Genomic DNA, 64,314 nt, shown 5'->3' on the forward strand with positions numbered 1-64,314 from the left:
CCCTCCAATCAGTCAGGAATGAACTGATGGCACTAGTGAGGTTAGACTGGGTGAGAAGCCCCGCCCCCTGCCTGTCCCTCAGAGGAGAGTGACCTTGCTGGAAATCATCCTTTCTTTTGTTTATGGCTTCCTTGTCCCACCCCCTTTCTGCCTTTAAAAACCTTCCCTTTTTGGGGGCGCCTGGGTGTTGGGCGGCCGACTTCGGCTCAGGTCATGATCTCGCGGTCCGGTCCGTGAATTCGAGCCCCGCATTGGGCTCTGTGCTGACAGCTCAGAGCCTGGAGCCTGTTTCAGATTCTGTGTCTCCCTCTCTCTGACCCTCCCCCGTTCATGCTCTGTCTCTCTCTGTCTCAAAAATAAATAAACGTTAAAAAAAAAATTAAAAAAAAAACAACAAAAAAAAACCTTCCCTTTTTGTACAGAGCTCCCTTCTGTGAGCCTGATTCATGAATCATTGAATAAAGTCAATTAGATCTTTAAATTTACTCAGTTAAATTTTGTGTTTTTTTAAAACATATTTTAGCTTCCTCTGTCTCTGAAAGGTAGAACCTCTTTCAGGGTATGGCATTTCTGAACATGCCCTCACAGACCCCCAGCTACCTATCACTGGCAGAAGCAAGTAGTAAAGTGGCAGGATTACTCTTCCTTTTGAATGAGGAGCACGACAAACCCAAAGCTAGGCTCTGGCACCCCTAAAGGAAAGCAAAATAGGGCAAGACTTATGAAAATTCAAAGAGTTTCCGGGGAAGAAGGCATCTCTTATCTTAGCATGTTGCTTTCCCTTGGGCTTTTACTCCAAAGAAGTATTACATCCTGATGACACATCTTAAATATATTTATATATGTTTATAATATTACATATATATATAATGTATATATCATATATAACATATACACTATGCATTTTCAATATATATTTATATACATGTATATACCTACAACACATATACCTTATTATGGTAAAATATACAGAACATAAAATTTACTACTTTATCCATTTGTAGGTATCCAATTCAGTGCCATTAAGTACATTTGCAATAATGTGCAACCATCACCACTATCCATCTCCAGAACTTTCTTATCATCCCAAGCAGAAACTATACCCACAAAACGATAATTTCCCATTTCCACTCCTCCCGTCTCTGGTAGCCTCTATTCTCTTTTCTGTCTCAATGAGTTTGCCTATTCTAGGTTCTTCACGTAAGTAGCATCATCATACAAATTTGTCCTTTGTGGATAATGGATGTTTCAGACACACAGGAAGGAGGAAAAGAAACTGAGACAAGCCTAATGCAGCCTGGTTCTTTTACCCCTTGTCACGTGCTGACTTCCCTCACATGTAGGATCATCCCTCCTTCCCTGAAAGTCATGATGTCAGCAGACTCCTTTTCGTAGCTTACGAGGCAGTTCATCTCATTTCGTTCCTGTTTTGCACGGAGACCGATTTCTCCTTTGCTGACTTCGTTAGCTGAGCTCAACAACAGGGTCGCGTCCCTGCTCATGGCACAAATCACTTCTTGTGAAGTCTGGCTGGGTTTGGAAGGGCAGCTGCCAGGCTTCTGCTCCCCTGTGAGGCTCGTCCTGGCCACAATGGAGACTTGTGTGTGACCAATGGGTGCTGGGCAGGAGCCCAGTTAGATGAAGCCGTGAGTTGTTCCTGATATGCTCACTGCCCTGGGGCCCCAGGGCGTGGAGGGCACTGTGACCTGGAAGATGACCTTCCCCATGAAAAAGAAAACCAACCTCTGCTTTTCCTGAGTGGTTTTTGGCTTGTAATTATCAGTGACTTTCTCAGCATTGAACAATTGATTGGGCAGTCTTGGAAAGCCCATACTCAGCATTTAGGACTTAGGAAATTCTACCTCCAGAACTCTAATCTCAGAGGGGACAGTCGATTTCCAGTATTCCTTATTTGAAACACCTGTCCTTGAGCTTTCTCTCTTAGTTGTAGAGATAAGTTTGCAGAATGTGGCCTCCTTTACTTGTGATTAGATGTCGAATGTGGATGTTCAAGTTTATAGGATGCCCACATAACGGGGCATAGGCCAGCCTATTTACTTTTGATAAAGATGATTCCAAAGTGACTTCAAAGGGGACTGACCAAATATTACCATCTTGGTCTAAAATCTCCTAGTGTCCCTACAAGAATGCTTTCTTTGCCTTGGATTTGTCCAGTCTACCACCTAGTACAGTTTGGTTTCTGTTGGTTGTTTTTTTTTTTTTTTTCCTTTGAATAGTAGACTTACTGGTTTACTTTGCATGACATTTTTTCTGTCCACTTCCTCCTGATTCCTTTCCTCTTTTAATTATTGCTTGAAAATTCTCATGCTTCGCCCCTCGATTTCATTATTTTTCTGTGTAGCATGGTGGAAAAGGGACATAAGGTTTGGTTGATGGAGACCTCGGTCTTCAGAGCCTAACTGTGCTTTACTAACTGTGTGACCTTGGGCAAGTAACTTAACCTCTTTAAGACACAGAGGAAGAATCTGTGGAAACAAATGATATTCCGGAATATTGATAGGATGGCTCAAAAATAATTTGTAAAAGTACCCGAGCCCACATATACATTTTTTTTTTTTTAGTTTAATGTAAGCCCTTCCCAGTCTGTCTTCAGCCCATCCGAATTCCTGAGACAGAACCCCAAAAGTTCAGAGTCCTTTCCGGTCTAAGCGGTTCTAGGCTCCAAACAGGCTGTGCTCAGTGTTAAGTCGGGTGACTGACAGCTAGTGTTCACCAGACTCTGACTTAGGATCAGAGACTACCTGACGCCGCCCCTTAGCCACTCCAGTCTAGGCTGTGCCAGGAAAAGCGTGTTCCAAAGAGACATCCAGCAAATAAAGCCCAACATACCCGTGAGCTGGTTCCACAACCTGGAGGTGACCCAGGATAAAGCCAAAGAACCGAGGGAGGTGCGATGCGGTTGGCTTACCCTGCAGAAGGGAGTCTTTTAAGTAATCCTAGATCGGCTCACCCGCTGCCTGTTGCTACCGGGGCAGGTAATTCTTCCCCCAACAGAGGTTAGGGCGCTGGCGGAGCGTGTTCAGCCTCCCTAGGGGCGAAGGGACACCGTGCACTCAGCCCTACCAATGGTCAGGGCTTCGGTGTCTGAGCGTGACAACATTCTGTTTTGGTTGGCAGCTTCTCGCCAGCGTCCACCTAGATCTGGACGCAACCCGCGGCACCCCTCGCTTCCAGAGGACTAGGTGATGAGTAGGTAGGTCGGAGGCTGCCAGGGAAGTCGCCGTCGTGGGGCTCCGCGCGGAGCAGCCCGCTGAGGTCACGCTCGGGGGAAGCTTTAGGTCTCGGTCGCGCGCGTAGATCTCTGTGCGGACGAATCCCGAATACTCGGCAGGATCACGCGTTCTCTCAGGCAATTGCACTGAACGCCAAATACCGCTGCCCGGGGGAGGGGGGGAGCTGGGAATTCTCGTCCGCCAGGTCTGCGGGCATCTCGGTATTTCAACCCCAGAAAGCGCGTTTGCGGCTCAGCGCCCCCCTCCCCCCCCAGCGAGGGCACGGCGTGATTTCGGGAGGGAACGCGGGGGGAGGGGAGCACGGCGGCCCCCGGCTGTCCTAGCCCGCGTCACCCGGCTCGGGGGTGGGCGGCCGAGGACACGGCTGCGGGGGGAGGGGGGGGCAGCGCGGGGGCCGCAGTTCCTTCCGGCTCGCGTCCTCCGCGTCTCCCCGCCGGCTGCAGGCCCGGCCGCTGCGCTTCGCTTCCTCGGGGACCTTCTCGGATTGCTGCGGTGGCCCGGGATTTCGATGGGGGTGGGGTGGCGGCGGCGTGGCAGCGTCAGGGCGCCGCTTCCCCCTCCTCGCTCCCTCTTTCCGCCGCGGTGGCGCGCTCCCGGAGCCCAGCGAGCCGGGAGCCGACGCGATGCGCGCACCTTGGTGAGCGGGGGTGAGCGGGCCGGGGGCGCGAGGGGCGCCGGAGGTGGGTAACGCCGGCGCGGTGAGGCTGCTGCAGCGGTGAGGGGCGGGGGGGGGGGGGGGCGAGGGGCGCCGGAGAGGCGTGCGCGAGCCCGGGGGCACGCCGGGGCAGGGGCCGGGCAGTGCCGAGGCCCCTGGGCGAATGGAGGAGGGGGCTGCTCTGCAGGGATGGCGGGTTTTTATGGAATCGACCTCGCAAGAGGGGGCGATCCCGTGCTCGGCTTGGATCCGGAAGGCTCAGGAACGGAACCTCGAAGACACTTCAGCGCCGGGCGAAGGTCAGTGAGCCCAAAGCCTGCGCCCTGCGTGGCCCCAGGCACCGCGCTCCGGGCGCGCAGGCTTTTCTCGGTTCCCCAAAAGCGCGCGCACAGATGGCGAAGGCCCGCGGAGGATCCGCTCCCCACACACCCAGCCCTATGTATGGATGTCTGGTGGCCCAAACCCATAAACTTTCCGTTACTTAGCCGATCTGGGTTAGTGAGCGCACGGCCGGTTGTGTGGTCCCCAGCGCCCACCGAGAAGTCTACCTGCTGACACTGCGGCGGGGAAAGCGGAGCTGCTGCGCTGCACCCCCACCCCGCTCCAGCCTGCCGGTGGCCGCGGTGAGGTTCGCCACCCTCCTGCCACATTGATACCGTCAGCCTGGAGAATGTGGAGAACCGCCGGAAGAGGGGTTATGTAGCCCGAATGGGAATCAACACGATAAGGAAGGGGTATATTCCGGAACCGTGCTTACTGTGTTATTGCAATGGCACTTGGAAGGATCTCTGAACTGACGGTATGTTGGGAAAGCGCAAAGGACTGAGGGTCTGCAGCCTTGGGTTCCGGGGACTCTGTCCTGAAAGGCTGAATAGCAGCAGTGAGGTCTGGGCAAGTCAAGAAACCTTGTTTGTGTGAGAAGCAGCAGGGTGATCCCTGCCCTACCTCACTGGACGGTAACTGGAGGAAGAGTAGGGTTTTGAAAAGCAGAAGTGTGGTTTCTATAAATTAAGGTATCACCACATTGCTGCGCACACCTCCCTCCTGGCCGCCAGCAGAACCTCGTTTGGAGCAGAGGTAAGGCAGCACCTTCAGGGTAGTGCGGGCACTTTCCCGCTTACCTGTCCACCATGTCCGGGTGTGGCTCTTCCTCAGTGTTTCGTTCTGGGCCCTCTTGCGAGCAGTACTGCCTGACGCTGCGCATCAGTGTGACCTCAGGGTTCAGGAACTGTGCCTTCCTCATCTTCTTTAGGGCCGGAGGGAGATGCTAGGAAAGTTGATGAAAACCGGTCGTGGCCTCTGGGGGCTAGATTTGATTTGAGATGCTCTTCATGACTCTGAAAACATCCTTAGCCTTCTGAAGTTGGAGGTCGTGTTTTCTGACACAGGGAAGACTGCCAGCACCAAGGATAAACGTGCAAGAATAAGCGTTTTAACTGGAATGGTCTTTAGAGGAGGATAAGCAAAGAGGTCAAGAAAGACTGCGTTGCTCGCGAACACATTTTCCCCACCTGTCTGAGGGCACACAAAGAATAGCTTTGCCAAATTTGAATAGTTTCCCTAGTTACTAAATTGAGATTCGTATTTCTCATATGGAAAGGAAAGAGTCACATGGTTGGTTGCATTACTGTTAAAATTGAAGCAGTTCTTTTTAAATAAGCTTGTCAAGCCTTCCAGAGATTATAAACATGAGCAATAGTAATGCCTGTGTGTCGTATTGTATCCTTCCTAAAGAGATAAGTAAGGTGTGCAAGTCAATATTACCAAGACCTCTGATTGTTTTTGCATTGTCATTTTTTTTTTTTAGCATTTACTTATTTTTGAGAGACAGAGCTGTAGCAGGGAAGGGACAGAGAGAGAAGGAGACACCGAATCTGAAGCCGGCTCCAGGCTCTGAGCTGTCAGCACAGAGCCCGACGTGGGGCTCGAACCCATGAACTGTGAAATCGTGATGTGAGCCAAAGTCGGAGGCTTAACCGACTGAGCCACCCGGGCGTCCCGAGTTTTCATTTTAATTAAAAAGACTTGAAAGATGACTCATTTGCAAAGTTGGGAACTAAAACTAGGTCTCCTTAATTGTGCTGTCATACACTGAAGTCTAAGTCTGTAAAATTACACTGATGGTGATGATAAAGCCAACTTTTATGGAATAGTGTCTGTCGGACTGAGATATGCATGTTACAATTCGTTAAGTTCTCACAACAATCAGTAAAAAAAACTGAAGCACAGAGAGGTTAAGTGCCTTGCCCAAGGTCACACAGCTGGTAAGTGAGGAATTTCTCAGATTGGCATAAAAATTATATTTGGGACTCTTTTTTTTCCCCCTTAATTTTTGTGCTGTTGTATCTTACACATACAGAAGCATGAGGGTGAGATTGGGGGGCTCTGGAGCAAGGTTCCAGGGTCCCAGTGCTGAGCTTGCTGCTCAGTTGCTGTGTGTGGTCTTCACTTCCTTTTCCTAGGCCTCAGTGTTCTCATCCACAAGATAGTAATAATAATCCTATATTGAATGATGCTTTATTTCTCACGTGTGAACCGTGAAAGGGAAATATTGCCGCAGGTAAAAGGAAGTCTCAGAGGCAGGTGTTTTTGTCGTCGTTAACAGTAGGCTGGAAAATGACAAAGGAGAAGCAGCTGAAATGATCTACACACTTAAATGTGATCTGCTCAACAACTAATGTTTGAAAATTCCTTAAAAAAATATTTTGGTTCAGGGGCGCCTCGGTGGCTCAGCCGGTCAAGCGTCCAACTTCAGCTCAGGTCATGATCTCATGTCTCATAGGTTCAAGCCCCACATCTGGCTCTGTGTTGACAGCTCAGAGCCTGGAGACTGCTTCAGATTCTGTGTCTCCCTCTCTCTGGCCCTCCCCAACTCGGTTTCTCTCTCTCTCTCTCTCTCTCAAAAATAAATAAACACTAAAAGAAAAATTAAAAAAAATATATTTTAGTTCTGTTCTTGGATCCTTAGTTTTACATTTACTGAAAGAGATAAATGTAAATTGGACCTCAAAGTTTTGGGGGCAGGTGACCTTGAAAAGCACCCATGGCCAACAGGTGCTCTGCTCTAGTTGATTTCAGGTGATGAAGACTGAAGGGTGGTGTGGGATTCTTTTTAATCCTTAGGCTCCTCGACATTCTCTTATTTCAACAATCTATAGTGGGTCAGGAAACAAGTGTCCTGGGAACATCTGTAAAGTACCTCCCTATTCTTTCTTTCTTTCTTTGGAAGCTGTTTTTAGAAGACAGCTTTTGGGACGGCTATTTTAATACGGTAGGTCGGGAGACTTGAGCTTTTATTTATGCACATTTTAAGAGTGTTTTAAACCGTCAAATCACTTGAACTGTCCTATGACATACATAAAACCTGTTCTTTGTTTTGTGTTGTTTTTCCTGCTGGCTCACTCTTCGTTTAAACTCGGTCTCTGTGGAGATTTGGGCCAAGGTCACTGACATTGCCAGCAGCTACTTCGTGCTTGATAAACTTGAATAGTCTCCAGAAACGTTTGAATCTCTGAGATTTAAAGGTCTTTCCTTCATCCCTGTGCTGTTGCGGGTAAGAATGCGAACTTGGGAGCAAGACTGCTTGGGTGTGCAACGCTCCCCTTTATTGGCTGTGCCTCGGGTCTGCATCTGTAAAATGAAAACAGTGTTGTTGTATCTACCTCATAGGTTGTTAGAGGGATCAAGTGCGTGTGTGTGTGTGTGTGTGTGTGTGTGTGTATAGAAAATCTAGAACAGTGCCAGGCACCTGCTAAACTTCATGCAAGTGTTAGTTATGAGCCGATGACGATGGCTAAGATAATAGGTGAGTACTCTGGAGGAAAAAAAAATAGAGCAGTAAATGAGGATAGTGTGCACCTTAGGGATGCAGTTTTAAAAAGGGTGATGAGGAGAGTCTCATTCCAAAGGTACTTTTGAATAAAGATGGCCGTGCCGAAGACTATAGAGGAGTGTAGGGGAGGGGTGCAGAAGGGTGTAGAGGTGTAGGGATGTAGAGGTAATAGATAAGGAGGTCAGAGAGGTAACTCAGGGACACACGGACAGATATTGCAAGTGTTGAAGCGTTTATTTTTGTTTGTTTGTTTGTTTGTTGGGACCAGCAGAACCTCCCTCACGGTGCTGGTTTAAAGAGAAGGGTGGGTGTCTGACCTCTGGGTGTAGGGTCTGGGAACCGGTGCCCAGTTACTGGTTGCCATCACATTGATGATGTTGTCTTTACCAGTCCTTGGTTTCGTTTTTTTTTTTTTCTCTTTTCTTTTTCTAGATAGTTCTGCTGTGGCATTTTCACTTCTTCCTCTCTCTTCTCTATACCTACTTTAGGCACACATATTCAGTATGCCTCTTATTTGCTCTCTGTTTCCCCTTTCAGCTTTCAGTACCTTAGTTTGCAGCCTGACTTAGAGCCAGCGCTCCTTCCATCCCTCTGCCCATGCACACCAGCATTCTCCAGGCTTCCTAGACCTTGTTTGAAGAGAGATGGGTACTTCCTCCCATCTCATTTTTTTTTTTTTTTTTGGACAGCATTATTGAGATTGAGATAGAATTCACATAACCTACAATTCACCCATTTACAGTGTACAAGTTAGTGGCTTTAATATATTCACAGATATGTGTCCTCACTGTCACGGTTGATTTGAGAACATTTAGAACCTCAAAAAGATACCCTGTACCCGTTAGCTCTCACTGTTTATGTTCTCATTCCCTCCTCCCCATCCCCCCCCCAAAAAAAAATAACTCCACTCATCTATGTTTTGTCTGTATGGATTCGCCTATTCTGGACATTTCATAAAAATGCATTGGTAAATACGAAATATCTTTTGTGCCTGGTGATTTCACTTAGTATAATGTTTTCAGGGCTCACCCATGTCGCGGTGTGTGTTAGTACTTCGTATTGTGGCTAGATAATACCGCATCGCATGCAGCCCCATGCTTGGTTTATCCGTTCATCAGTTGATGGCCATTTGGGTTGTTTGCCCCTTTTGGCTGCTGTGACTATTTCTGCCGTTGACATTTGTGCGCAAGTTCTCGCGTGAGCACATGCTTTCGTTCTCTTCGGTATATCCTCAGGAGTGGAATTGCTAGGTCAAATGGTAACTGTATGCTTGACCATTTGAGGAACTGCCGGACGGTTTTCCAGTACGGCTCCCCATTTTATTTGGCCCAAACATGGGAACTTTGCCATTGTTCCAATGCAGGTCCCTACGCTTACTTCGGGTAAAGTTTTGAATTAATGTTTTTTGTAAGTCTTATTCAGTTATGTGATGTTCGTGTGTAAGTAATTTTTTGTTTGTTACTGTTTTTTTAAATATTTTTTAATGTTTTGTTTATTTTTGAGACAGAGGGAGAGACAGAGTATGAGCAGGGAAGGGGCAGAGAGAGAGGGAGGCACAGAATCTGAAGCAGGCTCCAGGCTCTGAGCTGTCAGCACAGAGCCTGATGCGGGGCTCAAACCCACGACCCTTGGGATCATGACCTGAGCTGAAGTCAGACGTTTAGCCGACTGAGCCACCCAGGTGCCCCTGTTTGTTACTGTTTTTTATATAAAAGGTTTTAAGTAAAACATTACTTGAGTGGTGGTATGTACCTTTAGGTTACAAGATGATTTATTGGAAAGCAAGAACAAAATGTTATGTTCATGAATTTTTACATTACATATTAGTATACCTGTGCCTCTATAAGGTTTATAAATAAATATTGGAGCTGTTTGTACAATCACTTTTGTTTTTTACACAAATAGGTGTAATCATAACATTCTGGGCACAACTGTTCTAAAGACATGGAATCAAATACAGTGGTGTGGTTCTTAATCCTTTGTTTTGTGACAGATTTAATAGGAATGTTCTTAAATTTACATTGCTAACGAAATTGAAAATATCCCAACTTCAGCCCTAGTGATATACATAAATAGGAGTGGAAGGAGCTTTGGATCAGGTGTCAGACTTTTGTTTTTTTGTTCTCCTGGTAAATTACTGATGGTGAGGCCTTGGGCAAGCCCCCTAACGTTCTTCACGTCCGTTCCCAAATTGGCATAATACCACCTGAAACACTCCGCGAGAGTGGTCACTGTGACCTATGCGGTGACCACAGGAAGTTAGTCATTTGTGTGTCTTAGGCAACCTTGCAGTTTTCTCAGGCACGTGGTTCGTGTTCCTTGGTCTTTGCCTTCGTGGGGTCTTCCCAGGCGAACCTTACCCCGCTCATTTGTCATAATTGCTTTGTGTCCTTCCTCCGTGTTCTCCTGACGGCGGACCTTCCAAGTTAAGGGTCACTGCCAAAGTTCAGGCGGGCAGGGAGGAGCCCATGTGATGCCACCAGCCTCATTGCTATATGCCATTGCAATAGAGCACTGCTTCCTTCCTGGTGCTGTTAGTGTTCGAACACAGAGTTCAGCATGTGCCGTGGTGAGGGCGCAGCTGTGTGAAAACGGCAGTTGACTCTGATTGCAGGCCGCGTTGTGGAAGCTATGGAGTCGCGTTACTGGGCCTCGAAAACAGTCGCTCTTCTGTTTGATAAGTGATGGTTTGAGTTTCTCAACATCCTTGGGGGTGGGGGTTTGTCCAAACGCAGAGCATGAAGGGAAGTAGATACGGAAAGATGGGGAGAGGACCGGGGAGCTTTGTGAACGAGACACCGTCCATGCTCTTTGCTCACCTGCATTTCGTTACTACTGAGCATGCTCAGTAAGCCGCCTTAAAGTGGGCATAAACGAATTTTACCCTTTACCCCAACTCTCGTTTGTGATTTCTGTTCTCTAGCTTCCTTTATCCTAAGGAAACAGTTGAACAGAAATTTTAGGTCGTGATCTCCAGCTTCTTCTAAAGGTTGACATCTCTTCTCCATTTTCTTTCCTAGGCGACAGAAATAACCAGCAGAACCATTCTTAGGTACTGTTGGTTTGTTCATTCGTTCATTGTATTCACACTCAACGCGTGTTTGGTTGAACACCTATTATGTGCCCTGTTCTAGATTCTGGGAACAAAGCAGTGTCCAGAGTACAATTTTTTTTTTTAAAACAGTTACCCTCAGAGATTTTCCATTCTAGTGGGTGTTCGTGTTTGAGGCTAAATACAATGGGGATTAATGCCAAGGAGTAAGGAGAAAACCAGAGGTGGGAAGCGGGGCGGGGGGTGGGGGGAGAGGAATTACTGGCTGGGGCAGTTGCCATGACATAGGGTGACCATGGAGGCCTCACTGAGGAGGTAACCTTTAAGATCAGTCTTCAGTGCTCCTAATCATGTATACAGTTGGTAGTTAGTGCTGAGGCAGAGAACATCCTAAATCCGAAATCTGACATGCTTGTGTCTATTCATGGAGTCACTCTAAGATTGTTAGGGGTATTGGGAGCGAAAACTGCTCATCTACATCAAAATTCTGGCTGCTTATGGTCTGAAAGATGTTTATGAGGTCACTATAGAGGTCACGGTGACTCATGCCCAACCGAGTCGTCCACCCCTTTGGCAAAAGCTGCATCTCTGCAGTCAGTATTGTGGCTCTGAGCTTGTCCTCATTATGCAGTCGTTCGTGATGGAACCACTGACTTTGATGGGCAGAGACCCATCTAGAATGACTTGCCAGGGGGAGTCCAGGAATCTCTCTCTTGTCTAGGACCTTTGCTGCCGCATATATGTTAACTAGTGGTAATCTGGCCTGTGCTCACCCTCAACAGGAAAATCACAGTAGAAATGATGGTAAGCTTCGTAATCTTCCTTTACAATGTTTTGGGAAGGGGGCCTGGGTGGCTCAGTCGGCTAAGCGTCTGACTTCGGCTCAGGTCATGATCTCTCAGTTCGCGTGTTTGAGCCCCATGTCGGGCTCCATGCTGATGGCTCGGAGCCTGGAGCCTGCTTTGGACCCTGTGTGTGTGTCTCTCTCTGTACCTTCCCTGCTCTCATTCTGCCTCTCTCTCTCTCTTAAAAAAAATAAACATTAAAAAAATTTTTTAAGTGTTTTTGGAAATAGATTTTAGCTTTGTACCTAAGCCTTGCTAATTCAAAGGACGCCATTTATCACAATGGGACGCACTTTGGGAAGATGTCAACCACTGCTTAAACCCATACTACCTGCCGGCCGTCGGCACTGAAATGTACGAATGTATAGGTTCAGTCACTGTCTTCCCTCTGCCGGAATGTAAGCTATTGGAAGAAGCACGGACTTATTTTGCTCCAGCGCTTCCAAAACAAAAACAGTGCCAGTCATGTAGTAGTTGCTCGGTAAATATTTAATTGATTACCAGACGACAAGCAAGGTGACAGTGAGCCAAAACACCGTATGATGGTATTTCATGAATTATCTGTTGCCCCAAAGATCAGGCAGTGGCGATGTGGACCCCCGGGGCTAGGGCCAGTGCTTTGTTTCTAACCATGGCTCTCTCCTGTGTCAGTCTCCCTCTCAGAGAGGCTCATGCTCCCGAGTGACTGTCCAACCTGGCTTGTCATCCTCTCTCTGCCTCTATGGGCCTATCCCAGCTCTAAAATGTGCTCGTTTTATAACCTGGAAAAGCCAACACCTGCTGGTTGTTTGTGTGAAACAAGAACACCTTTCTAGAAGGAAGTGGAGCAAGTACCGCTTCTGGAAATCACTTTTGAAAAGGAAGTCTGTTTCTGCTCAGTGCCGCTAAGTCAATTCCGTATCTGGGAGGCTCATAAATAACATCATTCTTCGTGAACTGTGGTCTTTAATCTGTTTGTAAAACACACAGGGATCCCTGCCACTTGTCATTGGTTTGAGGCTGTACATTTCTTTATGTGATTTCACATCTGTAATCATCTCCCCCCCCCCCCCGCCAAGAACAGCTATGACATGTAAAGAATTGATCATAGAATATGACTCATACAGCTTCATTCTCTTGGAAACAATGACGTTATCATGAGCTATGGACTCAGAACTAAAAGTTTAGCGAAAGAAAATGAATAAAAAGCAACATGAACAAAATTGTTCATCGCTATATATTTTATAACTGCGAAAAACTAAAAATACGTTCCCGTCAGTAGTCTGGTGACGTAAATTATGATCCTTTTATACTATAGAAAGCGGTAAGATAGTTGAGTGATACACAGCCTCAAGAACTTGTTGAGAGAAAAAGAAGTCTCATTATAGATTTTGTCCAGTGTGAGCTCATGTGTACGTATAAAAGAGAAAACAAAACACATCTTCTGATCTGCCGTATGTATGTTAATTCATAGGGAAAAGTCTGGAAGGGATGAAGTGGTTACCGATGTCATTTCTGGGACTGAGGTAGGATTGGCAGGTTTGGCACAATGTGAGTGCTTCGTTCACTCTAGGCTTCTGTGTTTTTGCCATTTCATAAAAACACAGTCATGGTTCCCATTTGTAATTGTGATACTCGGAATTATTGGAGGGGAAAAGACGTGTGACAAAGAGAAATTGGGGCACCAGGTGAGATTTGAGGTCTGGAGAAAGAAGACGAAGCACTTCAGATGAATTCTGACAATTGCCACCACATCCCATGATATTTTGTGAGCAGTGATTTGGAGCTCACACAGTATCGTGCAGTATTATATGTATACCATATACAAACACGCACACATACGTATACATATGTATGTCTATATACATCATTTCAAAAGGTTTGACCTAGGATGGAGGGCCCCCACCTCAAGAAAACCCAAGGAATTTAGTACAGTTTTCACATGTACCTTCTTTTGGTCTATTTGTAGACGTTGAGAAAAATGTCATATCTTCAGGAAACATGGATTCACTTCTATCCTTGTACAAACAGTTCTGTCACAGTAACAGAGCAGTTGTATCTACCACGGAAATCTTCTCTCTAGCTCACGATGTTATTTCCACCGTTGAATTTGCTCTTTCAGTCGTAAGTTTATTGAGGTCCCGCGTGCAGCCATCGGACCTGGCGGAGAACAGACGAGGCCCCATGTTCTTGTGGAGCTTATCGGCAGGGGGGGACCGTGGGGGCGGAGGGGAGTGACAGTGAGGGGTGGAAAAAAAATGAGGAAGTGAGACTACTAGGATGAAAATTAAGCAAGGTGATGTGATAGAGAGTAACTAGGGAACTACTTTAAGAGAGGTGGTTAAGAAAGACTTCTTTGAGGAAGTAATTGATAAACCAAAGCATGCAACAGGACAGGAAGGAGCCAGATGTATGATCAGTTGGAGGAAGAACGTTCCAGGCAGAGGGACTAGAACAGCAGCAGTAGGGTGGGCGAGAGCTTGTAGCACGTGAGAGTTTGGTGAGTGGTTGGGACTTATGGAGGGTGGACAGAGATAAGTGAGAGAGGTCTGCAGGACGGGATCATGTCATGCCTTAAGGACAAGGTAAGGATTTTGGATTTTATTTCCAGAGTTGATGGGAAGCTGGTGGGGGGGGGGGGTGGATGGTGATTAGGGGAATGACATCTGATTTACACCTATTTTTTAAAATATTTATTTTGGGGAGCGCACAAGCCAGGGAGGGGTGGAGAGAGGGGGACAGAGGATCCAAAGCAACCTCGGCTCTGACAGGCTTACAGCAGCGAGCACCATGTGGGGCTCGAACTCATAAACTGCGAGATCATAACCTGAGCTGAAGCTACCGACCGAGCCACCCAGGTGCCCCGTGACTTACACTTAAAAAGATCTCTCTCTGCGTACCTCTTGATTATAAGTTGGCCAGAGTTGAAGCGGCAAAACCCACTGGAAAGATGGGAGGAGGCCCAGGTGGGAGAAGATGGTGACTTAGATTAGGGCAGTGGCGATAGAGCTGAATTCGCTAATGGATTAAAGATGGAGAGCTACGGAAAGATAGATCAGAGAGGACTTTCAGAGTTTGGGCTTTAGCACCTGGGAGGTGTGGTTCCTGAGATGGGAAAACTAGGGAGGAGCAGACATGGGCGAAATTAGGGTCTGTTTTGGATGTGTCAGGTTGTGGTGCCCCCTGGATGAATGTCAAATAGGCAGCAAAATATGGTAGCCCATAGTTGGGCGGGGCGGGGCGGGGGGAGGGTGTCAGGAGTAGGGATCCAGGTGCAAGCCCTCTGGATACATAACAGTGGTATCTAAAGCCCTGGAACTGGGGTGCCGGGGTGGCTCAGTCAGTTAAGCATCTGACTTTGGCTCAGGTCATGATCTCATGGTTCGTGAGTTCAAGTCCTGCATCTGGTGAGCATGAGCCCTGCTTCTCTCTCTCTCCCTCTCTCTCGGGCCCGCTCTCACTTATACCCTGTCTCTCTCTCTCTCTCAATAAATAATAAATAAATAAATCAAGCCAGCCTTGGAACTGACTCCCAAGCCTCAGCTCACCACCTTGTAGCCCTGTTCTCCACTCTCCCCTTACGCTAAGCTCACCGAAGCAGACCACTTTCATTTCTTCCTCTGGCTGACCTTGCTTGTGCTTCCAGGGCTGCTTGGAGCCTCCCAGTGTGAAGGACAGTGGGAGCAGTAGAAAGTCGCGGGCTGGGCCAGTGACCACGGGGACCAGGGTGCTTCTCTCTTATCATAAACTAAGTCCCATAAAGCAAAGTTTTTAGTGCTGTGAGTTGCCCTCAGTTTCACGTGCCGCTTGTCTGCTTTGTTGAAATACAAGCACAGACTAAACAAAAATAAGGAACTGTGAAAATGTGTCTTTACTTCCGAATGGTATTCCCATTTCGGGTTTGACATTTAATTTCGTTGGAAGAATGCACGGCTGTCTTTCACTTTTATCTGTCGTATCAGCAGTTTGCTTATATGACTGTGTCCTTGTATAAAAGCAGTCCTCGTTTATGCCCTGAAAACCCTTTCCTATCCTGATGTCACGCCTCGTGTGTTTGCTGCCAGTTTTATTGCTGATTTGTTTGTTTATTTCTTGTCAATCCAAGTGGAATTTACTGTATTGTATAGAGCGAAGTACAAACTTATTTTTTGTTTCTTCTCCTCAAAAGATTTTGGAGTTTACAAATAGGACTGAGTTCTTACTTACCTTGAATGATTTTTGCTCGTTGCAGGTAAGCTCTCTGGACCTCAGCTGGCCTCATGGTGAGTTCAAGGCCCTAATCCAGTAGTCCAACGGAGTTCACGCCACCCTGAGCCTGGAAAGATGGTGTCACAGTCTATGGGCCGGCAGGATTCTCCTGTGCACCCTTGGGAAGGGGTCAGCAGTGACCCTGGTGACGTTGAGGACTCGCCCAATCTCCTGGACACTGACCAGCCTCCTTGCAAATCAGACGTCAGGTTCATGAGGCACAGAGCTGCCTGGATTAACCCCCAGTGTGCGCAGCAGCAGCTACAGGATTTGCCCCCTCGGGTGCCGACAGCGGGGAACAGTGGCAACCACTTTGGAAGGGATACCGCCTGTTCCCTGGGCCCTTCACCGTCGTCCCTTGGGGACTCCATGGTGGAGACATCACTGTCCAAGGATACTGCAGACTCTGCCTGGGGCTCCGGTGACAAGAGCCGTGACTTCTCTTTTGCCTCCAAGGGAGAGCAGACAGTGCTCCCAGGAAAGTCTCCTCAGATGTCTGTGTTCACAAGCTCCAAGGTTTCGGCTGCCTCCTCGTGTCCGGAAGCTGACAGCGCTTTTTTGAAGCCTTCCCATCTGACAGCTTCCGCTGATGAAGGTAACTTCAGTCGGGACTTGCCTCATTCTTGTCTGTTGACACGCAGGCTTTGCCCTGGCCTAAAGCCTGTCTTACCGTCTGTCTCATGAGGACGAAAGTCCTGGCTTTCCACTCTGATTGGAGGCCAGTGCATTAGCTCATTTAATATTCTTCAGCCCAGCTACCTGGATGCCTGGATGGTCACAAAGGGTAAAAACAAAGATTTCCACTCTCCTTCCGTAGCAAGATGTCATCTTTGCTCAGCTTAAGTGGTAATCCATGCCAGCTGCCATCTTTGAATGGTGTGTGCCTTTGGGAGCGTCCAGCTCATGAAGTTGCTGGCAAGGGAGAGTATTAGAAGTGCTCTCAATCCAGTGTGGTGGGAGAATGTGTTTCCAGACAGACTGGGCTCCATTTCACACTAGTGCTTTCGTAGGAGATGAACTCCCCTCACCTACATTGACCTGGACAGGGTGTGACTAGAAACTAGTCAGATTTAAAAACACTAATCGCAATTTCCCCAAAGACTACACAAAACCTTTCTTTTTTTTTAACTAAAACAAGGGCTTCCATTGCGATGAAGTAATGCACGTATTCCTAAAATAAGATAATGCATGCAAATGCCACTCAAGAGTCAGTAACTTCTCTTATTGCTGTTACAATTTGTGGCATTCTGTTTTTTTTAATGTTTATTTTTGAGAGAGAGAGAATGAGCGGGGGAAGGGGCAGAGAGAGAGAGACACAGAATCTGAAGCAGGCTCCAGGCTCTGACCTGTCAGCACAGAGACCGACGTGGGCCTCGAACTCATGGACTTTGAGATCATAACCTGAGTCAAAGTCGGATGCTTAACCGACTGAGCCACCCAGGCCCCCCAATGGCAATCTAAATTTTTAAAAATATATTCGTCATGTTGTATTTGTGTTAATTTATATTCTTGTTAGAGCCCTAGTTCAAAGAGTCAATGAAGTTTCTTTCTTTCCTAGCAGTCTGAACACTGCTGGCCTGCCTGTGTGTGTGTCTGTATGTAGCCATTTATTTATTTCTCACTAGCAAGAACCACCCCTCCACCTTTCCTAAAATATGGGGTTTCTTTGTTGTACTGGAAACACTTTTGAAAAGCTGAAGATGATGACAGTCTTTTAACATATTATTCATCGCTTAAGAACAGCAGATTTTGGACGGTGTTAAAATAGGGTCATTTTGAAAGAAGAACCAGATTTGAGCAAAATGACACGTTCTACCGGAATTGGTTCCGCAATTTAAAGTTATCCTGGAGTTTGTCTTTCTCCCATAAAGAAAACAGGTACCCTGGCCCCTTTGTCCAAAGACAATAGCCCCCAGCAATTTCTCTAAGTATCTTTAAAAACCATCTTCACCTTGGTAGGGGGATTCATCCCATGGGAGTAAAAAAAAAAAAAAGGAAGTCCTGAGTGATCTGGTCTTTCTTTGCTGTGGGACAGCATTGCAGAGAACAGGCATTTGCTACTAAGACACAAGATTTTTCCTATGACTGCTGCATCACGAATGATAGCACACTTTTCCTTTTCTAGATAATGTGGTAGAGAAAGGCCCTCCCCCACCCCAGCCTATAAGAATTTCTTGAGGCTGGAAGAAACAATCCCACAGTTCCTTTTTTCCTTGCGTAGGATTTGCACATTTATAGAGCACATTCACATGCCTTATCTGCTTTAATCTCCTAAGAGGTAATTATCCAGTTTAAGGCATGAGGACATTTCAAGGCAGAGGCACAACCAGCTGGTAGAGACAGAACTGGAACTGGAATCCGCGCTGTTTGATTCTTCTCTGTCCTTTTTCTTCTATACTCGGGGTCCTAACACTATGACCCGCAGGCCAGATCCAGCTGGCCTCCTGGTTTTACAAATAAAGTTTTGTTGATGTTGCTGATGGCTGCTTCCTCACTCCAGTAGCAGAACGATATAGTGCAACAGGTGGCCCTCAGATCCTGCAATATTCACTCCCTGGTCCTTTGCAGACAATGCTCACCCACCCCAGATGGATCCTGAAGCTAAGAGATTCAGCGTCCTTCACGGACCAGTCCCTTTCTTGGAGAAGAGACAGGGGATTGGGTGATTGCGGGCATCTCTGTCTGTCCCCCCGGGAGCTGTCTGATCATCAAGACGTCTATAACATTTTGTTCTAATTTAGCAGGTTGGGATAACCGAGCTCTTGAGGCTCTCACAGAAAGACTTTGCCTTAAATGCTCCAGGAAGAAATCACATGACAGGAATCATTTTGCTCTGATGGTGTTCCTGCCGGTAATGGAGTGGCTTCAGGGTGCAGAATGGATGAATCAGCGGAATATACCCTCTGTGGTTTCTTCTTGTTATTGGTCTGGAGGAAGACCATTTTAGAGAAGCAATGCTGGCCTTTCCAAATAGATTATCTCTGTAAACAAGAAGTTTGGGGTCAGTTGCAGTGCATGGGAGAAGTGATCCTATAAATTTTAGGACCCTGCTTCTAGACTGTTCCTTCTGGCCCTTCTCCATCTCTTTTAGGTAGTTTCCATGATCTCCTCCTCTTTCTACCCTCTCCTCCTCACTGGTCTCCTCCATTCCAGTGGTTCTCCCATCCCTCCTCTGAGGATCCCTCCCAATTTGCTCCAATGGGCTCTTGTAGAAACGATCACCATAAAGGCAATATCTGCAAAGCCTACCACCAGGAGGATCTGTCTTCTTCTTGCACCCTAATGTATTCTAGAATTCTGTTAATTTTTAAAAAAACAGGTTTTAAAGGCCACTGCCTAGAATTGTTTTGTTTTCCTTGAACGTCTTTTTCTCCATTTTTAATAACTTGCTGCATTGGCAGGTGCTGTTCCAGTCGGTAGAAGAACCACTTCTTTGAATTCCTTCTCCCCAGAAGCATTCTTGCTCCCTGTCGATGTAGAAAAGGTGAACACATTTTTTTTCTTTAAAACACACACACACACACACACACACACACACACACACACACACACACGCAGGGTGTAAATCCCTTAGATAGTGTTCTGATTTAAATCTGGAAACCTCACTTGATGAAGGATGGCAAATAGGTTTCGTTTCAGCCTTTGGCTAGGCACAGGCCACCAGGAGCTAAGGAGGGCTCTGAGGCAGCCCCTGTGCCCAGCTGGGAAGTTTTCCATGATTGATGCATGGGTCTACCATTGGGCCATGCACCGTGTGGGGTGTATATCACAGTAAATTCAACTTAGCTTGTCTTTGGGTCTCAGTGGGCTAAATTTGATGTGTCTGGAAGATATGGGCTGTACCTCATGTGATAACTCAGTTAAATGAACATTTAAATTTTTTTAAAATTTATTCATTTTTAAGAGAGAGAGAGAGAGAGAGACAGGGTATGAGCTGGGGAGGGGCAAAGAGAGAGACACAGACTCCGAAGCAGGCTCCAGGCTCTGAGCTGTCAGCACAGAGCCCGACACGGGGCCTGAACTGAAGGACCGTGAGATCATGACCTGAGCCGAAGTCGGACGCTCAACCGATTGAGCCACCCAGGTGCCCCTTAAATGAACATTTATATTCCTATACATTAACTCTGCTTAAATACGGCGTCTTGGTTTTCAATTTAATACACCCTCAATAAAGAACAGTTGGTTACGCTTGCAATTTAACTGATGATTATTTTTCTGCAGGAAAATGCCCACTTTTACGTAGCGGATATGATGATAGCAGCCATGGAGGAAATAAAGTGTACCATCCTCGGTCAACAGCACACACAGAACTGGAGCGTAGAAGAAGCCAGTGCGTCGCTCGGGAATGATCAGGCGGACTGCGAAATGGCCTTTTATACGAGTATAAAGCAGGAATCTGGGTCTTCTGACTCTTCTGACAGTGGCTACGAAGGCAAGTGGGGCAAATCAGAGAGACTTTGCGCTGTGTTCTTGACGTACATCTCTTTTCCTGTCACACCCCGAAGTATGTCTTCAAATCTTTTGTCTAAAACGTCCTGAATAACCATCATCCTCACCATCTCTGCCGTTTGGGCTCGGCATCCATTATCCTGCTCCCCTCTGTCGTTACATCGATGCGTTGTTCTGATTTGGACTCCATCCTACTTTGTGTTTGGCAGTGGCTGCTGGCTTCCCTCTTTCCCTGTTTTCTGCCACGTGGCCTTCCGCCAGCTCTTCTCACACATTGCTTCTTTTTTCCAAGTAGACCTCTTTTCATTCATTCCACAAACCAGGATTCTGAGATCCTGGATGCCGGGAATCAACAGGCAACAAGATACATTATTACATCCCTCAAGGAACATCCCTGCAGGAGCTGGATAGACACCGAGGACTGTTGTGTGGGGTCAGCCTGGTAGCGGAGGCAGGGGCCCCATGCAGCGGGCCCCAGAGCAGGAGGAGTGGGCCTTGCTGTGGCAACCAGGGAATCCTTCCTGGAGAGGAGGGTACCTCAGCCGAGAACTGAAGTTAGGGCGTGTCGTTTTCCTACCACTTCCTAAATGGGAGTCCTGCTTCAGTCCTAGATTCTTTCTCTATATTCACGTCCTGGGAGATGTTGTCTACTGCGGTATCTTTCCCTGATTCTCCCCTGATATCTCCCAAATCTGGGTTTCCCCTCCCGTCCCTCTCGGACAAGTGTTTGTTCCATACTGCAGGGACCTGCTTAGCTGGTTGGCAGGTAACTAAACTAACTTAACGTGTCTACACTAGTTATCTATTCCTCACAACCCCCTTCCTTTCAAAAAAAAAAAAAAAAGATGCCTTTCGTCTTGATTTCCTTGACTTGAGCGTCTTAATCAGGAGCCTTACGGTAATGAGGGGAGAACTCACTCCAGGCAATACCGTGTAGCACAACGCCTGGCACAAAACCTATGTACCATCAACAGCTGTTGAATGCACTACCTGGCTCAAATTGAGGATACAGAGCATCCTCAGTGAACCCAGTGGTGGGAACCACAGAATGACCAGTGTGGAGGATCTGGCCTTTCTGGGGTCCCGTGGTCTCTTATCACGTTGTGCAGTTACTTTGTTCTCCTTTCCTGCAGCCTGACTTCTCCTCCTCGTGCAGTATCTGGTTTCTGCTCTGCAGCTCTGTGGTCTTCCTGACTGCCGGCCGGGACCTCACAGCTCAACCCGGTCTTGCAAGGACCCCAGGTCCACGTTCGCAGGGAAGGGCGCGTGCGGGGGCGGGCTCTGATTGGGCGCCCCCAACTGGTCAGCCGGCCGTGGCCAGGGGAGCGAGGGAATGTGATTTGGACCATCATCCCCACTGAGGCCACTCCTGGAGAGAAAAGAAACGATTCCTGTTTCAGTAACTCTTGTACTTTATCTTTGACTCTTTCTTCTTTGTGCCTGTGTCCCTGCCCTGCTTCTAGTGAACAGATCGGCCCTGACTTTTCGGTAATCGTGACATCCCCTCCAGTCGTTCCCTATTCCTGCCTTTGACCTGGACCACCTCAGCCACTGCTGGCCAGTCATTCGATGGGAAGTGCAGTTAGGTGCTCAGTGCACATTTGCTGCCTTTGATTGTCTCTTTACTCACAGCCTCTTTCCTTTCCTTGAATGCTGCACACATCTGGCTTCCTAGGACGACTTGTGCTCCTCTAAGATGGCCTGCTGACTTTGTGTCACATTTTATCCTGGACTTTTTAGCCTCGTGGGATGCAGCTTCTCCGTGCCTTTCCAGCAGGCATCTCCCGCCATTTCCCATGGGCTTCAGTAATCCTGGCCTGTCAAAGTTGACAGTGGTCATGTCTCCCAAGCTCTTGCCTTCCTCCCTTAGCTTGGTCTAGGCTCCCCTGGAATGCTGGTTCCCCAGGAACTTCCCGTTAGTTCTTTCATCCCTCCCATCCTTGAAAGCAGTCTCCTGCCGCCAGCACTGTGACAGGCTCCCAGATTTGCATCACGGGGCAGGGGCACCATTCATACAGAGTTAAGCATAAATTGTGCTCCAGAACTTTCTATAATTGTCCACGTGCGTGCCTCAGTCCCTCCCGGAGTTGCACGGTGTGGAGCCCCGCCTTCTTGTGTTTTCTTACAGTTATGTGTGTCCGTGTCTCAGCTCCTTATGAGGTTTTAATCTCATTGTTGGGTAAGTATTTGTCTTATTTGAATTTGCCTTCAGCTTGGTGCCTTCCTCAAAATCGGTATTTTATAAATATTTGTTGAATGGTTGAGTGGAAGCTCGTGTCTAGCTCAGTTTTTTTCAATGTGAATGTAAATATGTGAAATGAAACCGTAAAACATTTCTACCACCCCGATAAAAATACGCATCCTTTATTAAGTGTCTCTCCTGTGACATTTATGGTGAGAGATGCCACTCCGTCGGGGTAGGTCGGTATTCTTCAAGTTAACAGGTGGGTCTTGAGAGCATTTAAACACAAACCAAAGAATAGAAAGTATCCGCTTTCCCCTCACCTAGAGTGAGCAATGCTTCCTGGAACTTTTATTATTATTATTTTGTATCAGTGGTATAGATTTTTGTGTTTGTACTAAGTGTGAATGTATGTTACTGTGGATCGTGGTCAAAAGGGTGCCAGGAAGCACAGAGAGCTAGGGGAAGTTACCCCTATTTTGCCCAGAAGGAAACCAAAGCCGAGAAGTTGGTTATCCATAGTCACATAGCTAGGATCGGACAGTGTGGTTTTAAACCCTGGCCAGTTCACTGCAAAGCCCACGCACATAACCTCTGCATAACCTGAGTGCTAGAATTTTTCCCTAAGCAATAGAAACCCAAACATTTCTCTGTGTTTTTCTCTCACATTTATTCAAGTGAATACAGTTTTGTAGTGATTATATACTCCTATTAATGTAATTGTATTCATAATATGATTGCATTAACAGTATTTCATATACAGCTTTCTGTGTTGTTACAGTTTTCACATTTTTCCAGGATGCTATTTCTTGAGTCAATAACATAATTTGTGAAATCAGTGCACTAATATTTGTCATTTAGGTAGCCTTCAATATTTTAATATCTTAAATGGGCTGCAAATAGCTCCTTTATGATCAAAGTCTGCATTTTTCACTTAAAAATTTTTTTCAATGTTTATTTTTGAGAGAGAGAGGGAAAGATAGAGCTCGAGCGGGGGAGGGGCAGAGAGAGAGGGAGACACAGAATCCGAAGCAGGCTCCAGGCTCCCAACTTGTCAGCGCAGAGCCTGACGTGGGGCTCGAATTCACAAACCATGAGATCATGACCTGAGCCAAAGTCGGATGCTTAACCGACTGAGCCACCCAGGTGCCCCCTTTTTTTTTTTTTTTTTTTTTTTTTGCTTTTCAATGACACTCTAAGGATAATATCTCACACTAGCATTCGGGAAAGAAAAGCATGGACATATTTGTAGTAGTTTCCTATAGTTGCTTTAACAAGATACCACAAAAAGCGCGGGGAGCTTGAAACAACGGAAGTTGTATCATCTCACGGTTTTGGAGGCCAGAAGTCAGCAATGAAGTTGTTGAAAGGCTTGGTTCCTCATGGAGGCTCTGAGGGAGAACCCGTTCCTTGCCTCTTCCAGCCTCCGGTGGTTACTGGTGCTCCTAGCCTGTCCTTGGTTTATGTGTGAGACACATCACTCCATTCTCCGCCTCCACTGGGCCTTCTCCTGGTTTAGCAATGTCTGGATGCAAATTTCCCTCATTATGTTAATACCAGTCACATTGGATTTAGAGCTCACCCTAATCCGGTAGGACCTCCCCTTAACTTGACCACGTCCGCAAAGACCCTGATTGCAAATAAGGTCACATTCACTGGGTGGGTATGTATTTTGGGGGGACACTCTTCTACCCAGCACAACATTTATGTCGCTTATGCTCTTTGCGTCACTCTGAAGCTGATTTTTGCCCTCTTTCATTTTTTAAAAAAATTGTGTATTATGGAAAATTTCAAACACACATCAAAGTAGGCAGCTTACTCTTAGGGACCCCCTCATCATATATACTCATCAGTCTGCTTTCTGAGTCACAGTGAATGCAAGAACAACACAAAAATAGCTCTCTACATCTTTTAATTCTTTTTTTTAATGTTTATTCATTTTTGAGAGAGAGAGAGAGAGAGAGAGAGAGAGCACAAGCAGGGGAGGAGCAGAGGCAGAGAGGGAGACATAGAATCCAAAGCAGGCTCCAGGCTCCAAGCTGTCAGGACAGAGCCCGACATGGGGCTCGAACTCATGAACCGCAAGGTCATGACCTGAGGTGAAGTCAGATGCTTCACCAGCTGAGCCACCCAGGCGCCCCTGCATTTTATAATTCTTAAAGCTGGATTTTTAAACTCTTTTAAAGTAAACTCTCGGCCCATTTTGTTCCCCAGTTTCTAGTTCATTGAATATGACAGGTTGTGCAGTTTTTCCTTTTCTCCTTGTTGGTGAAACTCCCTTCATTTCTTTTTCTAGGCTGTGCTGTGTTACAGGGCAGCCCAGTGGCTGGGACCCCCTCTTACTGTGATGTGCTCAAAGAAGGCTGTAAATGTGACTTCGATGACTTTGTTGTCGTAGGTAAGATTTGGAAACTCACCAGCTAAGACTCGGTACTTCCCCTCCCCTGCACACACATATTGACATGCATCACAGGTGATATTACATGGTAGTGGCTTTCAGAGAGACTTCTCTCAAGATCAGACTGTGACCCTGATTTAAAAAAATAATAAGATGTCCTTCTTATTTCGGATGTCTTGATAACCAGTCTGTCATCTGACTTGTAGAATTGAACGCAAAAGCAGATACTCATTATGGTCTGGTATCTGGCCCCTCCATCATATTCTCGTGGAGTCCCAGGTGAGTATATTTTGAAATCCCATCTCTGGTCCTTAGCTGTAGTCTCATGATAGAAACCCAGAGAACCTGAAGTATTAAGATGCTGAATACCGACTTCTTTCTGAGATGCAGGCATTTATTTTTGTGTTCTTATAAAATTGGGTATGAACGAGCCAAACAGACCGAAAGACTTTAATACCCTTTCTTTTATTTGCTTGCAGAAGTTGGTGAGTTTAACAATATCACAGAAACCTGTGGATGCCCCTGCAACTCCTCTAAGAGGTATCTGTCTTCCGTGTCCCGCTGCACCTAGACCCCTGGGCCATTACCTCTGAGGCACTATGAACACCAAGCCTCTGACATCTTGGACCAAGTTCAGCCAGTTCCAATGATAGGGATTAGTAATTAGCAATGAAACAATCACCGATAAAGTTTCTATAGAGCTTTCTACAGTTTTTATTTAATAGCGTTTAAAAGACTTTGGTATACAGTCTCATTGAATCAGGCTGGGCAGAGTTTTTAACCCCATTTTATAGATGGGAAACTGAGGCTCAGACCCAGTGTGCCTCAGGACATAATGCTGTTAAATAGCGGAGGTAGGACTTGAACTCAGGTCTTCGGACTCCAAATCCAGTGCTCTTTAACCACGTTTCCTCGTCTTGGTACCCTCCATAAATAAAAGCTGCTCTGTTGAGCACGGAGGAACTGCATTGAATAAGACATCCAACGGGTATAGATGCCTGGTCTCCTGCGTGACACATCTTCTGAGTTTTAGGAGTGGGAAGGATAGTTGAAAACACAAAGACACAACATACTGCTCATGAGTATAGTTTTCGCCTTTTTGCATCTTGTACCTTTCAGTGTCACTTATGAGCCAAACTTCAATTCTGCTGAGCGAATAGCCAAAGAGTTGTACCGAGTATTCCGGAAGCGCTGGGTGTTGTCAGAGGTTAATCATCAGCTGGCAGGTTCTCTGAATGCAGCTGGCTCGATGGTAAGTACCAAAATTAGTTGGCCTTGAATTGGAAGTTCCTTAATTCTCATTTTGGCTGCCGTTCACTTCAGACATTTATGCGTTTCCTTGTATGGTGGCCGGGTGTTGCCGGGACACTTGAAACAAAGAATGAATCTGACATTTATTGAGTGTTTATTATGCACCAGGGGATTCAGCATTTCACATTTTTCATCCTTCTAAGTATCCTATTAGGTAGATGCTGCTATTATGTTTATTTTATTTTATTTTATTTTAATTTTTTTTAATGTTCTATTTATTTTTGAGACAGAGAGAGACAGAGCATAAGCAGGGAAGGGGCAGAGAGTGAAAGAGACACAGAATCCAAAGCAGGCTCCAGGCTCTGAGCTGTCAGCACAGAGTCCAGTGCGGGGCTCGAACTCACGAACTGTGAGATCATGATCTGAGCCGAAGTCTGACGCTTAACTGACTGATAACACCCAGGCGCCCCAACAAGTTTGAATTTAAAAATTTTTTTTTTTTCAACGTTTTTTATTTATTTTTGGGACAGAGAGAGACAGAGCATGAACGGGGGAGGGTCAGAGAGAGAGGGAGACACAGAATCGGAAACAGGCTCCAGGCTCCGAGCCATCAGCCCAGAGCCTGACGCGGGGCTCGAACTCACGGACCGCGAGATCGTGACCTGGCTGAAGTCGGACGCTTAACCGACTGCGCCACCCAGGCGCCCCAACAAGTTTGAATTTTAAATGCTAGTAAGAAACATGAGTGGTTCAGAGGGGAGCCACTGGACATTTTTAAGCAGGGAAATGGTCTTAAAAGAGCTTTTTCTGGGGAAGTCTGACAACAGCTGGGGTTTCTGGTTGGAATTGGTCTCAGCCTCTTGACTAAGAGGGGTAAGGCTTCTGCTGTGCATAAAAGCATTCCAGGTCGCAATGACCTACTTCCAGTAATTTAAAGTCTGGAAACAAATGAACTACTGAAAACACGAGGAAAAGTGATCTCAGCTGGGTGGTGTTTCAAGCATGTCTGCAGATGGCTTTAGATACAGGGAGGGCTCCTTTAGTTCAGTTGAAAGCAGTTTCAATTTTTCGTGGCAAATTTTAATGCTGGAAACACACGCGAACGTTCTTTTTATTTCAGTTCCTGGAATGTGCTTGTTCAAGTTGCTCTGAAATTCTCTTCTGTGTCGTGCAGGTTGTGAATGAAGAGCGTGTCCGAAAAGACTTTGAATCCAGCGTGGATGTAGTTCAGGAAATTAAATTTAAGTCGAGGATCAGAGGGGCTGAAGACTGGACGCCCCCTAGATTTCAAATCATATTCAGTGTTCACCCACCACTCAAGTAAGTCCAGGTTGCTGCTTGGGCCTCCAATCCAGGTAGCACAAGTCGAGATGGCCCCCACTCGTGGAGCCATGGCTTCCTCTTCGTGGAAGTCGAGGAAGGGGAAAAAATAACACACCAGGGGACAAAGAAAGTTTTGTTTTAGGAATAGGAAAAGTTGGGCATATTTTTCTGAATTAGCTTCTTAGCATCCTGTTTATCATGGGTTTTGGAGGGCTTGCGGGTAAGTTTGACAAGTTGAGAGTTTAACCATGTCCTTAATTATGTACATTATATAGCAATTAAAAATCAAGTAGGTTTAAAGGGCATATTCTTTAAGTAGCTAATATTGAACCTTAAAAACCATATACAACAAATTTATTTATTTATTTATTTATTTATTTATTTATTTATAAAGTTTATTTATTTTATTTTAAGAGAGAGAGAGAGTGTGAGCAGGAGAGGGACAGAGAGTGGGGGGTGGGGAGAATCCCAAGCAGGCTCCACGCTGTCAGCCTGGAGCTCGATGCAGGGCTGGAACCCACAGACCTGTGGGATCATGACCTGAGCTGAAGCCAAGAGTCAGACGCTTAACCAACTGAGGCACCCAGGCACCCCGACAGGGGGACATTTTTTAACCAGTTACAGTCTTTCCATTCCTCTTGGCTTGTATTTAATGTGGCACCCAAACTACAGTGTAAAGAAGGGATGGTGAAGGTTATTGCCCGGGTCCCATGGAAGTGCCTTCTAGGCTCTGTGTTACGTTTTCTTTTAAGAGAATGCCAGGAAGGTCTCTGGGGCGGCTCGGGCAGAAGAGCTCCTTCTCCAGGACTTGCAAGGGGTCACTTTCCTTAGCAAGGGGTGACTCTTCTCTAGCATTTCCCTATGTCCTCTCTAAGGGACATGGGTAGGGTTCTGTACATTTTTACCTCGACCTTTTTTGCTGACCCCAAACTGTAATAAAATTTTATAACTTTCTTCATATTTCTAAATCACATGTGAAGTTGTGAAATCAATAGTTCAATAGAAAACCCTCCAGTAGACTGTCTCTCACCAGAAACGTCTGATACTTCTGTCTTCTAATGCCTCTTACTCATCTGAATTTCTTTGGATCCATTTGTCAACTTCCCAAGTGCATTACTTCTTGGTGTTTCGTCTCCCTGAACTTTCTCCAATGCATTATGTGTCTTAAATTCTGTCTGATAAGGAACCTGTGCCCTCACAGCGAGAAGTCTCTAAAGATCCCATTGCGGAAGAGTTATTCATGAGACTTACTTCTGCTTTGGTGGTAGCTGGGGCTTTCAGAAGACCCACCAATCTCAACTCTAGAATAAAAAACTCTATCAAATAATCCTATTTTTTCTCCAGATGAAAAGTGATAAAATTAAGGCTCCAAGCCAAGACAAGTACCGTGATGTCAATTTCTTTTCTAATCAGTTGAGAAATGCTCCGTTGACCATTTCTGAAATGTAACCGTCATCATTTTCTGTACTCAGGAGGGATCTCGTGGTAGCAGCCCAGAATTTTTTATGTGCTGGCTGTGGAACTCCAATAGAACCTAGTAAGTATGGACAGTGCATCACCTGCTTAGTGTTCGGTCACAGGGCAAAGGGGAGCAAAGTTGGAGAGCGCATTGTTTTTATGAGAGATGCCTTTGATGAGGAGTTGTTCTAGGAACTTCACAATTCTTATCTAACTCAAGAGAGTTGCCCTCTCTTCCGCGAAGAAGCCATCGTAACTTACAAGGCTGTAAGTGGGCCTTATAAGGCCATTGGTGGGCCTGTTACCTCTTGGCCTCATCCCCTAGGGCACTCAGCTCCAGCCACATGGCCTCCCGGCTTTTCCTTAAAGGAGGCAGGCTCACTGCTGACTTAGGGATTTTCATCTGTGGTTTTCTCCCCTTAGAATGACATCCGCATGGCTGGTTCCCTTACTTCCCTCACATCTTCATTCAGAAATTAATGAGGTTTTCTCTGGCTGCCCTTTTGAAACTGTCTGCCTTGCCACACTCCTGGCCACCAACATCCATGTGTACTCTACATTACCCTTCCTTTCGATTTTTATTCCAGTACTTATCTTGCTAAAATATTCTTTTAGATTTTACTGGTTTTTCTTACCATTGTCTGTGTACCTGTCTAGATTCTAAGTTTCCTGAGGACAGACGTGTTGTCTGTTTCATTCACTGCTCCTACAAGAGCACCTGGTGCGTGGTTGTTCCTTAAAAGAAACTTAAAAGATTTTACTGGTTTTTCTTACCATTGTCTGTGTCCCTGTCTAGATTCTAAGTTCCCTGAGGACAGACATGTTGTCTGTTTCATTCACATGCTCCTACAAGAGCACCTGGTGCGTGGTTGTTCCTTAAAAGAAACTTAAAAGATTTTACTGGTTTTTCTTACCATTGTCTGTGTCCCTGTCTAGATTCTAAGTTCCCTGAGGACAGACATGTTGTCTGTTTCATTCACATGCTCCTACAAGAGCACCCGGTGCGTGGTTGTTCCTTAAAAGAAACTTGTTGAACGATTGAATGGCCTATCAAGGAGCTAGCCAAACTCCTCTGAGAGGGTTTGAAGAGGTGGCCTGAGGGGATCATTCCTGGGTGAGCCGAAGCCTAGATCAGGCTTCTTCCAGGCAGAAATGCAAATTGCCCACTCCAGACTAGGAATCTCTTGTTCTGCTTCTGAGGGTAGCCATAGGCCTGACCTGTGGAAGGCAGGGAAGAGAAGCTTTGCTGGAAAGGGTCCCTTGGCCTTTGATGGAAAGTGTTGGAAAGAAAAAGACTTTGGGGACCTCCCCCTCAAGAAATAAAAATAGAAAACAGAAATCTGTCTGGGATTCTGGGCCTGCCATTCTTTACAGTTATAACTAGTTTTCTTTAAGTGACTCAGCCTCCCGGCTAGTTTAGTAGGGACCACATCTATTTGGTTAACCACTATATCCTGGTGCCTCAGTATCTGCATGATTGAGAGCATGAGTCAGAAACTATGAACATGTGACTGTGATTCCACCAACTTTTTAAGTATTTCCCCAAGCTTGTTCAACTGTGGAGATGTATGCCTGCCCTGGTGACATGATTGTGGTCCTTCACCCATCGAGCCTGCTTACAGGAAGGCGTAGACATCAGCAACGTTTGTAACAAAATAGAAAGTCAAGAGTGTTATGGGATTTACAGCACAGGAACTGAATCTGGGCTCGTGGGGCTGGGAGTGAGAAGTTCTGCAGGGAAGTGATGGGCCCCAGAAGCGTGTGTGTGTGTGTGTGTGTGTGTGTGTGTGTGTGTGTGTGTTGGGAAGGGTTAGGGGTCACCAGGAGCAAAGGGCCTGCAGCAATGGCAGAGAAGTCCTGTGTGACTGGAGAGTAATGAGGACAGGAGAACACATGCTGAAGAGGTACCCAGGGCACAGAGAGTAGATACATTATCAGCCAATGTAGGCAATTTTGGACTTTTCCTATGAGCTTCCTATATAGTTCTTAGGATATATTTTGACTCTTTATTTTAAGATATATTTAGACTTACAGAAGAGTTGCAAAAATGGTACAGGGGCATTCCGTATTTCCTTCACCCAGCTTTTCCTAATGTTAACATCTTACAAAAATGACAATATGATCATTAAAACTAAGAACTTAGCATTGGTACACGTCTATGAACTCAACCACAGACTTCATTCAGATTTCACCAATGACCTAGAATTACACATGGCATTTAGTTGTCAGGTCTCCTCCGTCTCCTCCAATCTCACACACCCTGAACCATTTGAAAAGTGAACGGACAACATGACGTTTTACCCTTTAATGCTTCAGCATGTTTTAAAAGTAAGGATGATGAACAGTTAGCATACCAAGGAAAGTTAATAACAACTCTCTAATATTCTCTCATACCAATCCATATTCACCTGCTGTTCTCAAGATGTCATTATAGCTAATTTTTCCATCCAGACTCTAACCATGTTTAATACATTGCGTTTAACTATCATTTCTCTTTAGCCACCTTTATTCTAGAACTGCACTATCCAACATGGTAGTCACTAGCTCATGTGGCTATTTAAAATTTAATTTAAATTAATTAAATGGGTTTTTTTTGAAGTTTATTTTGAGAGAGACAGAGAGAGAGAGAGAGAGAGAGAGAGAAAGAGAGAGAGAGAGAGAGAGAGAGAGAGAGAGAGAATCCCAAGCAGGCTCCACACTGTCAGCACGGAGCCCATTGTGGAGCTCGAACTCACAAACCACAAGATCAAGAACTGAGCTGAAATCAAGAGTCGGTAGCTCAACTGATTAATTAAAGTTAAAAATCCAGGGACACCTGGGTGGCTCAGTTGGTTAAGCATCTGATTTTGGCTCAGGCCATGATGTTGCTGTTCATGGGTTCAAGTCCCACGTCAGGCTCTATGCTGACAGCTCAGAGCCTGGAGCCTGCTTCAGATTCTGTGTCTCCCTCCCTGTCTCTCTCTCTGCCCCTCCCCAGGCTCCTGCTCTGTCTCTTTTTCTCTCTCAAAAATAAACATCGAAAAGAAAATAAAAATAAGTAAATATATTTTAAAAATTTATAAATGAGTGAATAAATAAAGTTAAAAACCCAGTTCCTCAAGCACGCTAGCTACATTGCAAGTGCTCAGTAGCCTCATGGGGCTAGTAACTGGTCTGTTGGAGGGCACGGGCTTAGAACATTTCCATCCTCACAGAAAGTTCTGTGGGACAACACTATTCTGGAATTTTTCCTTCCTATTTATTTTTCTGTGACCTTGCCTTTTCCTCAGCTGAGAGCAGTTCTGGTTTAGAGCAGGATTTCTCAACCTCAGGACCACTGACTTTGTCATCCAGGGCCGTCCTGTGCATTGTAGGGCATCCAGTAGCATCACTAGAGGTCGCCAGTGGCTCCGTGAAACTGTCCCCAGATATCTCCGAATGTTCTTAGGGAGAAAAAAATTACTCCTGGCCCGGAACCACTGGTTTAGGATATGTTGTTTTGCTCTGTTTGAATGAACGGACTGAAGAAACCAAGAGAGGTAGACATAATTGATTCTGTATGGACAGAGTAGTGCTTAGTATATATTCAATGAAATTTGATGAGTGAGCGACTAGGTATTGAAATGTTGGGAAAGTAGATGTTAGGGGAAGATGAATTACATCAGGAACATGTACTGTCTCCTTCTGCCCCCCTCCTCTTCCCATTTTGCTAAGTTTGATCAGAAATGGTGAGTGGAAGGGTCAGAGTATACCTCATTTTGCCCATTTTATATAAAATGTATCAAGGCCCCGTCACAAGCGAAGTAATACTCATTATCTGCCAAATCAGAAATCTTAATCCAGGGCGGGAAGTAGACACAATGCAAAAGACTTCTCCAGATTTCAAATTTGAGAAGTCAGACATAAACATGAGCTCTTAAGGTCTTAATGATAATTCATCAACCCCAGAGAGACGTCTGTACACACATATTTATAGTTGAACCTGAGTGTTTGTGATTCCATATTTGCAAAATCATCTACTCGATAAAATTTATTTGTGACCACAAAATCATGACTCATGGTGTTTTCATAGTCAAGCACGGATATGCACAAAACACCAAAACTTTGAGTCGCCCGAAATTTGAGTTGCCCCGAAGCACACATTTGCAGCCGAAGCTGAAGAAGGCGATGCTCTGCCTTCTTTTTTATCTCTCGTACTGTAAACAAGGTCTTCTTGTGGTTTATTTAGCACCCCCCCCCGTTTCTTTTTTCACACTTTTGCCTTTTTTTGTCGGTGATTTAGCTGTTTTAAACACCCCCCACATGTAATGCTAAAGTGCTGTGTAGTGTTACTAAGCCCAAGAAGGTTGTGATTTGCTTTATGGAAAATGTACGTGCATCAGATAAGCTTCATTCGGGCATGAGTTACAGTGCTGTTGGCCCTGAATTCAATGATATAAATAAAAAAAATATATATGTGTATTTTTAAAGCTTATTTATTTAAGAGAGACAGCACACGTGCACATGAGTGGAAAAGGGCAAAGAGAGAGGGGGAGAGAATCCCAAGCAGGCTCCACGCTGTCAGCACAGAGCCTGATGCGGGGGCTTGATTTCATGAACCGTGAGATCATGACTTTAGCTGAAATCAGGAGTCAGACGCTTAGTCGACTGAGCCACCCAGGTGCCCTAACAAAATACATTAAATAAGGTATCATTAATCAGAAAACACACAAAAAACAAGATTATATATTGATGGGTTGGCAAAAATATTGTTACTAGAGGCTCACAGGAATCTAGCCCTGTATTTTACTCCGGGACACCCTTCAGTACTCACTAATTCGGTATTCAAGGCAACTTTGTAGAACATAAACTATTGTAAATAATAAGAATCATTAAGAATCACACTGGGTGTGACCTGGGTCGGAGGAATAATTTGGGCAGGCGCAAAGGCATTATTAGCTCTTTGCCCTTGCCCTCATCCAATGCAGCAGAGGAAGAGTGGGATATAATGGCCAAAAGCTAGAGCGTCAGGCCAGATGTGAGGGGGAATCCCACTCGCCTGCTTACTGTTTGTGTGTCTCTGGCATGTGGTTTAACTTCACCGGCTGTGCTCTCATCAGCAAAATAGGGAAAGTAATAGTCCCTGCCTCTTAAAGTTTTGAGCAGAGAACGACACAGTGTATGTAAGACATTTAACCAGCGTAAGACACGGAGTAAGTGTTCGATAAACATTTGCTCCTGCAGGCACTCGGGCCTTATTTATTTTTCGTTCTTTCTTTATTTTTTGGAAATACGTGTGCAGAAGCAAATAGGAATAACCATGTACCTAACTCATGGAAAGCACATGGTGTCTAAAGTATCCTTCAGGCAACATTTCATGAAGACATAAGTGGCCTTGTTTGTTTTTGAAGCTGGTATTTAAGGAAGCTGGATGTAGAATCTGCAGTGTGCCAGGTTCTGTGGTGGCTGCTTTCCCATCCACAGTTTCACTTAATCTTCACAAGATGTATCATCTAATATGTCTATGATGCCTTATGGTATTTAAATGACAAAGAAACCCATGAGTTAAATGGCGCATGTAAATATCAGCCTTGCTCATCTTAGACTCGATATCGAGGGAGGGACACGCAGGAGACTTAACTGAATTGTTGCCTTCTTTAACTGCGTGCTAGGCACCCAAGTATGTATTGCATTTGTCTCTGTGCTTTTTGCTTGTCAGTGTGTTTTGCTAGCTATATTTCTGAAAGCCACGTGTGTTCATTTTACCAAATTCAAAAAATGTGAAGAACAAAAACCCTTCTCCCCCACCGTCCCCAGAAGTAGTCACTATCGGCTTTTTGGTGGGGATCCTCTTGGACTGTGCCTGTGTATTTTTCAAAACAAAATCAAGATCACATTATACATATTTGTAACTGGGCGCTCACTGCCCATGGGCTAAAATGTATTTCGTAGGCTCTCTGGCATTTCACTATGGAGTGCATCATACTTCCTTAACTAGTTGCTTCTTAATGTGTGTTTAGATTGCTACCCCCTCCACTATAAATGTGCTATAATGAACACTTTTCTATGTCTCCACGCGTGCATGTTAGCACTTCTGTCTGGTGTCACAGAAGTAGGATTCCTGCCGCATGTTGAAGAATTAAAGTGTATCATGGAACTTTCCTCCTAAACAATAGCCTCCTGTCAGCCCTGTGAGTACCCGCCCCGGTACCTCACCTGCTCTGGATGCTCTAAATTTGTGACAGTCTGATGCAAAACCAAGGAGTTCGCTCTGCTAACACACGTCTTTGTTACTGAGGTCGTTTCTCAACGTCATTACTGGCTATTTGCATTCCGTGTTTCCCTGTATCGCCTATTCCCATCCTTTGTGCATTTTTGTGTTTTTTTTTTTTTTCTCACTGATTTATCCAGGAAGTTTTTTTGGGTGTCACTCCCTAACTGTGTACATATTGTGCTTTACAATTTACAAAGCACTTTTCGTTATGTGAGATATCCTGGCATCTGGTTCTGAGTTGGCTTCTTACGGCCTCAGGACAGTTAGCTTGAAGCGATTCCGGCCAGCCCTCAGGCCGCCTGCCAGAGGGAGACAGAGTCTGGACTCCCACCAGATTTCCGCACTCCGAATCTCATGTTCTTTTGACTCCACTGCAGTTTACAATGCCCATCTTCCAAATTCAGGAGTGTTTGGGGAGGTTTCTGTTTTCCTGACAACTGTTTCCACAAAGCAAAGCTCATGAGCGGCCGTAATGCGTGGCCTCCAGTCCCCACGGCCTTCAGTCCCCACCGGATCTTTCCCAGGCGCTGTGAGGTGGAGTATGGTGCTCACGGCACAAACCCAGCAGTCTTGAACGTGGGGTGGGAAGGGGAAGTAGGGGTGGAGGAGGGTACGTTGCCAGCCCAGGCGAGCTGCGCTCACGTCCCGTGTGCTCACCCTCCCGTGTGCCCTGCAGAGTTTGTGAAGCGGCTGCGGTACTGCGAATACCTGGGGAAGTACTTCTGTGACTGCTGTCACTCCTACGCGGAGACCTGCATCCCTGCCCGGATCCTCACCTTGTGGGACTTCAGGAAGTACTACGTCAGCAATTTCTCCAAACGGCTGCTGGACGGCCTGTGGCACCAGCCGGTTTTCAATTTGCTGAGCGTTGGCCACAGCCTGTATGCCAAGGCCAAGGAGCTAGACAGAGTGAGGGTGAGCGGCTGCCTCTGCGGGGGAGGCCGGGCCAGAGGCTCGGAGGGCCCTGCGATGGCAGATGCCACCGTCTCAAGGGACCCAGACAGACCCTCCAAGGGGTGGGTTTACCACCAGCGGATGGAGCGTCAGCTTCAGGGCCTTTTCCAAGACCCCGTACCACATTTTATATTTATGCATAGTTCTGCACGTACACGTAGCTTTTGAAATTTGTTTATTATTATTTTCAAAATAAAATTGTTTATATTTCAGGGATACAGCATGATAATTTGATATACAAATACAAGTGAAATAATCACCACTCAAGCTAATTAACCTATCCATCTCCTTGCAGCCACCTTTTGTGTGTGTGTGTGTGTGTGTGTGTGTATGGTGGGAGCACCTGAAATTTACTCTCTCAGGAAGTTTCCAGTATTCAATACACTTATGATTAACTATAGTCATCATACCATCTATTAGATCTCTAGACTTACTCATCCGACAGAACCCCAACTTCGTTCCCTTTGACCGATGTCTTCCCATTTGCCCCACCTCCCCACCCCCCACCCCGCCCCAGTAGCTTCTGTTCAACAACTCTCTGCTTCTGTGTATTTGACCTTTTAAGATTCCACATAGAAGTGAGGCCCATGCAGCTTTTTCCTTTCTCTGTCTGCCTTATTTCACTTAACATAATGCCCCCCAGGTTCACCCATGTTGTCACAAACGGCAGGATCTCCATTTTTTGTGCGTAGTTTTGTGTTCTCCTCAAAGAGGGCCCCCACCCCAACGGTTATGTAAGCTTCAGGCCCCACAATAGTTGGGTCCATCCTGGACCCTCTGCGGATCTCTGGACTCAGTCACGATCCCCTGCTATATCGACTGTTTACTTCAAAGACTTGTTTTATAGAGTTGTAGCCTTTCAAAGTGAGAAATAACATTTAGACTTAACTTCTACATTTTCTGTGTCATTTATCACATTAACTTTTCCCCCCCGTTTGGTGTCTTCCTTTAGGAAACCCGGGAGCAACTTTTTCATATCAAGAAGCTGTTGAGGACCTGCCGGTTTGCTGAAAGGTACTAGTGTTTGGCTGGGACAGGCCAGGCCTGGGTCCAGGAGGGCTGGGCGCCCCCACATACCTTCCAGTCCCCTGTGTGCCACCTGGTCCCAGCTCCCCCAGTCCACAGGGCCCCTTAGCACAGCACCTACTTCGGTCTCCCCTTGGTGATGCAGACCGTATTGTTAAAGTCACTAAACCTTCTGGCTCACTAGCAGTGAATGTAACGTGTTAGAAGAATTGGCCAGTACAGGGATGAAATCACTCTAGTTTTCAGTTGTGATAAAATACACGTAACCAAATACACCGTCTTAACCATTTTAAGGGCACAATTCCGTGCCCTTAAGTACATGCACATTCTTCGGCAACCGTCACCGCCATCCAAGCACATAACTTTTTGTATCTTGCGAAACTGAAATTCTACATCCATTGAGCAGTAACTCTCTCTTCCCCCCTCCCACCCCGCCCCTGTAGCGCCTGGCAACCACCATCCTACTTATTGTCTCTATGAAGTTGATGACCGCGGGTACCTCATAATAGGACAGTCACACAGCATCTTTCCTTTTGTGACTGGCTTATCGCACCCAGCAGAATGCCCTTGAGGTTGCACCTGTGTTGCAGCACGTGTCAGGACTCCCTTCCTTTTTTAGGGCTGAAAAAGATTCCATTGTATGTATCTGCCACATTTTGTTTACGCATTCATCACCAGAAACGTTGCTTCCATCCACCTTCTAGCTGATGTGAATAGTGTTGCTATGAGCATGGGTGTTATCAACGGCCTTTTAAAAACCCCCGATAGAGGAGCATGTCGAACTGTCATTGGTTGTATAGTATTCTATACTAGGACGTGGTATTGATTTAAGTATTATTCTCTTATTCATAGATTTTTTTTATCTAATAGATTTTAATATCTTAATGTTAAAATAGATTTTTAATATCCTTATAGATATTAAACCCAGTAGATTTTAATACCTAATAGATATTTAGATAGGTTTTTAATGTCTTGTGTTATTAAAAAACTAGGTTTTAGCTGAATCTCTGTGCACGTCCATAAATACGTCCTTAGGATTAATTTCTAGAGCTGGAATTTCTGGAAGCCATGGCCATAGAGGTATGGGCATGAATTCATTGACAGAGATAGAATTTTTTAAGTGGAAAAAGAGGTTGTTACTCAAGGGGTTAAGATTATTTGTTATAGTAGGTGGGATCATAGTCTCTAAAATATTGTTTTGTTTTAAAGCTTTGTTCAGTTTCTGATCTTTATTTAATGATAACGTATTGCTTTTGAATTAAATTTCTTGGGGAGGAGCATGTCTCCGGTAGTCATTGGGCCTAACCTGTACCTACCTCATGGCCTTGGTGTGACAGGTTAATTACTTCTCAGGCTCTCAGTTTTCTTGTCTGTAACATATTGTTATATGTAACAATACCCACAATTATTACTGTCTACAAAAATTTCTTGAAATTTTCTTTTCTCTGCTTCAGATAAGGTCTCATGCAAAGACCAGGGAAAAAGCACAAACAGATCTTGTGTGTTAAACACATACGCAGGGTGCCCTGAGGATGCAGAAAAGGTGTCTGAAGGGGTGGGGTGGGGAAGAGGACCACGAGGCTTCCTAAGCCTGAGCTTGAAGAGCGAGTTGGACTGAAGAAGAAGGGTCAGGGATCCCCCGGGAAGAGGAAGCCTCGGGGGGCCAGCACCCCTGGCTGCATGGAGAATTCAACACAGCCTGGCGTTACTGGAATGTCAAATCCAGGGTAGGCAGCGGCTGGCTTGGGAATGCAGTGCATGGTGATGCCACTGACTGATTTAGGAAATTCAGAAGGAGATGAGTAGGAGTCGGAGAAAGTTATGTTCAGTTTTGAATGTCCTTGGGACACACAGGAGGCTGTGATCGGCTCACAGTTGGATGCTCGAGCCTTAGGCTGTGTGCTGGACTCGTGGATGAGGGGAGTCCCACACCTGCCTGTGAGCGGTGATTCTCCTGCTGGCTGGGACAAGGGTCCACCTGCTGATGGTTGAAATTGAGCTGAAATGAACAAGGTAGTGCTTGTTATCTCAGTTATAGGTTTTTACGTCTCGAAAAATAGATTTGCAGTTGTCTTTCACTCAGCGAAACCCTGCCCATGGGCAGGCTGCGAGAGGCGTGTTTTTCTGCTGGTTCAGCCTTCTGAAATCCGCTTTTGTAGAATTTTAAGTTCCTGGCTTCCAAACAGACTTGCAAAACGTAAGGTGGTAAGGCTAACTTGCTCTTGGGCTTTTTTTTTTTTTTTAATTGAGCTCAAAAAAATGAAGTGTGAGTGCCAGAAACAACAACTGCCTGCCCCCCACCCTCTTGTGTCCCCACCGCTGTGTGGGTGGGTGCCTGAATTACTCTTTGTTTCCTCTCTGGCAGCACGTTAAAGGAGTTTGAGCAGGTGCCGAGGCACTTGACTAATGAGCTCCACCTGTTCTCCCTGGACGATCTGGTCAGGGTCAAGAAAAAGCTGCTGTTGCCCTTGCTCAAGGACATTCTAAAAGCTTCCCTCGCACATGTGGCCAGCTGTGAGGTAAGGGTTCACCTGGAACTGGTGTGTCCCCAAGCTGTCCCTTCCACATCAGGACCTGTGGCGGGTGTTCTACACGTCACCCCCTTTTAACCCCACAAATCCTGCGGAAAGTGCTGGGAGCGCCCTTCCCAGATGAGAGATGAGGTTCAGAGCGATTCGGTGACAGCCCTGGCAGGTGGCAGGGCCGGGATGCAGGCCTGAGCCAAGTGCCTTCCTAGGGAACCAAGCCCTGCTTGGGGCCTTCCTTGACTCCCGTCTGCCCTGACGTGTCAAGTACAGCCATGTGGACTCGGGATCCAGTGCAACAAGAGCTCTGTGTCCGCATGAATTCAAGAATTGTAGTGCAGCCCTCAGAAACAAAAGCAGATCATTTAAAAGCACACATGTAAAATCATGACCTTTCCCGGTGCCTCAAACTACCTCGATGTGAAATTTCTCGGTGCAACACACACATGTGCATGTTCCGTTCGAATCCATTTACTATAGCGTGAGATAGCATCCTGTTCCTTCTAGAGGCTGCAACTACAGACACTTAAAACTGACGTGTGTAAAGTTCTGCAAAATAGGAACCTGGCTTCTCCATCAAAAGAAACATTGCCAATGAGGATAGTAACTCTCCGGCTCCTTCTCTTACAGCTGTGTCAAGGAAAGGGCTTCATTTGTGAATTTTGTCAGAGTGCCGCGGTCATCTTCCCATTTCAGACCGAAACGTGTAGAAGATGTTCAGGTATCTTCATAGCTTCATAACGTAAGCTTACTAACAGCTTAATAACCGAAACAGAAAATTAACTTAAGGGCTACTTAATAACTTAAGCCCAGTGTTGTTTGAAGTATATGATGCTGGTGTGTGCTTGTATGTTGGATGGGAGCTAATGGAATTTGGGGTGCATGGGGAGGAGTGTGTGGGTGGGGCAGGGATGAAGGGTGAGGCCTTCCTGTACAGCGTTTGGAGAGAAGAGTGGTTCCCCTCTGGCCCGTGCCCCACTTCTTTTACAGCAGGGCAAGCACTCCACAGCCACTGCCCCAGTTATGGGATTGGATCACAATCATGCCTAAGGCTGAGGTGCTGTCTCTGGCTTCTTTTGCGCTGCACTGGCAGATTGTGGAGTTGTTGTGGAGACCGTGTAGCCCAAAAGACCTAATGCATTTGCTATCTGGCTCTTCGCAGAAGAGATTTTTAGACCTTGTTTTACTGTATGTGTTAACCCTCCAGGAAGTCCCGTGATCTCTAAACCGTTTCATGGGAGCAATCTGGCAATGCATTCTGCCTTTACCCTTGGTAAGAGCTGCTCCTCCTCTTTGACCCCCTCCAGCGCTGTCTCCGCTAACCTGTTAGGCAGAATCATTAGGCTGTATCGCAGGAGAGGCTCCCCAGCAGACAAACTCCAAGCCACAGGTTTGCAAGCAGAAAGCTCACTGGGGCATGTCAGGCTCAGCACCCGTGGGAGCGTGAAGTCAACAGGGCTTGGCAGAGGGACGAGTTGAGCTGGATATGGTGGCCTTGAAGGCTTAGCACATCTCAGGGCACTCTGGAGCAGGGTGGCCTTCACTGTCGTCACATAGTCGGTCAGGGACCAGCCAAGCCTTTAAACCCAGGGTTGACCAGTCACCCACCAGATGCGAGCCAGTGTCCGCATGCAGAGATGACCTTGAGGGAGGCAGCTCTCTCCAGTTAGGGCCATTTCCAGTGAAGGCCACCTCCTCAGCTGTCAGCAGCTGAGGGAACAGTCTTTGGGCAGATCTGGGGGCACTATAGTATCAGGCTCTCTCAGCCTCAGGTCCATGACTTAGTGGGGACTTCATAATCGCTTAGTTTCAACCTGCCTCATTTCTTGTCGGATGACTCTGGTTTCTGGGTTCAGACCACCTCTCTCCCCGGGATGGGGATGACCATCTGTACATACGTGAGCAAGCAAGACAGCCCCTTTGCTGATAGCTGTCCCCTCTGCTCATAGGGTGTAGAGCCTGCTTTCACAAGCGGTGTTTCCAGTCGTCCGGGTGCCCCCGGTGTGCGAGGATCACAGCTAGGAGAAGACTTTCGGAAAGTTTACCCTCTGCGGCATCATGATGCACCGAGCATTGTGAAAAAGACTCTTCAGTATGCCTCGTAACACCAATTTGTGTCTATTATTGATAACATTGTTTTAGATTTTGAGTATTGTATATTAAGAATGGCCGATATTACATATATTTAATGTTTTCAAAAGAATTCAGATTGTTATTAAGCATTAACTTGTTACTGGTGGTTTTGTTTACACATGTTCAATGTTTTTGCTGCTACTGTTTTTTTTAAAGAGTTTTTCGGATACTTCCTAAATTGTATTTGAGTGGTTGTGTATACCTAATATCGGATCCTATTTTTTTTTATGAATTATCACTGACAAGACAGATGACTCCGTTCCTCTTCCTGTAAAGTTTGTCTTGTGAAATGGATCGGTACTTCCAATGAACAAAAGTGCGACCCACAATCTATCTGCTCGGAAGTTTTTTCCGCCTTAAATGCCATTTTGTAATTGTATCAGTGTTACAGACTCGGCTCGTTCCTGGGTTCGTATGGAGAATGTACGTTGTTTCTGCAGTTACATCTATTTCGAGATGAGCTTGAGTTGCTTAGCCGTGCCCGGAGGCCCTGCTTGACGCAGTCACCTCTACGTGGCGCTCTCAGAAGTGCACATCTTTGTTATCTCTCTTCCCCACACCAAGTCAAGGGAGGCATGGATGAGTAGAACTTCACACCTGCCCTTTAGGATGTAGTCTCATACATATAACACTGAACATAAAGTGTTTGCAGAAAATACTGTAATAACATTAAAATACTAGTAATTACTAGTAAAATACTAGTAATAACATTAAAATCACAGACATCACCTTAAGAGGTTAAAGGAATCACTATGCTTTCTTGAGACATGGGAGTCTGTTTTTTTGTTTTACCTGCTACATTCTTTCTCCTACTTGAGAAGGGCCCTGGGCCTGGATTCCTTCCTGGAACATCTTCAGCCTGGAGCACAAGTGTCATATCCCCTGGGGTTCATGTGCCTTAACTAAACGTATTCAGATGAACTTCTCAAACAGTACAGGCAGGCCGTAGAGTGGCACTGGTCCTCCCCTAATCCCATCCAGTGCGTGTGTGTGTGCGTGTGTGTGCGTGTGTGTGTGTGTGTGTGTGTGTGTGGTATTTAGTGGGATAATATCGAACACATGAAAGAAATGAGTGTCTCCCACCAATCTGGTATCTTCTCCTTCTGTCACTTGTTTTCCCATCCCAGATGCATCCAGAGCTGTGCACCCACTCATTATTTAAGCTAGGTCTCTTTTAAATATAAATTTAGGTCCATGGGATGAGATAAACAAGGTCAAATTTAAAGCAGTGTTTTATTCCTGCCCATAGTTTATATTCCCTCTTGGGAGTCAAGGATTGGCATGGTATGTTAATATCACCTGTCTGTGAGATTCATGTCAGTGTCTTCATTTCACAAGTAAGAAAACAGGCTGAGAGAAGAGGAACAACCCACAGGTAGTGCACGGGACAGCTGGAGTTGGCTCTCGAGTCTGCCTGCCTCCAAAGCCCGTGATCCTAGCCCCTACCTATGTGGTATCTTTTGGAGACAATACAAACAAAAGAAACCAATTTCTAACTGGTAAGTGCGGTCCAAGCCTCAGTTCGTGGCATGGGGCTGAGTGCCTTCTCAGTCTCTTGCATTGATTTGAGGAAGTTTCTGTGGCTTATGCATTGCTTGAAGGGCTCTGTGTTCGGGCTGCTGTGTTTGTAAGGCACTGGTATGTGTATGTGTGGGAGACACATCTTTGATGTTGAGGAAGAGGGCATGGCAGCTGCCAGGAAGTGATGCTTTTGACTTTTTATTTTGAGGCATATCGAGGCAATATAAATAACCATTCTATGGGGTTGGCTGAGACGTGGTTCCTCCCCACGTGGTATTAGACGGGTTTTCCCCGCAAGGTGCCTGTTAGAACAAAGAAGCCACCTCCACGCACGGGCAGCAGTCTGCAGGGAAGTGATTCACTGTGAAATATGTTGCTTTTTGATGGGATTTACTCATTGTCCTAGTTTTTCCACGTAACTCTTCCCTGGCCGCCAGAAGGAAGATGAGGACTTGGTCTTTCTCATCAGGCTATCATCCGCCGTGAGGCCTCGAGTGGCAGTGCTGGGATCCCAGTGATTACTTTGGCCTTTACGCCGTTGCTTAAAGAATTCCAGTAACGTGTCGCTTACAGTTGTGGCTCTCAGCTGCAGGCAGGGAGTTATACCAGGGGACGTGGAGTGAGGAGGGATGAGTCATCTCAAAGATGTCCTAGTGGGTTGGCTTGGGTGAGAATTATTGGGTCGATTCCCAGGTCTGCTGCTTTGTATTCGTGTGGCTCTGGGAGAGATACTTTGACGATCTGTGCCTCTGTAAAATGGGGGATAATAAATCTATACAGTTGATAGGAGGATTAGAAATGAAAATGAAGCACCCAGCAGAGGGCCTGGTACAAGCAATTATTAAGTGGTAATAATTAGATCTAGACAGATTAAATGCTGAGTTATACCACCTATTTTCTGTGTACCTTTGTGGAAGTTACTCTGTATCTCAGTTTAGTCTGAGGATTAGAGCAATACCCACCCCATCCCACCCCGCCCCGCAAAAAGCCACGTTGAAGTTCTCAGTCCAGGTACCTATGATGTGACCTTCTTTGGAAATGGGTGTTTGATGATGTAGTTAAGATGAGGTCCTCCTGGGTTAGGGGACCCTAATCTAATGATGGGTGTTCTTACGAGAAAAGGGAAGTTTGGACAGAGATAGACACACGGAAATCACAGGGAGAGCGTCACGTGAAGGAGACGTGGGGCCACGTGTCTGTAAGTCAAGGAACCCTGAGCACTGCCGGCAGCCGGCAGACCCTAGCAGGGAGGTGTGAAGCCGGTCCTCCCTCACGGCCTCACAAAGGAACAAGCCCTACCCACACCTTGACTCTGAACGTCTAGCATCCAGAACCATGAGAAAATGAACGCCCGTTGTTTTAACCCACTTGGTTTGTGGTCATTTGTCGGCGCAGCCCTAGGAAACCGACGCACCAACGTCCGGCGTTGTTAGGAGGGCTAGATGGTGATTAAGTAGCACGCTTCCTGGTGCCAGAGAGGCGTCATCCAGTCTGGACCCCTGACCTTCAGGCATCAAGACACAGAGAATGGACTCTGAAAGATAACAATGGCATGGAAACCATACCATCTGTAGGTCGGTGGGCGTCTGGACAGACAGAGATCCCCAAACAGAGCAATGACGACCGAGCACTGCCTCCACCTTTCCTACTTCTGCTCTGGAGCTTTGGAGAGAACGGCCACCCTTAGGTGCCACGAGTTTGGAAGGTGCTAGTCTGAATCATGGTGGGGTGGGTGAGGGAAGTGGCTGTTACCTAAGGTTAAAAAGCAAATTAATCCGTCTTGATTTTCAGATTTAACATACATTGGAATATACCTTCAGACAAATCTTGAGTGAGGCTTTGATTACGAGCCCCTTGTCTGCCCGGGGCTAGAGGCGGATTGGGGCTCATTGCTGGCCACACTCATGGGCGTCTGTGTCTAACAGGGGACAGGTTCTAGTGGCCCTGCCCCATCGCAGTCCCCTGTGGGGGACCTCAGAGGGTGAGAGGGACTTGTGACGTAAAAGGTCGTTGTGGTGTCCTAGGGAATAACTTTGGCTGTGGCCAAAATAGGTCACTTTTGTAGCCCTTTGCTGAAGATGCTAAGAGTGTCCGTCTAGAACAGGGCTCCAACTTCAGCTCAAGTCTCAGGCATCTCTGGGGTAACCATCAGGCAGAGGAGAAGATCCATATCACTGTGGAGAAAGATCCATTGCAAAGGCCACAAAGGAGATAAGCAGAGTATTTGTCAAAGTATGAACTGGAGCTAGAGGCTGAGTGCACGCTGAAGAGGAAGTTGGCAGCACGGTCCCCAGCCCTGGGGGTGGGGAACACAGCACAGACTCAGGGGTCAAGGTGCCCACAGTCGCCCCTAGGGAAGCCAGCAGGGGCAGGGCGACAGGTAAATAGCAGAGAGCAGGTATAGTCAAAACACTACAGGAGTGGCAGGATCCACTTGGGACACCACGAGCGCTCGTGGAGACTGATCCGGAAGGCTCAGGCAGACGCCACAGTGAACGGGAGGGTGGGAAGAGGCCCCAGGAGAGGGAGAGCAGCCCAGAGACTTCTCTGAGGAAGGGCGAGTACACAAACACAAAACTGAGGGATTTACCTAAGGAGGAAGCCAGAAAGGCTAGCAGGACCCAGAACGTGGAGCCTAGAGAACGTGAGACCAGTGGGCATGATGGGCTTTGGATTCTACAGGAGGCAGGGAAGCTTTGAAAGAATTTTTGAAACATTTATTCATTTTGGGGAGGCAGAGCACGAGTGGGGAAGGGGCAGAGAGAGAGGGAGACACAGAATCTGAAGCAGGCTCCAGGCTCCGAGCTGTCAGCACAGAGCCCGACGTGGGGCTCGAACTCACGGACCGCGAGATCGTGACCGGAGCCGAAGTCAGACGCTGACCCAACAGAGCGACCCAGGTACACCCCCCCCCTTTTTTTTTTAAGTTTATGTATTTATTTTGAGAGACAGCATATGTGTGCGGGGGGGGGGGGGCTCAGAGAGAGAGAGGGAGAGAGAGAGAATCCCAAGCAGGCTTCACACTGTCAGCACAGAGCATAATGTAGGGCTTGAACTCGTGAACCGTGAGATCACAACCTGAGCTGAGGTCAGATGCTTAATCGACTGAGCCCCTCAGGCGCCCCTGAAGGATTTTGAGAGAGAGAGGCTCACCACTGAACCTCCACATAGGAAGATAATATTGGGTCCGGGTTGAGGATGGATGATGGGAGCCCAGGAATTGTCCGCCGACCAGCTGTCGTGATGACATTCTGAACAAGGGCTTCCATGGAAGAAATGGGAAAGGGAAGATGCTTGAAGACATGGGGAAGAACTGGGGTGAGGAGAATAAGGAATTTATCTCAGGCATAAAATTCGAAGGAACCCAAAAACTCAGGATTCAAGAAAGATCATCAATGGTTTAAAAACTTAATGTAAAAAAATTCACAATGAACGAAATTCAACATTTCAGATAAAGACAGGATCCTGCCCTGCCCTGGCCCGAATGGGCCTCACGCATCTCCCGCGAACCCCAGCCGTGGGAAGAACACAGGAGACACTGAGGCCACGGACGATGTGTTGGAAACTGAGGAGTCTGGGCGGGAGGTACGAGAGGAAGGCCTCTGCTAACATTTACAGAGCCTGTGCCAGAAAGCAAACCTCAGGCCCACATACCAGATCACTAACTACGTAAAAATTACACAAGATTCATTTTATCCTCCTACTGTGATGAATATGCCTTCATCAGGACCCAGGAAGGCAGGGTTGGATTCAAACTTGAGACTCCATGGGGCGCCTGGGTGGCACAGTCTGTTGAGCGTTTGACTCTTGGTTTCGGCTCAGGTCATGATCTCACAGTTGGCGAGTTCGAGCCCTGCATCAGGCTCTGAGCTGTCAGTGCAGAGCCTGCTTGGGATTCTCTCTCTCTCCCTCTCTCTCTGCCCCTCCCCTGCTTGTACTCTATAAATAAAACAAACAAACAAGCCTGAGACTCTTGGTGCTCTGGAGCATGATGGCTCAGAGCTAGCTGCGACCTGCCCTTTTTCTCATCCTGTCTCTGGCTTCATCCCGCAAGCTGCTGCTCCGAGCTCCTGGTGGGGACAGCATAGTTCACCTTTAGGAGACTGGTCCAAGGGAAAGGTCCTGACTGTCCTCTGTAGGTGGTCTGGGGCCACAAGGCAGGAAATTCTGGGGTGCCCAGAGCACCATCTGAAAGGAGGGGCGGGCCTTGGAAGGACATGTCCCCTGGGTCTTTGTTCCATCACCTGTGGGGAGGGACAGAGCCAGAGGAAGGCCACAGCGGGGCCTCGGGCTCCCAGATCTAAGGGCCCAGTGACCCCAGGCAGGGGGGTGCGGGAAGGGCAGCAGTGTGGAGGCAGGAACATAGCAAGACGAGGGTGAGGGGCAGCCCCGGCACGAGAGGTGAAGTGCAGAGGAAGGTACAGAATTTGTCTAAGCTCTATGGTCAATCTCTGGGATTCTTAGTCCTCTTGACGAGGAGAGCTGCTCCTAGTCGAGAGGAAGTGGAAGAGGCGGTTTTTCTGTTTTGTGCTGAGGTTTTCCAATTGTGTGCGCATTCTACCCGCCGCAGCCTCACTCATGAAAGCACTGTTTTAGTTTCCAGTGAAGTGGAAGGGAAACCCCCATTCCCCTTTTCACACCAGTTGGGGAATTGTTTATTCAGAGATAGAGATCCTTCAGTGTTCGTTTTAAGGAAGCGTGCTCCTAAAGGATGTTGACAAATGAAACAGTGTAATTCTCGACTTCATCCCTTTTTGGAGACAACCGAGAAGGTTCGTGACCGAGGCTTTCCGTGCGTGGTGTTTGCTGATGTGAAACCAGCTGAGACCTGGTGCAGGACTGAAGGCCCAGCTCCTCCCCGACATGTCTGCAAGGTTCTTTCAGTAAGAAGAGGAACCTGGGGTGTGGAGGTGCTGCGTGGAAGCATTAGATCAGCAGACCTGGTGTCCAGAGTCAGGGGCCCGTGCACTATCTTTCCACTCACAGAGCTGTCCCATCACCTCCCCAGGCAAAGGTAGAGAAGCTTCTAATTGCCCACTTGGGACATGTCCCCTTCTGCCACCTCCCTACCCCTCTGATATTGATCTCATCCTCTGTCCCATCCACTTGAGCACACTTCAACATTAAAAACAAACGAATGAAGACCTTCCATAGGTCATTTATTGAGCAAGTACTATTGCCAGACACATAAAGATGCCTTTGGCGAAGGGCTTCACTATAGATCGGAACCCTTTCCCCTGTCCTCTGCTTACTATGGATTCCACAAGTGTCCAACAAGAGCACACTGCCTTCCCACTGAAGGCGGAAGGCCCTGCAGGACAGCTTCTTTGTCACCATCCAACAGGAAATGGCTTATTAGTAGCTGGTAGACAATCTTTATTACATCAAGTTAACAGATAGTGGTCTCCATCCACCATGGGCTGCAAGAAAACAAGAAGGAAGGTGTGTCTATGGCTTGTGGCATATCCACCAACATCTGGCTTTCCTCTTCACGGGCACACAGTTAAACTACGTGTCACCTGGGTGAGCCACTGTGGATTGAAGTACAAGTGGAGGCGATGTACAGTACTTCTGGTCTAGCCCTAAACGTCCTCCTTGGCTTTTCCCTCCCACGTTCCTCTCTGGCTGTCTGGAAGCAAAGGACTGCATGACAGAAGAGCCACACAATGGAAAAAGCCTAGCCCCCTGAGTGGTTGTTTGAAGGAGATCTACTCATAAGCATGGCATCTGCATTAGACTTGGCATGATTGAAACTGAACTTTTATTTTATTCAGTTACTGAGATTTGGTGATGCTTGTTACGGCAGCATAACCCAGTCTTCCCTGACTAATACAAGAAGCCCTGATGCCTGTTGCCAAGTGGATCAGCAGGTGGGGGACAGTTTCATCACACAGATGGCAAAAGCTATTCTACTACCTCTAAGTCACCCACTAGCCTCTAGTATCCCTTATATCAAAAAATAAATGAATAAACAGAAGGGAAAAATTTTTTGGCCTCACATTCATCTCCATTTTCACTTCCATGTTCTTTTTCACAGCCCCATTTTTGAAAGAAGAGTCTTTAATTTTTTTCTTCATTTCCACACCTCCTGTTTTCTCCTCTACTTAATCAATAGAGTTTCTATTTCAACAATTCCATCCAAACTGTCAAGGTCACTAGTAATATCTTTGTTACCGAATTCAATTATCATCTCGTTGTTTTCATCTTAGTCTGTCCCTCAGGAGCATCCCTGTGTATATTTTTTTACAACTTTAACAATATGTAAAAATGGAAAATCACTAGACTAGAATTAAATTCACCACATTTATTTAATGGTGAATATCTCTGTAGAGTGAGATTAGAAAAAATTTCTTTTGTAAACTTTACCATATAGAATATGTATCATTTGGCAAGTCACGTCTAGGGGCACCTAAGTCAGTTAAGCATCTGACTTCGGCTCAGGTCATGATCTCATGGCTCGTGAGTTTGAGCCCCACATCGGGCTCTGTGCTGACAGCTCGGAGCCTGGAGCCTGCTTCGGATTGTGTGTCTCTCTCTGCCCCTCCTCCACTTGTGCCCTCTCTCTCTCTCTCTCTCTCAAAAATAAACATTAAAAAAAATCGCATCTGCACTACAACCATGTTTCTGCCCCCCGCCACCCCCTAAGAATTTCCTTTACATCGGACAACTTGTCTTTGGAATGTGAGGGTGATTGGCCCATGGGCATGATGGGAATGCAAAGCGGAGGATTAAGGTGGGAAACCTACATCTGAAGGCTGGCTCAGATGCTTTCAAGTTGTGCGACATTGACCAGGGCCTTTCACTTCTCTGAGTCTTTTCTTCTCATCTAGAAAGTGAGGTAGCACATCCACCTTGTGGGGTTGGTTTGGGCATCAAATAAGAGAATGTAAGTGAAAGCTGCTATAACGTAAAGCTCTATAGAGACGTAACTTAGAACACTACTCTCTTCTGACGCCAAAGCTCGTAGGAAACTGACACTTGTGGTTTCTACTCTCAAAGCCCATGGAAATGACTATTGGCTTTCTGTGAGCTAACGTGACACTTTGACTACGCCCCGGCCAGCCTTCCGGGGTACACACCACCTTCTTGACCAGTCATTCTATCCAGGGGGCCACTCTTGGTGGCCATGGTCAACACAGAGAGTCACTTCCCAGCCAACCTTCCTTCACTGTCAAAGCCGGGACTGGCCAACGTTCAAAGTGTTGGATATCTGTTTTTTGAACACCTGGCTCCTGGTAAGAGGGTGCCTACAAATATGTCACTTTTCTCCACCTAGACTTCAAGTCACTGAGAAGATATGTTGTTATGGAAAAGGTCATTAAGTAGCCTCAGAGGCAAACGTAAGGTCAGTGTGCACACCTCGTCCTGGGAAACAGGTGTGTTTTAGTACCTGACAGAAGTGGATTAGTAATCACATTCCAGACTCTAAATGTGGACACTCTCATCATATACAGTTTAGTCTCCAACAAATTTTCACTCAGAGCACCCTCTTCCCGGGACCCAGATGTACAAAAAATAAATACTTCTCCTGCCTTGGGAATATAATTCAGGTTTTGTTGCTTGCTAGACCTGTGAGCCTTTCGTCAATCTCCCCTGTAGAGGTTGTGGCGAAGTATGATTGAGACCCTGTATGTGAAAGCATTTGAAGCCTGTGAAGTGCCACTCAAATGTCATCTTCTCTCAAGACACCCCACACGTGTTTAGGGGCGTTCAGCAGGAAGGTGATTTACAATTGACAAAGTGCCATATTTCTGTGGCTTTTATGCCCGAGTCCCCTCTCTGACTCTTAGCCAGAGAAGAGAAAGCAGAGGAAATCTGGTTTTAGCTGTGAGGGACCCAGGGAGTGGGTAACTGGAAAGAGGAACGTGTGTATGGGCGTGTGGGAGAGACACAAGCCAAACTCACCCACTTCTAACTATTCCCTCGGCCTTCCCGGCTGAACGAACCCATGCTGACCCGTAATGTGTTCTCTCCCTTGTCCTGCGCCAACTTCAGCGCTGGAGGCACGCGAGGACTTCAAACTGTAATTCTTTACGCTCATGGTTTTGCTTCTGTCAACAGCATCGGAGCCTGTGCTGTCTGGTAAAAAGAAGGAAATTAATATTTATCACATATCTATTATGTAGTAGAGACTGAGGTTTTATATTTTAAAATGAGTGGCCAGAAAATGGCATTGATGCTCAGTTTTCAGTAACGCGGAGGAGACAGACTGCAAAGATTTGGGGCCACAGCATTCTTCTGGCAGAAAGAACGCCAAATACGAAAGACGCAAGGTGCAAAGGAGGCTTCTATGTGCAAAAACCAGATGGAAGGTCATGGCTGGAGGAACTCGGGGAGGGAGCAGAGAGCAGGCAGGAGCTTGATCATGTAGGGCTGCCCAAGCCATGGTGAGAGTCTGCATTTTACTCTGTGTGCCACAGGAATCCGCTGGGGGTTATGCGAAGGGGAGTCTGTGCTCTGCGTTGAAAGTTATCACCTGGAGAAGGACGTGTGTAGGGGAGGAGACCGTGGCTGGTGATCAGCTGGAGGTGGTTCCAGATCCAGGTAAGAGATGATGGTGCCCGGAATGGCCATGGTGGCAGTGGAGTCAGAGAAGAGCTGATGGTCTGTCGTTCAGCCATCAACAGCCTGATTAAGAGCTCGGAATGTACTTCTGCTCTGATGCGCGGTGAACCAAAATTATGTCTTTGGCCACGATCACCACGAGGCGCCGACACAGCACACGGGGAGATGGGCTGAGATCGAAATCTCCCCCCTCTCTCTCCTTGATTTCTACAACTGTTCGCATCGTTTAGGAAAGAGGGGGAAAGTCATCCATTTCTACAGCAGGTGGCAGCATTGCTTTGAGTTCCACACATCCCAGGCCTGAAGCGAAGATGCAGGCCCATCCGGGCTACCAAGACCCAGTGTTTCCAGCTCACCCGGGTGTCCCCACAGGAAGAGAAGCAGCTAATCAGTCTTTATTGTTGTCCAGGGAATCACCCGTTAGGAAGGTGGTTCATCAGATTCTGTTTCAAATGTGTCATTTTCCCATAAGGGCAACACATCACCCTTTTAAAAGGAAGAGTTGCGGGGCACCTGGGGGGCTCAGTCGGTTGAGCGTCTGACTTCAGCTCAAGTCGTGATCTCGCGGTCAGTGAGTTCGAGCCCCGCGTCGGGCTCTGTGCTGACAGCTCAGAGCCTGGAGCCTGTTTCAGATTCTGTGTCTCCCTCTGTCTGACCCTCCCCCGTTCATGCTCTGTCTCTCTCTGTCTCAAAAATAAAAACGTTAAAAAAAATAAAAGGAAGAGTTGCTTTTTTCCGCCTTTTTAGTCATTACAAAGCGCGTACGGTGCCCTGGGCTGTTTCCTGACAAGTCCACAGGGTCTTTAGCAGTTTAACGGTGGGGATCCCAGAGCTGTGTTTTCAGGCCTGGTTGGGGGGAGGGGGGAGGGGGGGGAGGCGAAGGGGGTGGGGGGGAGGCGAAGGGGGTGGGGGAGGGGTAGGGGGTGGGGGAGGGGAGGGGCGAGGGGCTGGGGGCGGGGGGGAGGGGGCTGGGTGGAAGTGGGGGAGGGCAGGTGCTGGGTAGCACAGAGTTTGAGAGCCTCTGGATGCAGACCACTTGGATTTCAAAGCTGGCTCGTATACTTAACTAGTTCTGTGACGCTGTGCGAGTTACTTAACTCCTGCCTCTCGACGTCCTCATCTGTAAATGGGCACAATGACAGTGCCTGCCCTGTTAGGTGGCTGTAGAAACGAAACGAGTTGTAAGTGTAAAGCATACAGAGCGGTGCCAGCCCCGGGGCAAGCACAGGAGGGGCGACAGCTAACGATGCCGACACACCTTGTGCCCTCCTTGGGTGAGAACGGCTCTGCAGGGCACCAGGCACTCACTGCCCCAGACCAGAAACGACTGGCCACAGACTATCTCCTCAGTCTTCCAAGGTTAGCATCTAGGTGGTTGAAACCCAAAGTCGCAGGGACTGAGAAAGGCTTAAGGTGTGTCCCTGCTTCTAGAATGATCTATATGCAAGCCCATATAGAGGCAGGGTAGGTCCTAAATTTGCACCTAGTCCTATGTCTTCTGCTTGTGGGTCCCCACCCCAGGATTTGGCCTCTGCTTGAACACTCTAGAAAGCACAGCATTTGCTAAGATTCCATCTGACCCCCCTGTCATTTACACCCCTGAGGCTAAGTGCACATTCGCATCAGCCTCAATAAATGGAAATCTGCCCCCATTCCAAAGGTTCTTCAGGGAAAAGAGATATAAGATGTCAACTTTGACCCCCAATGCTACCGTCGTTGGGAAATCCTTAAGGAAAGGGGACTGTTGGCAAATTCGTTAGGGAAAAGGGACTCTTTCTGAACTTAGCCTCCCTTTGCTTTTGGTGAGAAAACAGAAATTCATTATAGTAGGACCTTGACTGCAGGGTCAGCCATGAGCTGGTCTTTCTTTTCACAAGTGTCTAAGGGTCCTGGGTCCAGGGGCTGCATCACTAGCAGGAAGAAACACGGCTAGAGAATTGGAAGGTCTGTGAAGCAGCAGCAGTGACCAAGGTAGGGTTTCACTGAGCCGAGCGAGGCTTGCCTCCGGATCCCACCCCCGGCCCACGTTGTCAGAGTCACGCGAAAGATGCTAGGATAGGGTTGAAACCCAAAGGCTAGGGCTTATTTGGAAACATAGTTCTTCCCTGCATCACTCAGGTTACATAACTGATGTAACCAAGTCACCTCACCTCCCTGGGTCTTCATTTCCTTGCCTGCAAGGTGAGCGTAAAGGAACTAACACAGTGTTTCCAGAAGTGAGTTCCCTGCCACGTTAATCCTTAGAGCTGCTCCATGAAGAAACAAATTCTGTGGTCTAAATCATGTTCCACCAGGCGCATTTTTGCCCCTCAGTGACCTTTGGCGACGGCTGGAGCCGTTTTCGGTTGTCACAATGTTGTGGGGGAAGGGTGGGGGGCTACGGGCATCTAGCGGGCAGAGGCCGGGGTGCTGCTAAATAAACAGCCTGCAATGCACAGGAGAGTTCCCACAGCAAAGAACCGCCTGGCCCAAAGCGGTACAAGGTGGAGGAACTAAGGAGAAACGAGTGAGTTGGGGGATATACGTGGCATGTTCTATCGCTTTCTTTCTCAGTATTCTATCTCATTCTTTCTTTCACATTGGCATAACGAAGGCAGGGAGATGTATCTCTGTACGTTCCCTTCAACCCAGTGTTTGTCATACTTGTTTGATCTTGGAACAGTCTGTCTCCCCACCCCCTCCACGATTACACCCACCACCTTATTATCCTCATGCAAAACCGCCTCCAGATAGGGGGCCATTTGGGAGGGAATACTGGCTAGATGATGCCTAAAGTTGTTTTCCATTTTAAAAGACATTTAAATATATTTCCCTCTGATGAGGCAGCATAATGTTGGGTCCTGAATAAAGCTTGGAATCCCCCTGCTTGAGTTCAGTGCTGGGGTCTGGGAGCTCTGTGACTTTGGACAGGTGACTTCTTTTCTTTTTACAGCAAATATAATTTATTGTCAAATTGGTTTCCATACAACACCCAGTGCTCATCCCAACAGGTGCCCTCCTAAGTGACTTCTGAAGTGGTAGAAATAGCACTACTCACTCCCTAAGTGCGCCGTAAGGGTGGTGGGAGGTAATACTCTTGCAGTTTTCAGGTCAACATCGCACAGTCAGACGTCAATCATTGTTATTTTTTTTTCCAATATATGAAATTTATTGTCAAATTGGTTTCCATGCAACACCCAGTGCTCATCCCAAAAGGTGCCCTCCTCAATACCCATCACCCACCCTCCCCTCCCTCCCACCCCCCATCAACCCTCAGTTTGTTCTCAGTTTTTAAGAGTCTCTTATGCTTTGGCTCTCTCCCACTCTGACCTCTTTTTTTTTTTTTTTTTTTCCCTTCCCCCATGGGTTTCTGTTAAGTTTCTCAGGATCCACATAAGAGTGAAAACATATGGTATCTGTCTTTCTCTGTATGGCTTATTTCACTTAGCATCACACTCTCCAGTTCCATCCACGTTGCTACAAAAGGCCATATTTCATTCTTTCTCATTGCCATGTAGTACTCCATTGTGTATATAAACCACAATTTTTTTATCCATTCATCAGTTGATGGACATTTAGGCTCTTTCCATAATTTGGCTATTGTTGAGAGTGCTGCTATAAACATTGGGGTACAAGTACCCCTATGCATCAGTACTCCTGTATCCCTTGGGTAAATTCCTAGCAGTGCTACTGCTGGGTCATAGGGTAGGTCTATTTTTAATTTTTTGAGGAACCTCCACACTGTTTTCCAGAGTGGTTGCACCAATTTGCATTCCCACCAACAGTGCAAGAGGGTTCCCGTTTCTCCACATCCTCTCCAGCATCTATAGTCTCCTGATTTGTTCATTTTGGCCACTCTGACTGGCGTGAGGTGATATCTGAGTGTGGTTTTGATTTGTATTTCCCTGATGAGGAGCGACGTTGAGCATCTTTTCGTGTGCCTGTTGGCCATCCGGATGTCTTCTTTAGAGAAGTGTCTATTCATGTTTTCTGCCCATTTCTTCACTGGGTTATTTGTTTTTCAGGTGTGGAGTTTGGTGAGCTCTTTATAAATCATTGTTATTTAAGTGTTCTGTTGTTACTTTGATTTTGTGATTTCCCGAAGACCCAGTTTCCTGGCCGTGTTCGGTGTCAGATCTGCCCACAAGAGGGCACTGGTGACACAGCCTCGACTGAGAATGTTTTCCAATCTCCCTGGAAGGCCGGGCAGCTTTGTGGGATCCCCGGTCTGATTTCTCAGGAGCTGCCGAACCACAGATTGTAGAGCTGGAAGAGACCCTGCCAATGATATAATCCAACCATCAGATTTTGCAAGTTTAAGGCACAGGAGGTTAAAGGTGGGGCTGGCGAGTGTGACTTCTGAAAGCAACTTAGCAGCAGGAAAAACAATTCCAAGTATGTTCTCCGTGGAGTTGGATGGTAGGACAGAAACTCCTCCCATCGTTCTGGGGGGAAGAAAGACATCAAAAGGGTTAATGGCAATGCCAGGCTGTGAGGGAAGTTAGCCGCTGGTAAGTCTGTAGGCGGAAAAGACACCATGTCCCCGTGGAGCACCTGAAGGAAATACATACAGGGCTGCTGGTGCAGAACCTTTTTTTTTTTTTTTGAAGCAATTTGTTTGGGTCTCTAGTTTTTTGCAACGAAATTGCTTAATGAAGATAAAGAGAAAGTTTTGAGGGCACTATCAGACTGGAGACCTCCTGTTTTGCAGAGTAGAATCTCATTGTAAGGGAGCCTGCAGGGGTGAGGAGGTGTTTTGAGGGAACAGAGCAGAAAATGCTTCTCCTTCTCCTCCTCCTCCTCCTCCTCCTCCCCCTCCTTCTCCTTCCCCTCCCCCTCTCCTTTTTCTGTTTCTTCCCTTTCTCTTCCTCCTTCTTAGCTCTAACAGTAAAACCCTTTTTATTTGGCAAGTTTCAGAATTACAGAAAGTTGCAAAGATAGTACAGAGAATTCCCATTCTCCTTTGCCTAGATTCCCCAGATGTTGGCATTTTACCAACATTTCTCCCCGTGTGTGTAGATGCGTGCTTCTGAGACATCTGTGAGTAATTGCCGAAATGATGCCCTTTTACCTCCAAACATTTCAGTGGGGACTTTCAGAAAAATATAAGGACATTCTCTTGCATAATCAAAGGTCAGTGATGAAAATCAGAAAATGAGTACCGAGGGACGCCTGGGTGGCTCAGTCGGTTAACCGTCCAACTTCAGCTCAGGTCATGATCTCGCAGTTCATGAGTTCGAGCCCCGCGTTGGGCTCTGTGCTGACAGCTCAGAGCCTGGAGCCTGCTTTGGATTCTGTGTGCCTCTTTCTCTCTGTCTGCCCTCCCCCCACTCGCAATCTCTCTCTCTCTCTCAAAATAAATATACATCGAAAAATTTTAAAAGAAAATGAATATTGATGTAATGGTGGTGTCTTATCAAAAATCTCTGAACCTTATTCCAAATTTGCCACTGGTATTCTAATCCAGACTCATACATGGCATTTATTTGTCCTGTCCCTTAATTTCCTTTCATTTGGATCAGTTCCTCAGTTCTTTGTCTTTTCTGACCTTGACAGTCCACTCATTTTGCAGAATGTTCCCCGATCTGGGCTTGTCTTCTCACGATTGCCGGGATGTTATGTGTTCTGTGCAGGAATATCACAGAAGTGAGGAGGTGTCCTTCTCAGGCAGGGAGACACGTCGTGTACTCTCCTTTCTCTGCTGCAGGGAACATGCAGCCTGACCCTCAGGAGCTTCCAGACAGTGCCCCGCCCTTCCTGGGCTTCCTGGAAGAATGGGCCCTTGAAATGAGTTTTGAAGAATAAGAAAAAGCTTTGAGATAAAGATGGAGGGAAAGTAACTCTGGAGGAGGAAACAGCGCGTTCGGCTGAAGGTGAGAAAGCATGTTGCACTAGGGACCTGCCGGTAATTCCGTGTGGCCTCTGCGGAAGCCTATGCGCATCACCGTCTCTCTCCTCCTGGCTCCGCTCACCCCATGCTCTCCTCCACCTGTTACCCCTTCCCCACCTCTTTCCTTCTCCTCTCTTGCCTGGAAAATTCCCACTCAGCCTTCAGAACCCAGTGGAGGTACTTCCCTTCTCCGGCTGCCAGAGAGCCGTAAAGAGCATAGCTTTGGAGTCCGGTGAGCCTGGGTTCAAATCCTGCCTCTGTCACTTGAGCAAGTGAACAATCCTGAGCAAATATTTAACCTCTCTGAGACCCGGTTTCCTTCTTGGACAGATGAAAGGTTGTGGCTGATGCCCCACTGCCTGTCACAGGCCTGGCTACTCTGGACAAGTGCCTCACTTTCGGGAGCTACAGCCTGTCAAGTCCCATGATTTCTGAAAGCTCCGGGGCCTTAATTCTCATGCTTTTCTCTTGTAGATTTCCACACCTGTGTGTGCCACCATTTGGCCTTGCACTGAGTGCAGACATGAGGCTCAAGGCCTTCACCATTCTCGAAAAGATATTCAACATACTCGTCACTTTTGAGTTTAGTAAGCTCACTGCAGATTGGGGGGGGGGGGGCGCTGTGGAAGACAACATGTGTCCCATTGGGGGCCTTCTGCCCCCTTGGGGCCAGTGTCCCAGCCCCCTTGACCTCTGCCCCCTCCCGAAGCCCAGGCATGCTGCCACTTTGGCTTACTCATCTAACCAAACTTCCATCTTCCCATGGAAACTGAAGATTAGGAGGAAGGGCTGGATCTCAAGGTGGCCCTGTGGAGATGGCAGGACAGACGGCCCCATGGCGGCCCACATGGCTGCTGGGCGAGCAGGTTGTAAGATTTGTCCAGGCCCTGTGTCACCGTGGATGACCCACCCCCCACCTTGCCTTCTACTTTCTCAACCCCCTTGACTACCCACTCTTCAAATCCCATGACGTTGTCATCACTAATAATAGTGTCACCTCCAAAATCTTGACTTCAAGCTGCCTGTTGTCAGAGCACCATCCTTTGACCACTTAGGCCATTGTGATGCTTAATTTTGTGTGTGACTGGATCCAGGGATGCCCAGCTCTCTGGTTAAACGTTATTTTCGGGGATGTCTGTGAGGGTGTTTCCAGACAAGATTAGCATTTGAATTGGTTGACTCAGTAAAGTAAATTGCCTTCCTCATTGTGGGTGGGCATCATTCCATCAGTTGAATGCTGAATAGAACAAAAAGACGGAGGAAGGAAGAATTCACACACCTCTCTTTTCTTTTCTGCCTGGATGTTTGAACTGGGACATCTCATCCCATCTCCTGCCCTTGGACTGGAATTTACATCACGGGCGCCCCTGGTTCTCAGGTCTTCGGACTTGGACTGAATCGTACCACTGGTTTTCTTGGTTTCCAGCTTGTAGATGGCAGACCGTGGGGTTTCTCAGCCTCCATAATCGTGTGAACCACTTTTTCATGATAAATTCCTTTTACATCCTATTGTTTCTCTCTGGAGAACGTTGACTAATGCTTCTATTATCCTCACTCCAGCACGTCTTCAACGTTATTGAGTCCCTCACTATCTTAGCCCTCATACTTTCTCGTCATCAATCACCCCACGTAGTCTAATCTTCTGACCTCATCTTTCTCTATCTTGTCCCCATTGGCTGTGCTTCAGCCACATTGACCTCCTCTCATATCCTGGAAAACATCTAGCTTTTTCCACTTTAAAGCCTTTGTGGGGCGCCTGGGTGGCTCAGTCGGTTAAGCGTCCGACTTTGGCTCAGGTCATGTTCTCGAGGTCCGTGAATTCAAGCCCCACGTCGGGCTCTGGGCTGACGGCTCAGAGCCTGGAGCCTGCTTCAGATTCTGTGTCTCCCTCTCTCTCTGACCCTCCCCCATTCATGCTCTGTCTCTCTCTGTCTCAAAAATAAATAAATGTTAAAAAGTTTTTAAAGATTTTGTGCCTGCTATTTCCTTTGTCTGCAATATTCTCTCTGCTTTTGTTTGTTTTTTTGGTTTTGATTCAAAGCAATTTTGTTGGATACATGCAATATTTGTAAAATACGTAGCATGTTTAAAGGAAAAAAAACATACCTTATGTTCATGTACCCATCTGTCATTAGCCATTTACCGTCAACTCTGTGAGCTCCTCTGATTCCAGCCCTTCTTCTCCCCACCCCAAAATAAAATGGCTGAATTTCGTATTGAGCATTCTCTTGTTTTTCTTTATGGGTTGCTTGCTTGTATCTTTAAACAACACAGTGTTTACATTGCATTTCCATGAAACCTGCTGTTTCACTCTGCTTTATGTTCCTGAGGTTCATCATGATACTGAGTGAGGCTGTAATGCATTCCTCTTCCCTGCTATGTAGTATTTTATTGCATTAAAACACCAAGATGCAATTATCTGTTTTATAGCCTACCATTGGTGGACATTTGCACCTACCCCACTCTTTGCTATTACAACAAAACTGTAGACTTTCGCAGACATATCTCCTAATATGCACGTACAAGTTCCTCCAGGGTATATGCCTAGGTGTGGACTAGTGATTTCTAGGATAGAAGTACGTCAGCACTTTCTAGGTAACACAAAATTGTTTTCAAAGTGGCTGTACCAACTTGTACTCTCTTCAGCAGAGACTAAGAATTCCCGTTGCTCTAGATTCTTGCTACTATCTGGTGGCTTTAAAATTGTTGCCAATCTGATAGAAAGGGATAGCTCATTATGCTTCTAATTTTCATTTTGCCGCTTACTTGCCTTGATCCCTGCGGGCTGGTTCCCACTTATGATTCAAATTTGAGATGAAATAATCACCACCTTGAAATGCCTTGGCCACTCAACTCCGTTGCCCTATCTTCATTCTTACTATCTGATATCTTCTTTTCTCTCTTCTTAAAAAATGTTTGTCGGTCTCTTGTATTCCTTCTTATCCAGGGTGTGTGCCCTGTAGCTGCTTAATAGAGTTCTTGAATGTTTGTTAAGTGAATGAATGGGCTAGCTTCAATTCTGTTCAGATCAGTATTTGCTGGCTAATGGCGCCAGCTTCCTTCCTGTTTGGCTCATGCCTCTCTTTCACATTGCTTTCAGTTTCTTTTCGTACATTCTCCATGGTCTTCCCTTCCATTTCTGTCCACTTTTCTCTTTGTTCTCCTTGTTGCTAAATTCTTTCTTCATGGCAAGCTCTCCCTCTTGCTTCCACACTTGTTGCCACAAGTGCTTCCACACTCATATCTTTCAAAACCAACTTCTCCTATACCCAGCTCTCTTCCACCCTGCCTGGCATCCACTGGGGCAATGGTCAGTCAAAAGCCATCTGGATTCTAGAAGACAAGGAAAGAGCAAACAAAACCGTCATGTATTCAAGTCATCCACAAAGAACCCAGAGAAAGATCTCTGTGGGTCCACGTCTTTTGTTAGAGGTGAGTAACTCTAGAGGCAAAAGCTACATACTGTCTAGAGCTCATTTCGACTTCAGCCTTCCTTCGCATATACTGTCGAATTTCGCAAATTGGTATCGCAACAGCAGGAAATGAGGGTTGATATACGTGGAATATAGAGCCATATATCATCCAAAAAAGTTTTAAAGACAAATGAGGAAAAAAAACATTCCTTGTCTTCTGATTGTTGGAAGTAATTTTAATTTTTTGTGTGTGTGATACTCTTCTGGAATACACTAACATGTTACTACTTTTTTCTCCTTTTAAAGTTTACTAAGTTTTGAGAGAGAGAGAGAGAGAGTGGAAGTAGGGGAGTGGCAGAGAGAGAGGGAGGCAGAGGATGCAAAGTGGGTTCTGCCCTGACAGCAAGAGAGCCCTATGCAGGGCTCAGAGTCAGGAACCGTGAGATCATGACCTGAGCCGAAGTCGGATGCTTCACTAACCGAGCCACTCAGGCACCCCTGCCGTGTTACTGGAAATTCACCAAGACACAAATTCAGCTTTCATCATACATTTCAAATATTGTTCTCAAAAATGATTATTGAATGCTGCATAAGCATGGCAGGTTACCTACATGCTCCTTTCCCCCTCCCTCCTAGAATCCTATTAAAATGACTTTAGGGTCACCTGGCTGGCTCAGTCGGTTAATCGTCCGACTTCGACTCAGGTCAAGATCTCACGGTTCATGAGTTCCAGCCCCGCATCAGGCTCTATGCTGACTGCTTTGGATTCTGTGTCTCCCTCTTTCTCTGCTCCTCCCCTGTTCTCACTCTCTCTCCCTCTCTCCCTCAAAAATAAATAAACATTAAAAAAATTTTTTTAAATACTATAAAGGAAGTAAGAAAATACAAAAGTCCACGAAGGCAAAGTAAATCGGATAGGAAACAGCATCAGATGAAAGAGATTTCAACAGAGTTTTGGGTGCTGGAGCATTTACAGCTAATGTTGGTGGCTATAGAGAGGGAGCATGATGGGGGAAGTCAGGGATTCCTTTTTAGAGCCACAGAAAGGCTCTGCACAGGTGTGAGGGGCCGTGAGGCCAAGGGCTGAGAACAAGGAATTGCCTGGAAGTCTGTCTGTGGAGCAGACAACTGCAGTTGCCCTGTGCATGTGATGCTTTTCTGAAACATACCGCCCCGTCTTCTGCACTTAGGCAACTGCCCTCCCCCTGGAGAAACCGAAGACTTATCCTCAGAAGTTGGAGGCTTACTCTCTAAAGAAATTGAACGTAAGAAACTTGGGAGCATCACAGGGAAAAGGAGTGGGGAGAGATGGGATACAATTAAGTGAAAATCTGCCCTTTAAATAGGAGGCTCTCAGCCCCCTCCCCACACTCTAGTTGGCAGCCAGGCTTGCAGTCTTCCCCACCCCTGAGGACAGGATCGGAGGATTCTATGGTGGAGCCTGTGAATGAACCTGGAGAAAGGATCCCAGGCCAGGTACTGTTATTGGTGGGTCTTCCAATGAAAAAGTGAGCTTGGGGCACCTGGGTGGCTCAGTCGGTTAAGCGTTGACTCTTGGTTTCGGCTCAGGTCACGATCTTGCAGTTTGTGGGTTTGAGCCCCGCGTTGGGCTCTGTGCTGTTAGCGTAGAGCCTGCTGGGGATTGTGTCTCCCTCTCTCTCTCTCTGCCCCTCCCCTGCTTTCTCCCTCCCTCTCTCTCTCAAAAATAAATAAACATTAAAAAAAAAAAAAAAAGGAAAGAAAAAGCTGACTTGCCAATGATCTCCTGTGGTGAGGTCCCACAAATACTCTCAGCTGAGCTTCATGCTTAACTATGAATGAATAGGCAACATTGCCAAACATTTTGAGTCGTTTCCAAAATGAAAGATAAGAAAGGGGGGGGGCACTGAGGAAACATTATGCTGAAAACAGGAAAAAAATAACTTCATCTTTAAAAAAATTTTTTAAACGTTTATTTATTTTTGAGAGACCGAGAATGAGCAGGGAAGGGACAGAGAGAGAGGGAGACACGGAATCTGAAGCAAGCTCCAGGCTCTGAGCTGGAGTACAGAGCCCAATGCAGGGCTTGAACCCATGAACCGTGAGATCATGACCTGAACCGAAGTCAGTTGTTAAACCGACTGAGCCACCCAGGTGCCCCCCCAAATAACTTTAAATTAATATTCTATAGTAAAGGAGGAAGGATGAGACTATAAAGGGGTAGCACAAGGGGGATCTTCGTGGTGATGTGTTTTATGTGATAAAATGACACAGAATTATGCACACGCCTTGGACCAATGTCAGTTTCTTGGTTTTTGATATTGTATTATAAGTATGCAATGGGGGAAACTAGGCAAAGGGGTGAGGGGTGCTTGGGACCTCCCTGTCCATCTTTGCAATTTCCTGCCAATTCTATAATTATTTCAAAATAAAAAGTTTAACAAAAGCCAATATCCCCAATGAGTTAAGAAAAGATATTACATCCCAAACAAAAAAGAAGTACTATAAAAAATAAGCAAAGGAATAAACATTTGAGGTTAAAAATGGTACCTTTCCCCAAAATTAAAGGGCCGAAGAAATCTCACATAAAATAGAAGTGAAGTAAAGCAGTGGAAAATGTGGGAGAAAAAAAAATAAAAGAATCAGATTTGTCTCGAATGTCCAATATGAACGAACAGGACTTTCATAAAGCAGAAGAGAGAAAGCAGAAGGAAGTCATGAAAACAAATAAAGCGATGCAATGAGAGAAGTTCTCAGAACTGAAGGACAGAGTTCCCGGCGGCAGGGCTCGCTGAGTGCCCAGCGCAAAAGACTCACACCAAAGCTCATCATTATGTAGTTGCACAACGCAAGAGGTAAGATTCTAAAACCTTCTGGGGAGAGAGAGAGAGAGAGAGAGAGAGAGAGAGAAAGCAACAACAATCTACAAAGGCTTATGAGCTGAACAGCAATGCCAGAGCTAGTAGACAAGGTTCCATGCTGCGGGACCCCGAATTCTATAAGCCACACACGTGGAGGCTGGATTAAAGGCATTTTCAAAGCCCTCAAAAGAATCGTCTCCCTTCTATGCTTTCTTGGGAAACTACCAGAGTCTGTCCTCCCCCAAAATAAAGGAATAAACCAAGAAAGAGGAAGATCTAACACAGGAGAACGGCACATGAAAAGTCCTGA

The 64,314-nt window shown here is 46.6% G+C and overlaps 1 protein-coding gene across 7 annotated transcripts; it reads left to right on the top strand.

Annotated features, from left to right (window-relative positions):
- Positions 1-3,695: 3,695 nt before the first annotated feature.
- RUBCNL (rubicon like autophagy enhancer) lies at positions 3,696-42,125 on the top strand. Of its 7 annotated transcripts, XM_042971837.1 has the most exons (16): positions 3,696-3,891; positions 4,133-4,208; positions 4,439-4,986; positions 15,849-16,460; positions 19,267-19,349; positions 20,087-20,297; positions 24,793-24,894; positions 25,374-25,434; positions 26,014-26,146; positions 27,320-27,465; positions 28,941-29,005; positions 35,835-36,073; positions 37,065-37,126; positions 39,504-39,657; positions 40,294-40,384; positions 40,871-41,702. In XM_042971837.1, the coding sequence occupies exons 4-16, from the start codon at positions 15,941-15,943 to the stop codon at positions 41,140-41,142; spliced, it is 2,139 nt and encodes a 712-aa protein (XP_042827771.1). In that variant the 5' UTR covers positions 3,696-3,891; positions 4,133-4,208; positions 4,439-4,986; positions 15,849-15,940; the 3' UTR covers positions 41,143-41,702. The 7 variants fall into 7 exon arrangements, with proteins under 7 accessions (XP_042827771.1, XP_042827881.1, XP_042827939.1 ...); XM_042971947.1 differs by lacking the exon at positions 4,439-4,986; XM_042972005.1 differs by lacking the exons at positions 4,133-4,208; positions 4,439-4,986.
- Positions 42,126-64,314: the final 22,189 nt, after the last annotated feature.

The sequence above is a fragment of the Panthera tigris genome, chromosome A1, assembly GCF_018350195.1.
Source record: "Panthera tigris isolate Pti1 chromosome A1, P.tigris_Pti1_mat1.1, whole genome shotgun sequence".
Classification (NCBI taxonomy): domain Eukaryota; kingdom Metazoa; phylum Chordata; class Mammalia; order Carnivora; family Felidae; genus Panthera; species Panthera tigris.

What these genes read in the sequence shown, in the direction of transcription:
- RUBCNL (XM_042971837.1), top strand. Translation starts at nt 15,941, where the DNA reads ATGGTGTCACAGTCTATGGGCCGGCAGGATTCTCCTGTGCACCCTTGG. An exon ending in AGGAGCTAGACAGAGTGAGG is followed by an intron (nt 36,074 to 37,064) that starts GTGAGCGGCTGC and finishes GTCTTCCTTTAG; the next exon opens with GAAACCCGGGAGCAACTTTT. An exon ending in CACATGTGGCCAGCTGTGAG is followed by an intron (nt 39,658 to 40,293) that starts GTAAGGGTTCAC and finishes CTTCTCTTACAG; the next exon opens with CTGTGTCAAGGAAAGGGCTT.